Source organism: Heterodontus francisci, chromosome 12 (genome assembly GCF_036365525.1).
Source record: "Heterodontus francisci isolate sHetFra1 chromosome 12, sHetFra1.hap1, whole genome shotgun sequence".
Classification (NCBI taxonomy): domain Eukaryota; kingdom Metazoa; phylum Chordata; class Chondrichthyes; order Heterodontiformes; family Heterodontidae; genus Heterodontus; species Heterodontus francisci.
The window spans coordinates 90,396,409-90,466,941 of NC_090382.1; the positions used below are offsets into that span (position 1 = coordinate 90,396,409).

General features: G+C 42.9%; 2 protein-coding genes across 3 annotated transcripts in view; one reads left to right on the forward strand and one right to left on the reverse strand.

The window, feature by feature from the left end:
- ccng1 (cyclin G1) overlaps positions 1–11,759 on the reverse strand; it is a 16,354-nt gene extending 4,595 nt beyond the window's left edge. The window contains exons 1-7 of the mRNA XM_068043831.1: positions 11,673–11,759; positions 9,475–9,747; positions 6,425–6,678; positions 3,455–3,533; positions 3,268–3,366; positions 1,693–1,891; positions 1–385 (exon numbers count right to left, since the gene is read on the reverse strand). The exon at positions 1–385 is cut by the window's left edge and continues 4,595 nt beyond it. Coding sequence (XP_067899932.1) covers positions 378–385; positions 1,693–1,891; positions 3,268–3,366; positions 3,455–3,533; positions 6,425–6,678; positions 9,475–9,747 — 912 coding nt within the window. The 5' untranslated portion in view covers positions 11,673–11,759 and the 3' untranslated portion in view covers positions 1–377. The remainder of the gene's footprint in view (positions 386–1,692; positions 1,892–3,267; positions 3,367–3,454; positions 3,534–6,424; positions 6,679–9,474; positions 9,748–11,672) is intronic.
- Positions 11,760–24,008: 12,249 nt separating this feature from the next.
- Positions 24,009–60,410, forward strand: ccni2 (cyclin I family, member 2). 2 transcript variants are annotated; one of them, XM_068043836.1, is made up of 8 exons: positions 24,009–24,071; positions 24,278–24,368; positions 38,727–38,883; positions 45,059–45,193; positions 52,947–53,021; positions 56,561–56,701; positions 57,725–57,955; positions 59,053–60,410. In XM_068043836.1, the coding sequence occupies exons 3-8, from the start codon at positions 38,770–38,772 to the stop codon at positions 59,479–59,481; spliced, it is 1,125 nt and encodes a 374-aa protein (XP_067899937.1). In that variant the 5' UTR covers positions 24,009–24,071; positions 24,278–24,368; positions 38,727–38,769; the 3' UTR covers positions 59,482–60,410. The 2 variants fall into 2 exon arrangements, with proteins under 2 accessions (XP_067899937.1, XP_067899936.1); XM_068043835.1 differs by having other exon boundaries at positions 24,031–24,118.
- Positions 60,411–70,533: the final 10,123 nt, after the last annotated feature.

A 70,533-nucleotide genomic window follows, 5' to 3' on the forward strand; every position in this document is an offset into this window, starting at 1 on the left:
GAGACATGCACATTTAGACCTAGAATGATTAAAAACTTCGAGGTTTTACATTAAACCAATAAACTGAATAAAGAATGATTGTGTATAAAGTCAATATTTGCCTGAACCCTATATTCAACTATCAAAAATTGAATACTTAAGTACCTATATGCAAAAAGTTAGATATCATATTCACCACATCTCAGAATTTAAAAACATTTAGAAAAGCAATCATAAAAAATAGCTGCCAATGTTATTTTTCAGAACTACATACTACACACTGCTTCACTGCAAGCTGTAGCTCTTGAATAGGACACTTCTTGTGAAGACTGAACAAATTAATTAACTGCTGAGGCACTCAATCTGATAAAAGTTGTTTCTTTTTGGTGCACCATGTATTAAGGTTCTGCAGGAGGGAAAGAAATGGAAAACATGTATTAGGATTTGTCTTTCAAAAAATTATAGCTCACAAACCAGAATATGTCCATGTCCAGACATTAGGGTGTCTGAACAGTTTACAACATAAATCAGCCTATATTTCTGCGAAAAAGCAACAGCATTTTAAGCATAAAAAAAAAAGTATAGAATAAAGCACCACTAGGTTTCTGTTACAGGCTTAAGGTCTTGTTTTAGAAATTCTCTAGGGTACTGCAGTAATGATCAGAATATCTGATGTTTAGGGGTATACTTGTACTTTCAAATATTTAATTTTATGATGGCATAACCCAAAACAATAGTGCCACTTTGAGTTCAGAGCCAGTTATTTATAACTTTCACATGCCTCTCCAAACTTTGTAGAGACCCAAAAAAGTATGTGATAGAATGAGGCCAAATACGCATTGTTTCAGAGCAAGTGAAGATAACCAAGCAACAGTTATAGCCTTGACAGCATTAATTCGATCAGTACAACTTGTCTTTGAGTAATAATACAAAATAATGATGATGCCATTCTTTTCCATATCATTGTGTTGTCTTACTTGACTTCAACAAAGTAACTCCTAGCAACCCTCCTTCATGCTAAATTTCTGAGTCGGGCCTTTGCAAGTCACAACTGTCTGTGCCTGTCGCTTTTTGGATATAAGCATTTTTTATTAACAATCTTAAACAAGGCCTGCCAGACAACCCTGCCAAATGCCTGGATTAATATAATCAGTGTGAGGTATTTACTGATTAACGAGACAAGCTATTGAATTGTTTATTGGTTAACAATTTGTGGAGAAAATTAATTTTAATAACTCATCTCATTGCTTTAAAAAAACATGAAAACCATGTGAATGCACCTTGCTTTAAAAAAAAACATTTAACAGTAACTCCCCATCCCTCCCACAAAGCATTCTGTGGAAAATAATCCCAAAATGAGAGTTTAATTCCTGTCTATTTAGTTTCTATATGCAGCATTGTTAGTGAAAAAAATTCAAAGCTATTCTTATAGTGGAATAAATATAGATTGTCCACCATAATTAAAAGGAAGTGCAATTTGGTAATTTCTGTACACCTATTAATATATGATACAACAAAAACAGAGAAGCACAAGGAAACAAACTGGCTGCCAAGTCAGGAAAACACACATTTATGGTGGTGGGGGAACATGAGTTCAGAGGAATTATTGGGGGGAAAAGAGAGAATAAAAGTTTGCAATTTGGTTATAAAACAAAAAACGAGCAGTTGCAAGTCTAATTAATTATTGCAAAAAAGGATTACAGGTGTCCATACCTCGTTCAGTATAACTGGCAGCTTCAGGAATCGTCGGAAGAGGAGTTATACGATGGTAACTGTGCAGTTGCCTAGATGTGTGTCTCGATACAATCCACATGAGTTTTTTGCAACTAGGTCTGGAGCACCTAGATGATGAATACTCTGCTAAACATTCTACAACACGATCTCTCCAATGGAACAAATCATGGTCACTTATCTGTGGGAAACAGAAAATAGTTGTAAAACTAGAATTTCTCCCCCCAAAAAAAGTCAAGACACAACAGTCAAATCTCTCTATTAGAGTGTTTTAATCTATTGTAATTTTCAAAACTAACTCCACCACTAATTCATTGGAGGGCACCACTGGAACCAGCCAAAGAGAACGGCACCATTAATCGTGCAGGTAATCCAAGAAGTAACTATGAAAATGCAATGTGGAAATATGAGGCTGAAATTTTATTGCGGCTTTAGAGTATGAAAGAAGGGTTTGCAGGATTTACAAGATTTCAGCTTCTGGGCACAAAGGGTGGAAAATAGATGCTTTTAATAGTCAAGATGTGTACTATCCAAGGAGGCAAAAGATATATAGAGACACTGGGGTGAAATTCATTTTGGACTCTAGGTCAAGACAGGGCAATAGCGAATAGACTGCCTGTTTACACTCCAACAACAACTTGCATTTACATAGTGCCTTTAACATATTAAAACATCCCAAGGCTCTACCCAGGAACATTATCAAACAAAATCTGACACTGAGCCACATAAGATATTAGAGGAAATGACCAAAAGCTTGGTGAAAGAGGTAGGTTTCAGAGTGTCTTAAAGCAGGAAAGTGAGGTAGAGGGGTGGAGAGGTGTAGAGGGTATTCCAGAGCTTAGGGCCTAGGCAGCTGAAGGCATGGCCACAAATGGTGGAGCGATTAAAATCAGGGATGCTCAAGAAGTCAGAATTAGAGGAGCTCAGCTATCTTGGAGGATTTTGGCGCTGGAGGACATTACAGAGATAGAGAGGGCCTTGGAGAAATTTCAAAACAAGGATGAGATTTTTAGAATCAGTGCATTTCCAAACCGGAAGACTACATTAAATATTCTAAATCTGGCAAAGTATAAAACAGGCCGCCAATTCCAGTTCTGATGAAGGGTCACTGACCTGAAACATTAACACTACTTCTCTTCCCATAGATGCTGCCAGACCTGCTGAGTATTTCCAGCATTTCCTGTTTTTATTGCCAATTCATTATTGCCGGTTTTGCGCTACGACTCAAGATGAATTTCAGCCCCACCATTTGGACCCACGTTGATCTCCCACTGTTGTTCAACTGAAAAGAATGGTTTCCCAAACCACTCCCTAGAAAAGGTTCAGCCTGTTTTACTGTTACAGTAAGTAGATAAAAAGCTTTGATAAAAACAATTTTGCCCAGTCCCAAGTTCCTTGGCACAGTTCCTCTAAAAAAAGTATTCACAGTAGAATTATCTGCTATTTAAATCCTCAACTCACTATTTTAGAAGGAGCTATATCAGCTGTTATATTTTTAACTACAAGGTAAATCTGCAGCCTAGTGTCGGCAGCTTGATGTAACACAGCACCACTCACTTTGGAATGCTGCTGCAGACTCTCTATGGTCTCCATTAATTCATGCAACTTCTGCGTTTGGACCTCCAGTGCGAGGAGTGAAACTGCCAATACTGACCCCTGAAAAATATAATTGTTAATTTTTTTTAAAAATTAAACATTTAATTTTTTTTTAAAGAAAATTTTTTGCACTAGTGTCTAAACTTACTTTCGTCTTGGAGAAGACAAAGCGACAATTACAAGCTTTGAGCTGGGATTCGAGTCGCTCAAGATTCAGCATCTTTTTCCTAAAAGGAGAGTCTGTGTCAGACAAGATTCTATTGCTTGAGTAACCCAGCAGTGTTTAACGTAGTTGTACAATTTCTCTACACATTAGTGGACTCAATTTTCATCAATCCAATATAGCATGCAACATCCAGGATTAAAATGTCCCTGCTTTTCATCCATACATTACACACTATCCCCTGAACTGAGAACAAGGAAGTAAATGGTAGACAAGCCTCTGCAAACTCTAAGTCACCACAAGAAGGTTTGCAAGAGCCACCTCTGGGGCTAGGCAGAGCACATTACCCCAGGGGAAAGTCTGACAATTCTTCAGTTTTTAAAAAAATATTCATTCATGGGAAGTGGGCATCACTGGCTATGCCAGCATTTATTGCCCATTCCTAATTGCCCTTGAGAAGGTGGTGGTGAGCTGCCTTCTTAAACCGCTGCAGTCCATGTGAGGTAGGTACACCCACACTGCTGTAGGTAGGGAATTCCAGGATTTTGACCCAGCGACAGTGAAGGAAAAGCGATACAGTTCCAAGTCAGGATGGTGTGTGACTTGGAGGGGAACTTGCACGTGGTGGTGTTCCCATGCATTTGCTTGTCCTTCGAGGTGGTAGAGGTCGCGGGTTTGAAAGGTGCTGTCTAAGGAGCCTTGGTGCATTGCTGCAGTGCATCTTGTAGATGGTACATACTGCTGCCACTGTGCATCAGTGATGGAGGGAGTGAATGTTTGTGGATGGTATTCCAATCAAGCGGGCTGCTTTGTCCTGGATGGTGTCGAGCTTCTTGAGTGTTGTTGGAGCTGCACCCATCCAGGCAAGTGGAGAGTATTCCATCACACTCCTGACTTGTGCCTTGTAGATGGTGGACAGGCTTTGGGGAGTCAGGTGGTGAGTTACTCGCCGCAGGATTCCTAGCCTCTGACCTGCTCTTGTAGCCACGGTATTTATATGGCTACTCCAGTTCAGTTTCTGGTCAATGGTAGCCCCTAGGATGTTGATAGTGGGGGATTCAGCGATGGCAATGGCCATTGAATGTCAAGGGGAGATGGTTAGATTCTCTCTTGTTGGAGATGGTCATTGCCTGGCACTTGTGTGGCGCAAATGTTACTTGCCACTTATCAGCCCAAGCCTGGATATTGTCCAGGTCTTGCTGCATTTCTACACGGACTGCTTCAGTATTTGAGGAGTTGCGAATGGTGCTGAACATTGTGCAATCAGCAACGAACATCTCCACTTCTGACCTTATGATTGAAGGAAGGTAATTGATGAAGCAGTTGAAAATGGTTGGGCCTAGGAGGAACTCCTGCAGTGATGTCCTGGAGCTCAGATGATTGACCTCCAAAAACCACAGCCATCTTCCTTTGCACTAGGTATGATTCTAACCAGCAGAGAGTTTTCCCCCTGATTCCCATTGACTTCAATTTTGCTAGGGCTTCTTGATGCCATACTCGATCAAATGCTGCCTTGATGTCAAGGGCAGTCACTCTCACCTCACCTCTTAAGTTCAGCTCTTTTGTCTATGCTTGAACCAAGGCTGTAATGAGGTCAGGTGCTGAGTGGCCCTGGCAGAACCCAAACTGGGTATCACTGAGCAGGTTATTGCTAAGCAAGTGCCGCATGATAGCACTGTTAATGACACCTTCCATCACTTTACTGATGATTGAGAGTAGACTGATGGGGCGGTAATTGGCCAGGTTGGACTTGTCCTGCGTTTTGTGTACAGGACATACCTGGGCAATTTTCCACGTTGCCGGGTAGATGCCAGTGTTGTAACTGTACTGGAACAGCTTGACTAGGGGTGCAGCAAGTTCTGGAGCACAGGTCTTCAGTACTATTGCCGGAATATTGTCAGGACCCATAGCCGTTGTAGTATCCAGTGCCTTCAGTCGATTCTTGATATCACGCGGAGTGAATCGAATTGGCTGAGGTCTGGCATCTGTAATGCTGGGGACTTCAGGAGGAGGCAAAGATGGATTATCAACTCGGCACTTTTGGCTGAAGATTGTTGATGCTAGGTGGTCCGTCCGGTTTCATTCCTTTTTATTGACTTCGTAGGGGTTAGGTGCAACTGAGTGGCTTGCTAGACCATTTCAGAGGGCATGTAAGAGTTAACCACATTGCTGTGGGTCTGGAGTCACATGTTGGCCAGACCAGGTAAGGACAGCAGATTTCCTTCCCTAACGGACAGTAGTGAACCAGATGGGTTTCTACAACAATCGACAATGGTTTCATGGCCATCATTAGACTAGCTTTTAATTCCAGATTTATTAATTAAATTCAAATTCCACCTTCTGCTGTGGTGGGATTCAAACCCATGTCTCCAGATCAATACCCTAGGTCTCTGGGCTGCTAGTCCAGTGATAATACCACTACGCCACCGCCTCCCCATGGAAACATTAGAGCTACATTAGCACCTCTCCACGACAACATGATTAAGACCAGAAACTGTGTGTAGAAATCATGCTCAAGGTTATTGACTAATCCATGTTGTAGCAATGTTAGGATTTCAACATCCTAAATAACTTCTGAATTTTGTTCTATCCAAATGTTGATTTATATTCACCAAGATATTTTCACAGCAAATCCTTTTCTGTCACTTATGTAGTACGGTACTGTTAATTAAGGGCATAAGTAATTTGCAGACCCCATCTCACCCCCAAACTCGGCACAGAATTACCAATATTGGGAATCACTATTTTCTATGTAACAAACTCTGTTCATGCAAGTACTTACAACATATGGACCTCAACTTTAGTTAGCAATCCAGGCGACTGTAATAAGGCAGTATCTCATTTACAGCAGCAAAGTAATATTTCCAACTCACGTCAAGTAACAGAAACTGTCCCTGGGCTGACTGATCTAACACAAAATAAACAAAATGACAACCCAAACCAAGTCTCCCATACCTTTCAGATGAAGAACAGTTCAGAATGAGTTTGTGATATAGTCGCAGAAAGTTCAAGACAGTTGGAGCTTTCACCCTCCAGTGCAGCTTTTCCAGTATAATACTCTCCATCCTCATCATATCTGAAACGGTGAATCTACATTGGCTGATTCGAATCAGGTCACTGGCAAGTGGAATACTGTGCTCCTCTTCAGTCGCCTTCACAGCAAGGTAAAAGCAGCATAGGCCCACACAGCATAAATGTTTCGGCTGCACCTGGAACCAAAGAATATACTTTACTGCATTTGCTTGAGCACAAAAATCAAGGCTGACACCTTCAGTGCAGTACTGAGAGAGAGCTGCACTGTCGGAGGTGCCATCTTTGGCTTGAGACATTAAACCGAAGCCCCATCCACTTCTGCTTGGGTAGATGTTATAGATCCCACTGCACTATTTCGAAGAGCAGGAGAGTTATCCCTGCTGTCCTGGCCAATATTTATCCCTTAATCAACATCTGCTCTATATTACACTGCTTTGCAGTGCGCAAATTGGCTGCCCCGTTTCCTACATTACAACAGTGACTACACTTCAAAAGTCCGGTGGTCGTGAAAAGCACAACATAAATGCAAGTCTTTTTTTTCTGTTTTTTAAATAAGAAAGCCAAACATGGTGCAAATACTCAAGAATCTACAAGTATCACTGTCATCTATAAGTGTAATTCAAAACATAAATATGTCCCAAGTTACAGTGAACATCCACGGTTTTCCTAAAAACGTTACTTCCTTTGCATTTAAACTTTTAGACTCCAGGAAGAAAGACCTATGTGGAACACACAAAAAATGGGAGGCATCTTAATACAGCCCTGCTTAATACAACCCAGCATCTCCAACTATCTGTCCATCACCAATAGACCCATAATTGATCTTAGTGTCTTAACTTCCAAGACTTCAGGTATGTAGTTAAATCTACAATGTTAAAAATTTTGTGCATTAACATGCACTTCCTGTAAGTGTCATACTTTTCGTCAACACATTTTGCAGATAATAGCGTCATTATCAAAAATGTTATCCTCTGACTTGTCACAAATACCACAATCAACCAGCTAATGTGAAAAATATTCTTTTCAAATATTAAAGCATTACATAATTTGCAGTCGAGCCCAGATAAATCATATGCACTTGTGCCAGGCACCCCAGAAAATTGGATATACATCCACAAAAGGCACATTTTGTCCTGATGGACTTCATCCTAGGTTCCTAAAAGAATTGGCTAGTGAGATCGTTGATGCGTTGGTTTTAATTTTCTAAAATTCCCTAGATTCGGGGAAGGTTCCATTAGATTGGAAAATAGTGAATGTAACTCCTTCAAACAAAAAGGGAGGGAAACAAAGCAGGAAACTACAGGACCGCTAGCTTAACATCTGTCTTAGGGAAAATGTTAAAAGCTATTCTTAAAAATGTGATAGCAGGGCACTTTGAAAAATTCAAGGGAATCAGGCAGAGTCAACATGATTTTCTGAAAGGGAAATCACATTGAACCAATTTATTGGAGTTTTTTGAAGTAACATGTGCTGTGGACAAAGGATGTACCGTACTTAGATTTCCAGAAGGCATCTGATAAGGTGCCACATCAAAGGTTATTGCTAAAAAAAAAAGCTCATGGTGTAGGGGGTAACATATTGACAAGAATAGAAGATTGGCTATCTAACACTAGGCAGAAAAGGGTCATTTTCTGGTTGGCAAGATGTGCTGCAGGGATCAGTGCTGGGGCCTCAACTTTTTTCAATTTATATAAATGACTTGGATGAAAGGACTGAAGGTATGGTTGCTAAATTTGCTGATGACACAAAGATAGGTAGTAAATTGTTAAGAGGACATAAGGAGGTTACAAAGGTTAAGTGAGTGGGCAAAGATCTGGCAAATGGAGTATAATATGAGAAAATGTGAAATTGCCCATTTTGGCAGGAAGAATAAAAAAGCACATTATCTAAACGGTGAGAGATTGCAGAGCTGAGATGCAGAGGGATTTGGGTTTCCTCATGCACGAATCGCAAAAGTTAGTATGCAGGTTCAGCAAGTAATTAGGAAACCTAATAGAATGTTATTGTTTATTGTGAGGGGAATTGAATATAAAAGTAGAGAGGTTATGCTTCAGTAATACAGGGCATTGACGAGTCCGCATCTGGAGTACTGAGCACAGTATTGGTCTCCTTATTTAAAGGAAGGATGTAAATGCGTTGGAAGCAGTTCAGAGAAGGTTTATTAGACTAACACTTGGAATGCGCAGATTGTCTTATGAGCAAAGGCTAGGCTTGTATCCACTGGAATTTAGGAGAGTAAGAGGGGACCTGATTTAAACAGGCTGGATGTGGAAAGAATGTTTCCCCTTGTGGGAGAATCTAGAACTAAGGGTCACTATTTCAAAATAAGGGGTTGCCCATATAAGACAGAGCTGAAGAGAACGTTTTCTCTCAGAGTGTTGTGAATCTTTGGAACTCTTTTTATCAAAAGGCAGTGGAAGCAGAATCTTTAAATATTTTTAAGGCAGAGATAGACAGATTCTTGATAAGCAAGGAGGTGAAAGGTTATCGGGAGTAGGCAGGAACATAGAGTCAAGGTTACAATCAGATCAGCCATGATCTTATAGAATGGTGGAGCAGGCTCGAGGGGCCGAGTGGCCTACTCCTAGTTCGTATGCACATACCCAGACAGCATCAAGCTGAATTGATAACTCTGGCCTCTTGTGCAGAAAGTCTACGCAATCTGCAGTTCAGTCTTAACTGCAGGACTGTACCCATGATGTCAAAGGAAAGCTCATTCCCTGTTCCCAAGAGAAAAAGTTGCCAGCAGGCTCAAACTGAACTCTTTCATTCCTTGTTCCTGGATTACATTAATTCAGAGTCCCCAATGTAAATGCTAACAAGAAGCATTTCTATGGATCTACAGTGCCAATATGGTCTAATTATGCAAGCGATTTTTAAAGTACTAATATCTGCACAGGATTTAATATTCCTATTATAGCAGTCATAAAATGTTTTTCCTCATGAGAAGAAAAATAACTCAATCACCTCACCTTCATCAACCCTAGGAATCTATCAAGCAAACTGACAGCAAGGACAAATGCATCAGTGCTAAAGCCAAAGAACTGTGACAGACTAAGGAGATCCTTGACTTCAAGCTCTCTCAGTCGCACAGTCATTCGAATTCCATTTTCATGCGCTGATTCGATGACCTTCAAACCACTCAACCTTGGCTGATATTTTGGTTCTTGTTCTAATTGCACATTTAACTGGCTCACAAGTGCCAGGATTTCACTGCTTGCTCCTTGTGTTTCAATTCCAATCATCTGAAACAGAAGGGAAAAAAACACACAATATTTTGTCACTTAACAGTTCTGAATATCCACTGTGATAAACAAGTAGTTTCAATTCTATACTAAAATGAGATCAGACGTCCAGGAACCAATCCCACCTACACCCTTCCTGACAAGTGGATTTGTCTTGAATTCAATACAGGACACCTTAGTGTTAACCTGTTCCCTACAAGCAGAAGTGCCCCTTAGCAAGGGGAAAAAAGCTCACTTGATTGTCTGAATTCAAGTATATCATGCACAAATTGGCACGTATGGGCCAAAAGTGGCCCATGAAAGTCAGGTAGCTCAGTCAGATATTATATTTTTGATTAATGGTTGATTTGTCCCTGAATTTTGTGGCTTTGGAGGTTCGCAAAGGTCTATTTCTCTGTTATTATCTCATCTGTGATTAAATCCTAAAGCAAAACAACAAGCTCCATCTGTATTAGTGACTTCAAACATGCAAATCATGAGATCATGCATTTAAAATTCCCCCTTCCAACCTGAGGTGTCACAGTAGACATCTATTATGCCCACAAAGACAAAGTTTGAAACCCCTGCTGTGCATTACAGATTTATATCCCAAAATATGTCAAGTGCTGCAGATACTTTTGCCAGCCTACTTGCTTCTGTAAAAGGCCAGGAGTACGAGCAGGCAGGAATATGTATCCTCCAAGAGAAAGCATTTCCCAGCAGCAAAATAAAATTCTTCTACATATTGCAGAATGGCATATGGTAAAGGAGACTGTATTATCTCAATGTAGAACAAAGAATTTAGACATTGATGAACGTTAAGACAGCTGTTAAGGGAGCAGCATCACAAGAGACACAGAGTGGTAAGTAGTGGCACAAGAATAAAACTGCACATTTAGACAAATTCTAATGATACATTATACATTTTTCTTAGTCATCATTAATTCCTACTCTAAAACAGACAAACACTGGCATGGCAAGTATATTAAATCCACCAGGTCAAAATAGGTTTGGCACGAAAGTGATTTACACAGTGGATTTACAGCAGTTAACCATTATATCTGAAAATATAAGATGCTTAAATACATAACAGGTCGATCAGCACCTGATCACAGAAAAAGACAAGTTCGTATTTTGGGTGTATTCCCTATGAGGAGCTTTCATTGAGTTCTGACAAAGGGTATATTTACTCACTATATTAATCTAACCTTTTCTCCCAAAGAGGTTGGTGGACTTGCTGTATATTTCAGCATATGCAGCACTGGTAAATTACTTGACCAACATTCTAGCCAGGTTAGTAACAAAAGCTGCAGACTAAGTTAGCTGAATGTAACACAAGCTGCTGCATAGACTGGAATTTCTGCTGAGCACACCAGCGCCTCCCTCACTGCGAGCCTCACTCGGTTCAGGGTTACCACTCCCCCAATGAGGGGAAATATCAGCCCAAGGTCTCAGCACTCTGCACATTCGGAACATGCTCAGACTTGTCTCACTGCCATCTTCAGGCCGGGGGATCGGTTCACTTTCCAACTGTTTCATACAAACGTCCGACAATCTGGCAGGATCAGCGGACACCGTGTAGTTCAGCAGCGTCACTAGACGCTTCATTGAGATTAAAAGTAATCAACAATTAGAATGTAATCCGAAGAAACAGCAGCGCAGCCTGGACTCCAGCAGAGTTCAGGGCAGACAGCAAACACTTCCTCTACGCCATTCTCCAAAAACTACAAATGCAATGCTCATATATAATGTAATTATAAATAATTAATATACATAATTTAAACATTTGATAGCCATTATACTGAACAATTCTCTCTCTGTTTCTTCACCAATCTCTGATACTGTAGATTACCAAAGCGTCTTTCCTTTGGTAAGACATTTTAAAAATTAGATTGTGAACTCAAATTATTCTTTTAAAAAAAAACTCAATTAAAATTTTAAATTACCTTCCAGTCCTTACTCAGCTCCCCGATTCTCTGGCGTCCCAGCACAATCACCTTCTTTTAAAACTACCGTCATGTCCCGCCCTTGTTCCACGCCAATTGGTCTGGATTGCCCAGCTCACGCTTTGTACAATTCCCATTCGTCAGTTCCGAGGTCAATCAAATTGCCCTTAACTTTGCCCTGTGTATTCCAGATCGCTTCAGTTATATCTGGGAGAAAAAAAGAAAGCGGGAATGCCACCGTTTAAATTTAGGTAAATTGGGAAAATCTAATCTCAGTTTTACTATAGGATAGTCTGTAGAATGATTGACTGTTTGACTCCTTTGCGCCATGAATAAACCGCTTTACTCAGTTACATTACAGTTCACAGTTTTTACAGGGATGACTTTGCAGCAAAAAATAGTTCGCTCACAGTTTTGTTTCAACCGCCTCAATCTTGTCTAGAAAGAGGAAAAGATGGTTATTTATATAATTTGCTGTGTACATACACAAAACGAGTGCATTCCCCGAAGTCAAACAATTATAGAGCGCCCAGACGTTTAACCTCTTTCTTCAATTTTGACACATCGAAGGCTACAAGAGACCTGAAAATATATTCACTTTTTTAACGTTTGCAAAGTACACAACAGGTCAATTTTTCCATTGATTAAACCTGGCAGAAATGTAAATCAAATGGAAAGTAAGATAGTTACAGTAGAGGAGTAAAACTGAGTTCAATGGGTTACTTTAAATGGGTTAAATTTCATTAACCAAAACAGGTCAGATGTTACTAAAATAAAAGCAAAATACTGCGGATGTTGGAAATCTGAAACAAAAACAAGAAATGCTGGATTCACTCAGCAGGTCAGACCTGCTGAGTGAATCCAGCATTTCTTGTTTTTGTTTTAGGTCAGATGTTACTTATTGTTTGCCCATCGAATGATGACAATGGCCGCATGAAACAAAAAAAATCCTTTCAATGGTCATTAATGTCTGCCAGCTGCACAGGCGGATCAAAGCAGGCAACCACTGCAACAAATTTAATGCCACTGCTGGCTGGATTTAAATCGGAATTGTTTAAACCCTTTATAGCGAATGCAAAGCTGTAAACGACTGCACTCGTTGAAATTGAACAGAAGCCAATATTTAACTAGTAGATGAGTGTACAAAAAATTCTCAGTGCTTTGCTTATGCGTCCAATTTTCAAAGATCAGGAAGGAATTATTCTCAAGAAGCTTGACCTTGATAAGGCAACAGACATTTTCATGCATGTATGGGGTTGGGGGATTTTGCCTTATTTGCATAATGCATGACATTCCTCACTCTTATTTTTAGCCTGTTTATCTTACAATTTCAAGCCTTTAATGATTCAGAATGTTTTCCTCATCCATGCCTTTCTTACCTCTAGACTACACTATTCTAACGCTCTCTTGACTGGTTTCCTATATTCTACCCTCTGTAAACTTGAGGTCATCCAAAATTTACTTGCAAGTAATTAGGAAGGCAAATGGAATTTTGTCCTTCATTGCTAAAGGGATTGAGTTTAAAAGCAGAGAGGTTATGTTGCAGCTGTATAAGGTACTGGTAAGGCTGTACCTGGAGTACTGTGTGCAGTTTTGGTCTCCTTACTTGAGAAAGGATATACTGGCACTGGAGGGGGTGCAGAGGAAGTTCACTAGGTTGATTCCGGAGTTGAGGGGGTTGGCTTATGAGGAGAGACTGAGTAGATTGGGATTATATTCATTGGAATTCAAAAGAATGAGGGGGGATCTTATAGAAACATATAAAATTATGAAGGGAATAGATAAGATACAAGTAGAGAGGATGTTTCCACTGGCAGGTGAAGCTAGGACAAGAGGGCATAGCCTCAAGATTAGAGGGAGCAGATTTAGGACTGAATTGAGAAGGAACTTCTTCACCCAGAGGGTTGTTAATCTATGGAATTCCTTGCCTAGTGAAGTAGTTGATGCTACTTCAGTAAACGTTTTTAAAGCTAAGGTAGATATCTTTTTGAACAATAAAGGAATTAAGGGATACGGTGAGAGCGTGGGCCAGTGGATCTGAGTCCACGAAAAGATCAGCCATGATCTTATTGTATGGCGGAGCAGGCTCGAGGGGCCAGATGGCTTACTCCTGCTCCTGCTTCTAGTTCTTATGATCAAGTCCCACCAATCACCCCTGTTTTCACTGATGTACATTGTGCGGACTGTGACACCGACCACTCCCTGTTGTGCAGCAAGGTTAGACTCAGACCAAAGAAGATGCATCACTCCAAGCAGAAGGGCCGCCCGCTCATCAACACGAGCAGAATTTCTCATCCACAGCTGTTACAAAAATTTCTAAATTCACTTGTAAAAGCCCTTCAAAACACTCCCACAGGGGATGCTGAGACCAAGTGGGCCCACATCAGTGACGCCATCCATGAGTCAGCTTTGACCACCTACGGCAAAAGTGCGAAGAGGAATCAGCATAGCGGCACCTCATCATACCCCTTTCCTATCCTGAGTGGTGTGAAACAGGGCTGTGTTCTCGCACCCACACTGTTTGGGATTTTCTTCTCCCTGCTGCTCTCACATGCGTTCAAGTCTTCAGAAGAAGGAACTTTCCTCCACACACGATCAGGTGGCATGTTGTTCAACCTTGCCCGTCTAAGAGCGAAGACCAAAGTACGGAAAGTCCTCATCAGGGAACTCCCCTTTGCTGACGATGCTGCATTAACATCTCACACTGAAGAGTGTTTGCAGAGTCTCATCAACAGGTTTGCGGCTGCCTGCAACGAATTTGGCTTAACCATCAGCCTCAAGAAAACGAACATCATGGGACAGGACGTCAGAAATGCTCCATCCATCAATATCGGCGACCACGCTCTGGAAGTGGTTCAAGAGTTCACCTACCTAGGCTCAACTATCACCAGTAACCTGTCTCTAGATGTAGAAATCAACAAGCGCATGGGAAAGGCTTCCACTGCTATGTCCAGACTGGCCAAGAGAGTGTGGGAAAATGGCGCACTGACACGGAACACAAAAGTCCGAGTGTATCAAGCCTGTGTCCTCAGTACCTTGCTCTATGGCAGCGAGGCCTGGACAACGTATGTCAGCCAAGAGCGACGTCTCAATTCATTCCATCTTTGCTGCTTCCGGAGAATACTTGGCATCAGGTGGCAGGACTGTATCTCCAACACAGAAGTCCTCGAGGTGGCCAACATCCCCAGCTTATACACACTACTGAGTCAGCGGCGCTTGAGATGGCTTGGCCATGTGAGCCGCATGGAAGATGGCAGGATCCCCAAGGACACATTGTACAGCAAGCTCGCCACTGGTATCAGACCCACCGGCCGTCCATGTCTCCGCTTTAAAGACGTCTGCAAACACGACATGAACTCCTGTGACATTGATCACAAGTCGTGGGAGTCAGTTGCCAGCAATCGCCAGAACTGGCGGGAAGCCATAAAGGCGGGGCTAAAGTGTGGCAAGTCGAAGAGACTTAGCAGTTGGCAGGAAAAAAGACAGAAGCGCCAGGGGAGAGCCAACTGTGTAACAGCCCCGACAAACCCATTTTTCTGCAGCACCTGTGGAAGAGCCTGTCACTCTAGAATTGGCCTTTATAGCCACTCCAGGCGCTGCTCCACAAACCACTGACCACCTCCAGGTGCTTACCCATTGTCTCTCGAGATAAGGAGGCCAAAGAAAGAAACATTGCTCCCGGTTAAGCAAAGTCTTGATTTTGAAATTCTTAATCTTGGGCTGAATTTTACCGGCCCCTCGACTCCGTGGGTTATGGTGGGGGGGTGGGGAGGGGTGCCTTGACCCCCGACATCGAGAAAGGTCCGCCGTATATTATGAGCAGCGGGGGGACCTCTGTGTGGCGATCCCCCCGCCCCCCCCCCCCACCCTGCCTCATGGTGGCGGGCCCTTCATCTAAGTTAACAATAATGGCATGTAAATAAACTTACCTGCAGGCACAGTGGCAATCCGATGCCGATTTTATGGCTGCCATTCGTCCTTCGCGCGCCTTTGGAACTCCATAAGGAGCTCCTAGGCAAGAACCTGATGGAGATGGGGGAGGATTAAAATTTTCAGGGTGGGGGGGTAGGGGAGTGGGAAAAACAATTTTTATTGGTTGTGTGAATGGTGGGAAGGGGTTGAAGGGCAAATGATAGAAGGCTGGGATGTGGGGGGGGGGGGGGGGGGAAGGTTCAGGTAGGGAATAAAGTGATTTTTGTCAATGAGGGCGAATTAACAGACCATTGGGGGGAGGCGTTGGGGAAGGGCCTCCATAACATAATTGCTTACTTAATAAAAATCAGAACTACTGTAACTTTATAAATTTATATCTGTGTTAAGGGCTTACTGCCCTTTAAATATGGCGCCGGCGTCTGCACAGTGGCACCGGACGCCATTGCCGGGGACATGCCGGATGCCCCCTCTATGTTATTGGGGGCAGCAGCTCCGCCCCCTCTATTTAAATGAGCTCCTGCGCATAATATCGCGGGGGCTCTTCGGCAGTATGTCCGTGTCGGAATGCCACCGAGTTCAAAGCGCGCCGCCGCAGAGCGTGGTGCGCGAATTAAAGTTCAGCCCCTTATTTTCAAATCCTTCCATGTCTTCACCACTCCTTATCTCTGTAATCTCTTTCAGCCCCACAACCCTCCGAGATATCTGTGCTCATCTAATTCTAGCCTATTGAGCATCCCCCATTTTCATTTCTCCACTATTGGTGGATGTGCCTTCAGATGTCTAGGCCCTAGGCTCTGCAATGCCTTCTCTAAAGCTTTACTACTCTCTTTCCCCCTTTAAGATGCTCCTTAAAACCTACCTCTTTGACCAAGCTTTTGGCCATCTGCCCTAATATTTCTTATATGGCTCATTGTCAAATTTTGCTTATACATGCTCCTGTGAAGCACCTCGGGACATTTTATTACATTAAAGGCTCTATATAAATACAAAATACTGTTGTTGAAAAATCTTCACTCAAGTGTGTCATTGTGTAATCACCTTGTATATGGACCAGGGATATTTAAGATATAAAGTAGACACTCTTGTTTCTCTTCTCCAATATGTTAACAACTTCAAGCACTCACCCCCACCCCCACCCCAAGTACACCCATCCCCTTAAGAGCTTAAGAACATAAGAATAGCATAAGGATCATCGTAACATTCTTTTTAGGAGGTGAAGGAAGATGTCAATTAAGCATAAAAGTTTAAACACTTTAATCATTGACAAACATGTACATTTTTTAATTAAGAAAACCGAGGTACAGAATTATGGCCTACAGTGTAGCACACCACTAAGGTTGGAAACTGTAAAAAGATGAGAAAAATCAAGAAGTAGTGTTCAGGTAATTTTCTGGGTGGTAGAAGCCAACAGATTGTAAAACGATAGGACTGCTGAGGCAGTTAAGGAATTCTGCAGTATTGAGAGTCTAGGGAAAGAATCAATCAGAGTGATGAGATGCAAAAATTTATCATGATTTCAATAGATTGTGGATGCAAAGTGTCACAATTTCCTTGCAGCAGTCCAGTACTTATCCGGGATGCAACATACACAGGCAGAATTTTGAAATAAAAATAAACTTTACTTAGTTTTTCAAGCAGGGAACCAGGGCACTACCTTGTAAGTGCGAGAGAGAGTGAGACAGGTGCAGATGGATGGTAAACTGTCAGGGAAGTGGCAGCCTTTTGTGCACCATTGCAACCATGTTTTATTTTACTACTGGACCTATAACTGCTGCACTATAAAAGACTGATGTAATGAATCACTAAATGGTGCACTGTTGATCCAATTCAGATTACAGATTTTTGAGTCTGAGCATAAACACTATAAATCATTATGAACATTTTAAAAATGAATTCTATTTGCACTATTTTAATTTCAGCATGATATGCTATTGATAACACTTGCAAAAAACCCCGTAAGACAGATCCCAAGCCCATTGATTTGGTCTCAGCATCCCTGGTTGAAGAAGGAGCAAATATACAAATTGGGTGTTTTTATTTGAATTTAAAAAAGTCAACAGATGAAACTCTCCGCCGAATAAAGGCGGTGGAGGGCTGCCACCACCACTCGGTAAACGGGACTTGGAACAAGCAGAGATCAGCAGCCGCCAGCCTCTCAATCCGGTGCCGGGGAGGAGTTCCCATGCTATGCCTTGGTTAAGGAAAAGAGGGGGATAAAATCAGACAGCGGCCCAGCCCTCACCTGACCTAGTGGAAGGTGTGTGTGGGCGGTGGGGTGGGGGTGTGAACAATCAACCTCATCATTATCAAGAGAATATGTCTTTGTTGATGTTAGGAGATAATCATATCATACTCATCTGTGATGCCTCCCACAGTCAAACATGCTGCCTGCATTCAAGGCATCAATTTTAAACCTTTCTGTGTGGGGGAGCCTGCAAATATTGATACACTCCCAGGGATTTTCTGATAGAATTGCCCAAAGACATTGTCAGCTACACAAAATAAAACTGTTTTAATGGTAGAAAAAATTGTATTACTATACAGCAATAGAAATAGCATACAATAAGCCATTTACAGCAAAATGTGGAATTTTGATTATAGGCAGATATCTGATAATCCCAGGGACTCCTGCGATCCCTTCTAAGATACAGGAATCTCCATTTGAAAAACTCACATATGATGACTAGCTACTTGGGCAAGGTATGAGAGAGCAACTAGTGTTGATGGATCCCATTTAGTGCCTAACAGACAGGAGGGGAAACAACTGGAGGGGAAAAAATACAGAAATAAAAGGAGTTGAGTTTATTATAGTGAAACATATTGCAAACATATTGAAATAAATAAAATTGTGTTTATTATAATGAGCCAGAATGAAACCATTGAAATGAACAAAGAAGTACTTATTATACTGCAATGGATTGCCAACCCATTCAGATGAACAAAGCTGGTTTATACTAGTGAAATTAAGTACCAACTCCAAAAGATATTGAGGCATGCGAGATGATTCAGATAAGGTAAGAAGGATAACTTGGGGTTGATTCATTAAACTTTGAAGGGAGGCCACGGAAACTAAATTTATTCTTAGAAAAAATTATGGGGATGTAACTCAGGCTTTTAAAATAATGAACAGAATCAATAATGTGGATCCATTTCATGCAAAACTAGGATAGAATTTGAGGGCATGTGTACAAACAGAGATAATATTGAAATATATTCACATTGTTTATAACAGTGAGACATTGCAACACACATTGAACTTTAGAAACTTTTGCTTGTTTCTTTTGGGCCTCCTTATCTCGAGAGACAATGGATACGCGCCTGGAGGTGGTCAGTGGTTTGTGAAGCAGCGCCTGGAGTGGCTATAAAGGCCAATTCTGGAGTGACAGGCTCTTCCACAGGTGCTGCAGAGAAATTTGTTTGTTGGGGCTGTTGCACAGTTGGCTCTCCCCTTGCGCCTCTGCCTTTTTTCCTGCCAACTACTAAGTCTCTTCGACTCGCCACAATTTAGCCCTGTCTTTATGGCTGCCCGCCAGCTCTGGCGAATGCTGGCAACTGACTCCCACGACTTGTGATCAATGTCACACGATTTCATGTCGCGTTTGCAGACGTCTTTATAACGGAGACATGGACGGCCGGTGGGTCTGATACCAGTGGCGAGCTCGCTGTACAATGTGTCTTTGGGGATCCTGCCATCTTCCATGCGGCTCACATGGCCAAGCCATCTCAAGCGCCGCTGACTCAGTAGTGTGTATAAGCTGGGGGTGTTGGCCGCTTCAAGGACTTCTGTGTTGGAGATATAGTCCTGCCACCTGATGCCAAGTATTCTCCGAAGGCAGCGAAGATGGAATGAATTGAGACGTCGCTCTTGGCTGGCATACGTTGCTTGTTACAAATATGATAAATGTGCAAAACAATCAAAGTAACTACAGCCCGATTATTTATAGTGAGACAACTTATAAACCTTATCACAAAAAAAATGCTTGTGTTTATTTACCCAATCAAAATAGATAATGCTGGATTAATGTGGCATGTAACATTCGCACCACAGAAATACCAGGCAAAGACACCTCCAGCAAGAGAGTCTAACCACATCCCCTTGATATTCAACAGCATTACCACCATCCAATCCCCCACCATCAATATCCTGAGAGGATGAGAGGAGGGAGGTGGTCACTATTGACCAGCCACATAAATAGTTCAGAGGCTAGGAATTCTGTGACAAGTAACTCACCTCCTGACTCCCCAGGCCCTGCCCAAGTCAGGAATGTGATGGAATACTCTCCACTTGCCTGAATGAGTGCAGCTCCAACAACACTCAAGAAGCTTGCCAACACTTAGGACAAAGCAGCCCACTTGATCGGCACCCCGTAAACATTCACTCCCTCCACCATCGTGCACAGTGGCAGTACTGTGTACCATCGACAAAATGCACAGCAGGACCTTGCTTCTTCGATAACACCTTCCAAACCTGTGACCTCTACCACCTAGAAGGACAAGTAGGCGCATGGGAACACCAACACTTCAGAGTTCCCCTTCAAGACACACACCAGCCTGACTTGGATATTAATCGCCATTCCTTCATTTTTGCTTGGTCAAAATCCTGGAACTCCCTACCTAGCAGCATTCTCTAACTTCACCACACAACCTGTAGCACTTCAAGCAGCTCAAGAACAAAGAACAAAGAACAGTAAAGCACAGGAACAGGCCATTCGACCCTCCAAGCCTGCGCCGATCTTGATGCCTGCCTAAACTAAAACCTTCTGCACTTCCGGGGACCGCATCCCTCTATTCCCATCCTATTCATGTATTTGTCAAGATGCCTCTTAAACGTCATTATCGTACCTGCTTCCAACACCTGCCCCGGCAGCAAGTTCCAGGCACTCACCACCCTCTGTGTAAAGAACTTGCCTCGCACATCCCCTCTAAACTTTGCCCCTCACACCTTAAACCTATGTCCTCTAGTAACTGACTCTTCCACCCTGGGAAAAAGCTTCTGACTATCCACTCTGTCCATGCCGCTCATAACTTTGTAAACCTCTATCATATCACCCCTCCACCTCCGTCGTTCCAGTGAAAACAATCCGAATTTATCCAACTTCTCCTCATAGCTAATGCCCTCCAGACCAGGCAACATCTTGGTAAACCTCTTCTGTACCCTCTCCAAAGCCTCCAAGTCCTTCTGGTAGTGTGGCGACCAGAATTGCACACAATATTCTAAGCGTGGCCTAACTAAAGTTCTGTACAGCTGCAGCATGACTTGCCAATTTTTATACTCTATGCCCCGACCAATGAAGGCAAGCATGCCGTATGCCTTCTTGACTATCTTATCCACCTGCGTTGCCACTTTCAGTGATCTGTGGACCTGTACGCACAGTGGCGCAGTCTTTAGCACCGCAGCCTCACAGCTCCAGGGAGCCGGGTTCAATTCTGGGTACTGCCTGTGTGGAGTTTGCAAGTTCTTCCTGTGTCTGCGTGGGTTTTCTCCGGGTGCTCCAGTTTCCTCCCACAAATCAAAAGACTTGCAGGTTGGTAGATAAATTGACCATTATAAATTGCCACTAGTATAGGTAGGTGGTAGGGAAATATAGGGACAGGTGGGGATGTGGTAGGAATATGGGATTCGTGTGGAATTAGTATAAATGGGTGGTTGATGGTCGGCACAGACTCGGTGGGTCGAAGGGCCTGTTTCAGTGCTGTATCTCTAAAATAAACTAAAAATAAATAAATAAATAAATAAAATCTCTCTGCCTGTCAATACTCCTACGGGTTCTGCCATTTACTGTATACCTCCCACCTGCATTAGATCTTCCAAAATGCATTACCTCACATTTGTCCAGATTAAACTCCATCTGCCATTTCTCCGCCCAAGTCTCCAACCGATCTATATCCTGCTGTATCCTCTGACAATCCTCATCACTATCCGCAACTCCACCTACCTTTGTGTCGTCCGCAAACTTACTAATCAGACCAGCTACATTTTCCTCCAAGTCATTTATGTATACTACAAACAGCAAAGGTCCCAGCACTAATCCCTGCGGAACACCACTAGTCACATCCCTCCATTCAGAAAAGCACTCTTCCACTGCTACCCTCTGTCTTCTATGACAGAGCCAGTTCTGTAACCATCTTGTCAGCTCATCTCTGATCCTATGTGACTTCACCTTTTGTACCAGTCTGCTATGAGGGACCTTGTCAAAGACTTTTCTGAAGTCCATACAGATAACATCCACTGCCCTTCCTTCATCAATTATCTTTGTCACTTCCTCAAAAAACTCAATCAAATTAGTGAGTCACGACCTCCCCTTCACAAAACCATGCTGCCTCTCGCTAATAGGTTTGTTTGTTTCCAAATGGGAGTAAATCCTGTCCCGAAGAATCCTCTCTAATAGTTTCCCTACCACTGATGTAAGGCTCACTGGCCTATAATTTCATGGACTATCCTTGCTACCCTTCTTAAACAAAGGAACAACTTCGGCTATTCTCCAGTCCTCTGGGACCTCACCTGTAGCCAATGAGGATGCAAAGATTTCTGTCAAGGCCCCAGCAATTTCTTCCCTTGCCTCCCTTAGTATCCTGGGGTAGATCCCATCAGGCCCTGGGGACTTATCTCCCTTAATGCTTTGCAAGACACCCAACACCTCCTCCGTTTTGATAATGAGATGACTGAGACTATCTACACTCCCTTCCCTAGGCTCATCATCCACCAAGTCCTTCTCTTTGGTGAATACTGATGCAAAGTACTCATTTAGTACCTCGCCCATTTCCTCTGGCTCCACACATAGATTCCCTTCTCTGTCCTTGAGTGGGCCAACTCTTTCCCTAGTTACCCTCTTGCTCTTTATATATGTATAAAAAGCCTTGGGATTATCCTTAATCCTGTTTGCCAATGACTTTTCATGACCCCTTTTAGCCCTCCTGACTCCTTGCTTAAGTTACTTTCTACTGTCTTTATATTCCTCAAGGGATTCGTCTGTTTCTAGCCTTCCAGCCCTTTCAAATGCTTCCTTTTTCTTTTTGACTAGGCTCACAATATCCCATGTTAGCCAAGGTTCCCGAAACTTGCCAAACTTATCCTTCTTCCTCACATGAACATGCTGGTCCTGGATTCTAATCAATTGACATTTGAAAGACTCCCACATGTCAGATGTTGATTTACCCTCAAACAGCCGCCCCCAGTCTAAATTCTTCAGTTCCTGCCTAATAATGTTATAATTAGCTTTCCCCCAATTTAGCACCTCACCCGAGGATTACTCTTATCCTTATCCACAAGTACCTTAAAACTTATGGAATTATGGTCACTGTTCCCGAAATGCTCACCTACTGAAACTTCGACCACCTGGCCGGGCTCATTCCCCATTACCAGGTCCAGTACGGCCCCATCCCTAGTTGGACTATCTACATATTGTTTCAAGAAGCCCTCCTGGATTCTCCTTACAAATTCTGCCCCATCTAAGCCCCCAGCACTAAGTGAGTCCCAGTCAATATAGGGGAAGTTAAAATCACCCACCACTACAACCCTGTTACCTTTACATCTTTACAAAAACTGTCTACATATCTGCTCCTCTACCTCCCGCTGACTGTTGGGAGGCCTGTAGAAAACCCCCAACATCGTGACTGCACCCTTCCTATTTCTGAGCTCCACCCATATTTCCTCGCTGCACGACCCCTCCGAGGTGTCCTCCTGCAGTACAGCTGTGATATTCTCCTTAACAAGTAATGCAACCCTCCCCCACCCCTTTTACATCCCCCTCTATCCCACCTGAAGCTTCTAAATCCTGGAACATTTAGCTGCCAATCCTATCCTTCCCTCAACCAAGTCTCTGTAATAGCAACAACATCATAGTTCCGATGGAACAATTAGGGATGGGCAATAAGTGCTGTCCTTGCCAGCAATGCCCACAATAACTTGAATAAATAAAAAAATACAGTAATTCATATTACTCAATTGAAATGAATGTTTATTTCAGTAAAATAGATTGTAAACTACTAATACAAACAAACCAGATTAACTTTTACAATTACAGATAATTTGCAAACCAGTCTAATTGGGTAGAATTTTCTTTTACAGTGTAACGGGAAAAAAAAGTTTCACTGACCCAGACCTAACCCAAAATCAGCCACGCTCACTGAAACCAAGATCTGTAATTAAAGGGTGTTTTGGATTAGTAGATAGTAACTATACCACATTCCAGCCACGGCGCCTATAATTAATTATTCAGACTCTTGTATTTTATTATTTGTTGATGGCTGGGAATTATCCAGCAAAAAGAATTAAAATATAACTCGCTGCAGCTCCCCCAAAACAACTTCTTTCTCATCTCACAAAATGGATCGCAGTTTGGAGCTGGTGTTCTTGTCGTGATCGTCAGCACGTAACTGCTTACGTGAGAAAACGAGGAGGAGCTGAAGGTTTTAAACAAGAGTCCAACTCCTCTCTGTATCATAACGGAGGGCGGGTGCTGCAGAGTATGGAATCAGCTTTCTTCCGTCTTTGATCGATTCTGTTGAATTCTGTGGGTCACTTTTGTGTGTGTGTTTAATCGATGTTCTTTGGCTGTCACTTCTATATACACCCAGACGATGATCGCCTCTTTTGGGGAAGCATTATTCGCTTCTTATAACTCACAGTTGAAGTTTTTAGACACGACTTTTTCCTTTTGTTTTCTTGCAAGAGTCTGAAAACGGAAGAACGAAGATGCCGAACTGATGGATTTGAGCGGGGCGGAGAAACGGAACGTACATTCTGCTTTGTTTTGGGAAAAGGTAAATTACTGCAACTTTCTGTATTTTAAATATTCTTCTAGTGCTCAAAGATATCATAACAGAGATAGTGGTCACCGATGGCCCAAAGGACCTTGGCTCCTTTTCCGTGGCTTTATATGTGTAGAGAATATATTACAAATTAAATGTTTGACTCCGATGTACTTCATGTATACAAGAATATATTTGACATATACAAATTCTATCTTTTAAAACTTGCACGACATAAACTACTGAAAGTAAATGAATTTACAGTACAGTGCCAAATACTTTTGTTTCAAAGGTTTACAAGATTTTGTTATAAGTAAGAATTTTTGAAATATATAATGTTTTGGATGTAAAATTGTTTATTAGTAAAGATATTTTAATGTTGCTGGGCGGAGGGAGGGGATTGAGAAATTTTGGAACGCAGTTTGCAGTTTACCAAACCTTCGGTTCGAGTTGGTCTGTCTTTATGGTCTGAACTGTCCTATGCGCTGGTTTCTCTATTTTGAGGTGAATTTTACTGGGGTAACTGTTTACTGTTAACTGTTTAAGGGCAGTGGTCAGTATTTGCAGTTTACGTTGGAATACCAAATTATCAAAAGCAATGTGTCAGTCAGAAAACAAGTTGTAATCTGATTTTGGACCTGTTCAATAATATCATGGCGATAATTTTCCTCCCCTGTCTCGTTGGTGTCAGACTTGCATTATATACAGTGGTATCTCTCTCACACACACAACCCAAACCCTTCATTTTCTCAAACGGCTCTTGTGTTGGTCAAGTGTTTACTGTGTAAAAGGAAAGGCCGCGCTATTGCATGGGCCACAGCGTAACACTGTTATCTTTATTTCCTTTCATTATTCTCGATTGCAACTAAAACGCAAGGTCGCAGCGACTGTGACAGACCTGGTTGTGCCATTATTTAGACAGTGAGAAAACCTCCAATATTGTTCTGTGCGAGGCTTCAATAAATACGAAGCTGGAGCAGGCACTGGAACTTTGGGGAATCCCTCGAGGCGGAGGCGGAGGGGAACCCCAAGTGTTTAAAAGGTTTAGGGAAGTAGAGGACCGATAGTTCGGAGAGAATTTAGTCGGAGTGAACTTCATGAGGTTTGGAAAGTAAGTTACAGTAGTTTGCAATTCTTGGTCTCTTAAGTTTTTGTAGAATACCTGACTCAAGCTGATACTTAAATAAAAGCGAAATAATATGGATGCTGGAAATCTGAAATAAAAACAAAGTGCTGCAAATACACTGGCAGCAGGATTCCCCCCTCCCCCTCAGTGTTTACAGGGCCCTCTACTGTGTCTGACCCATTTCCCGCACCTCTACCCTCACCCCTTCCCCTCCCTCCCAGAACAGGGACAGGATTCCCCTTGTCCTCACTTTCCACCCCACCAGCCTCCATATCCAAAGGATCATCCTCCGCCATTTCCGGCACCTCCAGCGTGATGCCACTACCAAACGCATCTTCCCTTCCCTTCCCCTGTCAGCATTCTGAAGGGATCGTTCCCTCCACAACACCCTGGTCGACTCCTTCATCAACCCCAACACCTCATCCCGTTCCCACGGCACCTTTGCATGTAATCACAGGAGGTGTAATACCTGCCCTTTTCCCTTCTCTCTCCTCACTATCTGAGGCCCCAAACACTCCTTCCAGGTGAAGCAGCGATTTCCTTGTACTTCTTACACTTTAGTGTTCTGTATTCGCTGCTGGCAATGCAGTCTCCTCTACATTGGGGAGATCAAATGCAGATTGCCTGACCGCTTTGCAGAACAGTCTGCAAGCATGACCCCGAGCTTCCTGTTGCTTGCCATTTCAATTCACCACCTTGTTGTCATGCCCACATTTCTGTCTTTGGCCTGCCGCAGTGTTCCAGTGGACATCAACACAGCATCTCATCTTCCGATTAGGCACTTTACAGCCCTCTGGAAAACATTATGTTCAACAATTTCAGAACATGACCACCATTTTGATTTTTTTTTACCATGTACCAATCTCAAACTTGTTTTTCATGTTTTTGCTTTCAGACAGAGCTGTTCATTATCCTGCCGTTAACACTCTATCTAAACAAATTCTTTGTCTTTTACTATGACTATTACCACTCCCTTTGCTTTTAATTCCATGACATCTTTGTCATTTAATCTCTCCTGCCCTCTGCCCTATCACACAGCTTTCCCCCTTTCATTTGCTCAAAATTTATTACATTTTAACCTTTGCCAGTTCTGATGAAGGGTCACTGACCTGAAACGTTAACTCTGTTTCTCTCTCCACTGATGCTGCTAGACCTGCTGTGTATTTCCAGTTTTTATTTCAAACTGACACGTCCCACTTGGCTACAGTTATATTATGAATGCACTGGAAAGGGAGGGGTTTAATCTAAAGGGAGTGGAACCACCCAGACAGACTGAAATAAAAGCAGAAAGGAGTTCTGGTGGGCTGGATTTGCCTCCTTTTAAACCATCTGTTTTCAGGTGGTCTTCTTCTTTGGCCTCCTTATCTCGAGAGACAATGGATAAGTGCCTGGAGGTGGTCAGTGGTTTGCGAAGCAGCGCCTGGAGTGGCTATAAAGGCCAATTCTAGAGTGACAGGCTCTTCCACAGGTGCTGCAGAGAAATTTATTTGTCGGGGCTGTTGCACAGTTGGCTCTCCCCTTGCGCCTCTGTCTTTTTTCCTGCCAACTGCTAAGTCTCTTCGCCTCGCCACACTTTAGCCCCGTCTTTATGGCTGCCCGCCAGCCCTGGCGAACGCTGGCAACTGACTCCCACGATTTATGATCAATATCACAGGATTTCATGTCGCGTTTGCAGATGTCTTTAAAGCGGAGACATGGACGGCCGGTGGGTCTGATACCAGTGGCGGGCCCGCTGTACAATGTGTCTTTGGGGATCCTGCCATCTTCCATGCGGCTCACATGGCCAAGTGGTCCATCAGCAAAATGCTACAGATGCTGGAAGTTTGAAATAAAAACAGTAAATGCTGGAAATACTCAATAGCTCTGCCAGCATCTGTGGAGACAGAAACAATGTTAATGTTTACCTTTCATCAGAATTGAGAACAGTTAGTAATGTAATAGGTTTTAAATAGGTCAAATGAGGGAGGGTGGAAAAAGAACAAAAGGGAAGGTCTCTGATAGGACGGAAGATGGGAGCCATTAGACGACAAGAGTTGATGGGGCAAAACCAAAGGGAGTGGTAATGGGACACGTAAAGAAACAAAAGATGTGACCAGAGGAGGTGTGAATGGTAGAATAATGAACAGCTGCCATCTGAAAGCAAAACCAAGAGAAAAACAAAATTAAGATCAAAACATGCAAAGAAAAGGAAACAAAATAGGGGCAGAGATTATGTTTGAAATGTTGAACTCCATATTGAGTCCGGAAGGCTGTAAAGTGCCTAATTGGAAGGTGAGGTGTTGATCCTCAAGCTTGCATTGAGCTTCATTGAAACACTGCAGGAGGCTGAGAACAGAGAGGTCAGCGTGAGAGCAAGGTGGTGAATTAAAATGGCAGGCCATCAGAAGCTTGGGGTCATGCTTGCAGACTGAATGGAGGTGTTCTGCAAAGCGGTCAGGCGAACTGCATTTGGTCTCCCCAATGTAGAGGAGACCGCATTGTGAGCAGTGAATTTCTTTTGGGCCTCCTTATCTCGAGAGACAATGGATACGCGCCTGGAGGTGGTCAGTGGTTTGTGAAGCAGCGCCTGGAGTGGCTATAAAGGCCAATTCTGGAGTGACAGGCTCTTCCACAGGTGCTGCAGAGAAATTTGTTTGTTGGGGCTGTTGCACAGTTGGCTCTCCCCTTGCGCCTCTGTCTTTTTTCCTGCCAACTACTAAGTCTCTTCGACTCGCCACAATTTAGCCCTGTCTTTATGGCTGCCCGCCAGCTCTGGCGAATGCTGGCAACTGACTCCCACGACTTGTGATCAATGTCACACGATTTCATGTCGCGTTTGCAGACGTCTTTATAACGGAGACATGGACGGCCGGTGGGTCTGATACCAGTGGCGAGCTCGCTGTACAATGTGTCTTTGGGGATCCTGCCATCTTCCATGCGGCTCACATGGCCAAGCCATCTCAAGCGCCGCTGACTCAGTAGTGTGTATAAGCTGGGGATGTTGGCCGCTTCAAGGACTTCTGTGTTGGAGATATAGTCCTGCCACCTGATGCCAAGTATTCTCCGAAGGCAGCGAAGATGGAATGAATTGAGACGTCGCTCTTGGCTGGCATACGTTGTCCAGGCCTCGCTGCCGTAGAGCAAGGTACTGAGGACACAGGCCTGATACACTCGGACTTTTGTGTTCCGTGTCAGTGCGCCATTTTCCCACACTCTCTTGGCCAGTCTGAACATAGCAGTGGAAGCCTTACCCATGCGCTTGTTGATTTCTGCATCTAGAGACAGGTTACTGGTGATAGTTGAGCCTAGGTAGGTGAACTCTTGAACCACTTCCAGAGCGTGGTCGCCAATATTGATGGATGGAGCATTTCTGACATCCTGCCCCATGATGTTCGTTTTCTTGAGGCTGATGGTTAGGCCAAATTCATTGCAGGCAGACGCAAACCTGTCGATGAGACTCTGCAGGCATTCTTCAGTGTGAGATGTTAAAGCAGCATCGTCAGCAAAGAGGAGTTCTCTGATGAGGACTTTCTGTACTTTGGACTTCGCTCTTAGACGGGCAAGGTTGAACAACCTGCCCCCTGATCTTGTGTGGAGGAAAATTCCTTCTTCAGAGGATTTGAACGCATGTGAAAGCAGCAGGGAGAAGAAAATCCCAAAAAGTGTGGGTGCGAGAACACAGCCCTGTTTCACACCACTCAGGATAGGAAAGGGCTCTGATGAGGAGCCACCATGTTGAATTGTGCCTTTCATATTGTCATGGAATGAGGTGATGATACTTAGTAGCTTTGGTGGACATCCGATCTTTTCTAGTAGTCTGAAGAGACCACGTCTGCTGACGAGGTCAAAGGCTTTGGTGAGATCAATGAAAGCAATGTAGAGGGGCATCTGTTGTTCACGGCATTTCTCCTGTATCTGACGAAGGGAGAACAGCATGTCAATAGTCGATCTCTCTGCACGAAAGCCACACTGTGCCTCAGGGTAGACGCGCTCGGCCAGCTTCTGGAGCCTGTTCAGAGCGACTCGAGCAAAGACTTTCCCCACTATGCTGAGCAGGGAGATTCCACGGTAGTTGTTGCAGTCACCGCGGTCACCTTTGTTTTTATAGAGGGTGATGATGTTGGCATCGCGCATGTCCTGGGGTACTGCTCCCTCGTCCCAGCACAGGCATAGCAGTTCATGTAGTGCTGAGAGTATAGCAGGCTTGGCACTCTTGATTATTTCAGGGGTAATGCTGTCCTTCCCAGGGGCTTTTCCGCTGGCTAGGGAATCAATGGCATCACTGAGTTCCGATTTGGTTGGCTGTATGTCCAGCTCATCCATGACTGGTAGAGGCTGGGCTGCATTGAGGGCAGTCTCAGTGACAGCATTCTCCCTGGAGTACAGTTCTAGGTAGTGCTCAACCCAGCGGTCCATCTGTTTGCGTTGGTCAGTGATTATGTCCCCCGATTTAGATTTGAGGGGGGTGATCTTCTTGATGGTTGGCCCAAGAGCTCTCTTCATGCCATCATACATTCCTCTGATGTTTCCGGTGTCTGAGGCCAGCTGAATATGACTGCATAGGTGTTGCCAGTAGTCGTTTGCGCAACGCCTAGCTGTTCTTTGTGCAGTACTTCTGGCTGCTTTAAGTGCTGCGGATGTTAAATCGCTGGGGGCTTTCTTGTAGTTCAAAAGTGCAATGCGCTTAGCGGCTATGACAGGTTCCAGCTCTTCATTATGAGATTGAAACCAGTCTGCATTTCTCTTCGCACTTTTGCCGTAGGTGGTCAAAGCTGACTCATAGATGGCGTCTCTGATGTGGGCCCACTTGGTCTCAGCATCCCCTGTGGGAGTGTTTTGAAGGGCTGTTACAAGTGAATTTAGAAATTTTTGTAACAGCTGTGGGTGAGAAATTCTGCTCGTGTTGATGCGCGGGTGGCCCTTCTGCTTGGAATGATGCAACTTCTTTGGTCTGAGTCTAACCTTGCTGCACACCAGGGAGTGGTCGGTGTCGCAGTCCGCACTGTGGAAGCTGCGTGTGATTTGAACACTGTTTAAGGCGGCTCGCCTTGTGACAATGAGGTCTAGCTGGTGCCAACGACGTGATCTTGGGTGCCTCCATGAAACCTGGTGACAGGGTTTAGTGTGAAAGAACGAGTTGGTGATGCAGAGGTTATGATAGGTACACAACTCAAGCAGTCTCTGCCCGTTCTCATTCATCCTTCCAACGCCATAGCGCCCAAGGCAGGAGGGCCATGAGTCATGGTCGGCCCCAACCCTGGCATTAAAGTCCCCCAGCAGGAATAGGTGTTCGGTGTTGGGGATGCTGCTAATGATGTTATGGAGTTGTTCATAGAACTGGTCTTTAGCTTCAGGTGCGGAACAGAGTGTTGGAGCATAGATGCTGAGTAGGTGTACTGGACCAGAGGTGGTGAGCAGTCGGATGGACAGTATGCGTTCCGAGCCATTTGAGGGAGGCTCTATCATGCTGAGCAAGGAGTTTCTGATGGCGAAGCCCACTCCATGCTGTCTTGGTTCTTCAGGATCCCTGCCCTGCCAGAAGAAGGTGTAGTCTTGCTCTGCTAGAGAGCCACTCGCGGGGAGGCGAGTCTCCTGAAGTGCTGCAATGTCCACATTGAGTCTACTGAGCTCGTTGTTAATGATGGCGGTCTTCCGAGAATCGTTGATTTGTGTAAGGTCTTCCGACAGGCCAGGACACACATGAATACAGTATACTAAATTGAAAGAAGTACAAGTAAATCGCTGCTTCACCTGGAAGTGAGTGTTTGGGTCCTTGGATGGTGAGGAGAGTGGAGGCAAAAGGGCAGGTGTTGCATCCCCTGCGCTTGCATGGAATGGTGCTGAGGGAAGGGGAAGGGTGTTGAGGGTGATTGAGGAGTGGACCAGGATGTCACGGAGAGAGCGGTCCCTTTGGAATGCTGAAGGGAGGTGAGGGGAAGATGTCTTTGTTGGTGGCATCACGCTGGAGGTGATGGAAATGGCGGAGGATGATCCGCAGAATATGGAGGCAGGTAGGATGGAAGGTGAGGACAAGAGGAACTCTATTGTGGTTCTGTGAGGGAGGGGAATGGATGAGAGCAGAGGTGCGGGAAATGGGTCTTACACAGTCGAGGGCCCTGCCAAGCACAGTGGGGTGGTGGGGGGGAATCCTCGGTTGAGGAAAAGGACAACAAAGGAAGATTGCATCATCAGAACAGATGCAATGGAGAAACTAGTAAAATGGAATGGAATCCTTACAGGAAGCAGGGTGTGAGGAAGTGTATTTGAGGTAGCTGTGGGGGTCAGCGGGCCTGTAATGAATATTTGTTGTTAGCCTGATTTCAGGTGGTGTTGGGTGTTAAAGGAGCAGAATTAGGTGATATGGTCTACTGCCACAAAACCACCCTGAAAAAAGTTAAGCAAAAATTCTCCTCCTTAAAAATCATCAATCTGCAACACCTGCCAGCCCTATCACATGTAAATAAGGGCAGATGACCCTGGCCTAGGCCTCTGTGCAATTTCCCCCATTTACTGCTGAAAACCTGCCCTCTGAGAATCTTGTTCCACGTAAGTGACTGTATGAGCAACACAACCATATCCCTGAGGGAATGGGGAGGCTATTTTAGATTTTTTTGACTGATGCAGAACCGATTTTCAGTTGGTTCCTGGTTTTGAACTTCTCTGAAAATAGTCTTAATAGTTTTTGTGGGTACTTCCTGGACTGGGGAAATAGATATCCCAGTTGGAATCCCTCTATTCCTGTACTATGAAGATGGTTGATGAGGGAAGTGGTGTTGATGTTGTGTATGTGTACAACATAATAGACTTGTTAGAAAAAATGAAGCCCATGGATGGCTGTATGGATATGAAATTGGCCAAGGCACAGAAAGTAGAGAGTAGTAGTGAACAATTGTTTTTCAGACTAGAGGGAAGTGTGTTATGGTGTCCCCAAGGGTATCACTGCTCCTATATATAAATGACCTGTATTTGGGTATACTGAGCATAACTTCCAAGTTTGCAGATGACACATAATTCAGAAATGTAGTAAACAGTGAGAAGGATGGTAACAGACTTCAAGATGAAATAGATTGGTGAAATGGGCAGACACATGGCAGATGAAATTTAATGCAGAGAAATGTGAAGTGATTCATTTTGATAGGAAGATTGAGGAGAGGCAATGTAAAGTAAATGGTTCCAATGAAGGGTCACTGACCCGAAACGTTAACTCTGCTTCTCTTTCCACAGATGCTGCCAGAGCTGCTGAGTGGTTCCAGCATTTCTTGTTTTTATTTTATTATTATTAAAGTAAATGGTACTGTTTCCAAGGGGTTGCAGGAACAGAGAGACCTGGGTGGGTACGTACGCAAGCCTTTGAAGGTGGCAGAATAAGTTGAGAAGGCAGTTATAAAGCGATGGATCATGTATGTCTTTTTAAATAAAGGTGTAGAGTACTGAAGGAAGTTATAACAATAATATAAAAGCAAAATACTGCAGATGCTGGAAATCTGAAATAAAAACAAGAAATGCTGGAAATACTCAGCAGGTCTGGCAGCATCTGTGCAGAGAGAAGCAGAGTTAACGTTTCAGGTCAGAGACCCTTCTTCAGAACTGACAAATATTAGAAATGTAAAAGGTTTTAAGCAAGTAAAGCAGGGGTGGGGCAAGAGGTAACAAAGGTGAAGGTGTTGATAGGATAGGGTCACAGAGAATAACTGATCAGAAGGTTATGGGCGGCACAGTGGCGCAGTGGTTAGCGCCGCAGCCTCACAGCTCCAGTGACCCGGGTTCAGTTCTGGGTACTGCCTGTGTGGAGTTTGCAAGTTCTCCCTGTGTCTGCGTGGGTTTTCGCCGGGTACTCCGGTTTCCTCCCACCACCAAAAGACTTGCAGGTTGATAGGTAAATTGGCCATTATAAATTGCCCCTAGTATAGGTAGGTGGTAGGAGAATATAGGGACAGGTGGGGATGTGATAGGAATATGGGATTAGTGTAGGATTAGTATAAATGGGTGGTTGATGGTTGGCACAGACTCGGTGGGCCGAAGGGCCTGTTTCAGTGCTGTATCTCTAAATAAAAATAAAAAAGGTGAACGGTATGTTAATGGTGTGCTGAAAGACAAAGCGTTAGTACAGAGAGGGTGTGCATGAGTGTAAAACACAGAGCACTCCAAGCACAAACATAAAAAAACACATTTAAAAAAACAAAACAGTGGAAACAAACTAAACAAACTGAAAAACCTAAAATAAAATAACTAAATAAAAAAGGAAGTTGTAACACACTGGTTCGGCTCGCAGCTGGAGAACTGGCCAATTCTGGTCAAGACCTTAGAGGGATTTCAGAGGAGGTTTACTAGAATGGTGCCAGGGATGAAAGACTTCAGTTACGTGAAGTGGGGTTGTTCTCCTTAGAGCAGAGATGGTTAAGGGGAGATTTAATAAAGATGTTTAAAATCATAATTGGGCTTGAAACAATAAGGAGAAACAGTTTCCAGTGCTGGAGGATCTGTAACCAGAGGACACCGATTTAAGGTAATTGGTAAAAGAACCAAAGGTGATATGAGGGAAAAGGATGTTTACGCAGCAAGTTCTTATAATCTGGAATGCAATGTCTGAAAGGGTGGAGGAACAAATTCAATAATAACTTTCAAAAGAAATTGGATAAATACCTGAAGGGGGTCAAAAAAATTTGCAGGGCTATGGGGAAAGAGCAGGGAAGTGGTACGAACTGGATAGCTCTTCCAAAGAGCTGATAGAAGCTTCTGAACTCTATGGGCTGAATTCTATTAGTGTGCTGCCGCGACTTTGAAGTCGGTGGCCTGCCCGCACTGAGCAGCCGCGACCCCGGCAACGGTGTCCGGCACCACTGCGCAAGTGCCGGCACGGCATTTTTAAAGGGCTTCAAGCCCTTCAGGTAAATTCAAATGTTTAAAGCGCTGTCACAACACTTTTCATTCAAATAAAACATTAAAACATCCCAACCCCCACAATGATGATTTTATTGTCTGATGTGATTGAAATGTATTTACACCCAGCACAAACTTCCCCCCACCCCCAACCTCACCACATTAACCCTTCAACCCCTTTCCACCATCCCCATGGCCAATGATTATTGTTTTTCCTGCTTCCCCCCGCCCCCACTTCACTTCCTGCCCTGATAATTTGACTCCTCCCCCTTCCCCACCAGTGTCTCAACTCGGGAGTTCCAAAAGGTGCCGAGTTGCGGCTGGTGGCCGTAAAATTGGTGTGGGACGACCGGCAGCGGCACGCAAGTTCATCTGCATTTTAATTGACCTCATTTCAATATTTTAATGAAGGCCCCGCCGCTTGGCGGAGGTGGGGGCTGCATTGACACCTTACTGCCACCGCTAATATCCAGCAGGGCCTTCTCAGCGTTGTGGGTTGTGACAGGCCACTCCTGCAAGCATTTTATGGGCCTCCCCACCATGATCCACGACGCTGAGGGGCTGGTAAAATCCAGCCCTATGATTCTATGAGGAGGAACATCTGGGAGAAGCTGGCTAGGGGGCATTTAAAGTGAGGCAAGACAGAGGATATTTCTTTTCTAAATGCCAATACTCACTGCAAATGATTTACAGACTTAATAGGTCTTATTCAGATTTATCTGCCTGCCTGTGCCTCCAAAGTTGGCACTTCACTTCCCCCTCTGCTGAAGATCAGATGCCCACTTCCGCTAGTGGAAGAGTATTGTCTGTAGCAATGAAAATTGGCCACTGTCATAAATTTTAATGCCATTGGGCCATTCTAGGCAGCCTCAGTTGATTTTTTTTTTGTCACTGATGGTCTAGTCAGGCGGGTCTCATAGTTCATTACCTCCCCCATAGCAGCTCCAAAACTGAGAGTGAGCCGTTCAGTCAGATTGGCTGGGTCCCCTCAGGTACAAGAAACAACAGATAAAAAATATGTGGCATTGAAAACCACAACTCCCTCACTTTATTAATAGGAAGGATTTGCTTTCATTATGTGTTTAGCTAGCATGCGATGTCAAGGCACTTAATTGCACACATAATGCCGACTACCTAGGCAGCTAAAATTATACTCATCTTGTGATGATCTAACCTACCAAGCTTGGTGACACCAGTCCAAAGGTGGTCTGGGGTATCCCCTGCAGTCATACTTTATGGCCCCCAGAAAGCATCTACAGAGTCGGGGCGGAGCAGAGGTGGAGAACAAATCTAGTAAGGTCCATAGGACTACAAGAATTTTAATAAAGCTGACAATAGACATTTAGAAGTTTAATTTTCCGTGCCTGCATAAATCTGGTGCAGAATTTTAGTACAGTCCAGAACCATTGTCGCTTTCAGCATTCTGCATAATATTACCATACAGTAAGGATTAGTATTTCCTGAAGCTGAAGAGGATAATGATAAAGGAAAAAGGAGAAGAGCTTCCATTTCCCGCAGCAGGAGTAAGAAGCTCAAGAAGGAGAGGAGGTGGAGCAATATAGTCAGAGAAATAATTCACCCTCTGTCATGCATGTCACGAATTTGCAAACATCCAGAGATATTAACACTGAAGTCTTAGTGGTCAATTGATTTTTATCTTCCATAACAAAATTCATCAAAACTTTATAATAATTTCTTACATTCTAACTGCAACTATTTGTTGCCACCATGTCTGCTTTATGTGCTGGCCGGTTTACTTACCCTAACTCCTAATCTACTTCTTCTGTGAACTGCTGTTTGAGTGATGTGAGGTTGAGAGGTGCATAGCTGGAAAGATTTGTCTGGCCCCTCGAGAACTAAGGTGACTCTCATCTCAGTGAAGCCGCTGTCTGTGAAAGGCCCACCTCTAATTTCCATTCTCCTGAATTGTAAAGGGGAACTGGGCCTAGGTCTGATGCTCCTTCAGGAGCTGGCAATGGAGATACACATTGTAACTATTATGAGAGTCAGCAACTTCAGACTTAAGAATCCTCCTGGTCAGTGTCATTAGAGACTGTATAAGTTCCAATCAAGCCTTGGAAACCCAGGCATCTTGTTGCTGCAGAAATCTCACAGACTGCCTTTCTCTCCAGCGTGTCCTGCGCATTGAGAAACTTCCTACAAAGTGTTGCAGATCTGTGTAGTGGACTCCTCCCACTTCAACATAATGTGAACCAGATTCACAGAAATTTTTTCCACTGCCTGTACATGAGACCAATGCTGTATCATGCTTTTGAAGAGTGAACCCCTGTGATCTGGATCCCTCATCAGCCAAGAATGGTTGTTTCTCCACCCTTCATGGAAATGGTGCTTTCCCTCCACTCCACTATTGAATCTTCATGCTTACCAATCCTCAGTGAAAACCCCCAGATTCACTAACTGCTTCCTTCCCAGTGGCTATATCTGGTTGGCACTAGGACAGGTAAGATGCCATGATAGTGAGGATGGACAAGGTTTGTGAATCTTAATGAGCCTGGCTGTTCATCCAAGCAGCTGGCCTCTTCTTCAAAGTCATCCCCCTAGGATTTCATAATCGCAGAAGCTTGTTTAGCTGTGTAAGTACTTACAGGGCTCCTTAAACAAACTAGCAGTTAAGTACACAGCCTTTCTAGCCAGAACAATCTATCTTAAGCTGAAAGTAAGTATGCATCCCTCTTGTCCAGCCTTTACCAATCTGATGTTGGCACCTCAGCGTTCATATGACAACATTAATATGCCTCATTCTTGGCAGCTGGGGTTTCTGCATGACAACATGCACACAGTATTTAGATGTTCTGATTCTCATTTTAACAGAATGTGTCTTTATGTGAGATGGCCAAAAGTCCATTAGATCACATATTCCTACTTTAGTCTTTATGTGGAAACAAATTAAAGGATTCTCTTCCTTCACAGTTTTCTTTTCATTTCAACCATGATTAATCATTATTTGATGTGGCTTTACCCATGTATAAAGTGAAATGATGAAATAGCTCTGTGGAAATTTCCTTGCCGCAACTCATGATGGCTTATGTGATGCAATATTCTTCAGGAGTTGCAGGGTTAGTGAGCTAATAAATACATCAGCTGATTGTGTTAAGGCTAGTGAAAGAAACAGCAAAAAAATTAGTGTTACCTGATATTTCATGAAAATTGGACTTGTGTCTTTAGGAATCAAGCTGCCCCTTGAGAGGATGTTGAATCAGTTGAATCCTATGTCATATAGTTTCGTGCAGAACGACCTTTTAAGATCTAGTACAAGCCAGTTAAGTTGGGCATCAATAAACAGGATACATCTTTTATGTTGAATGGCTTACTTGGGATCAATTTCTATTAATTCACTTCTATAGATTAACTGTCCGATTTAGCATGTTGATTCAATTCCTCCATCCATTAGGCATGATGAATGTTTTGACATTCAGCTCTATAGATGCCAGTGGAAGAGCTCAGTCTCAACTAGTTAGAGAGAATCCTCATCCTGGAAATTCCTTAAAAGATAAGATAAAATAGTTATTTGAAACCTAAAAAAATTATAATGATTGTTAGTCTCCCATATTAAAAAGGGTATTGGATTCCTTTTGAATTTGACATCTTTGTATCTGCTGTACTTAAACCATCTTATTTATATTACTATGGATGCAGAGTGCAAGTTGGCTATGGGGGTGAGAATGGAAAAAGAGTGTTAGTCACGGCTTAAGCATGCAGGATTCAGGAATGAAGCCAATGATGCACTTGCTAAGTGCCAATTGAACTCGCCACCTTCAAATTACTTTTGAGATTGAAAGCAGTAATTGGGGGCAGTCCTTGCCAACTTAAAGCCCAGGAATGCTGACTGAGTCCAGTTAATTCAATATGTCAAAAAGGACATTTACTATCAATGGCTGAGAAATTGCATTTGTCACGCTGAACAGCAGGGATATTACAGCTGGGATAGTAATGAACCATTGCACCTCAGATCCCTCATCTCCGGTATGGAAATGGTGTCTTTGCAAGGTCAATTATCAACAAGCAAATTCTCCAAAGCAACTTATCGGTCAAAAATACATTATAGAGTTTTAAAGTAATAAAAAAAATGTGAGAATAGTTCTAGACAACAATGGAAGAAAAATGACTGTCCTGAAGGTATGACAACATATAGGCAATAGTGCCCATATCCTAGTAAAGAAATTAAGAACTTGCCTTTAATTGCACTGTACTTCAGGACTGTATCTAAAATATGTTTTAGAAACTCTCCTGTTGTCTCTGGAGCTCATAATCTGCAGGAGTTTTCGACCTGTGCAACTTGATAACTCACTCTTACAGTTGGCCTCTGTTATACAAATTTAGCTTGTTTTAAAACACTTTGTAAAAGTCAATCTGTCTGTTCCTAGGTAGCTGTGCCTGCCTGGCAAACTGGCCTGCCTTGGGGGTGCCATGAAATGTCCTTGGTCCTTGGATGGCCAGAGGCTTGCCTTCCTCCTCGATGATGCACTCTCTAAGGAGGCCAAGTTATGGAAAGTGCCTGTTTTCAAGACTTGCAGCAATCAGGTAAAGTGCATTATAGCAGCAACAACAACAACTTGTATTTATATAGTGCCTTAAACATAGTAAAATGTCCTAAAGCGCTTCACAAGAGCATTATTAAACAAAAATTGACACCGAACCACATTAGGGCAGATGCTCTTGGTCAAAGTGGTCGTTTTTAAGGAGCATCTTAAAAGAGGAAAGGGAGATAGAGAGGCGGAGAGATTTAGTTAGGGAATTCCAGTGCTTAGGTAGCTGAAGGCATGGCTGACAATGGTGGAGCAGTTAAAATTAGGGATGCTCAAGGGACCAGAATTGGAGGAGTGCAGATATCTCGGAGGGTTGTAGAGCTGCTTAACCAATGTAGGTCATTGAGTGTAGGGGTGATGGGTGAATGGGCCTTGTTGCCAGTTAGGACACGAGCAGAAGAGTTTTAGATGACCTCAAGTTTATGGAGGGTAGAACGCTGGAGGCTGGCCAGGGGTGTATTGGAATAGTCAAGCATAGAGGTAACAAAGGCTGAGATGAGAGTACCAGCAGCATTGCCCCTGTGCTCAATGACCTACATTGGTCAAGCAGCGCCTCCATTCTAAAATACTCAACCTTGTTTTCAAATCCTTCCGTGGCCTTGTTCCACCTCATTATCTCTGTAATCTCCAGCAGCAGATGAACTGAGGCAAGGACGGAGTCGGGTGATGTTATGGAGGTGGAAGTAGGCGGTTATAGTGATAGCACAGATAAGTGGCTGGAAGCTCATCTCGGGGTCAAATATGACACCAAGGTTGTGAATAGTTTGGTTCAACCTCAGACAGTTGCCAGGGAGAGAGTTGGAGTCGGTGGCTGGGAACAGAGTTTGCGGCTTCAGTCTTCTGATTTAGTTGGAGGAAATTTCTGCCCATCCAGTACTGTATATTGGGCAAGCAGTCTGACAATTTAGAGACAATGAAGGGGGCGAGAGCTGGTGATGAGGTGGAGCTAAGTGTCCTCAGCATACATGTGGAAACTGCACTGTGTTTTTGGATGATGTCGCCGAGGAGCAGCATGTAGATGAGAAATAGGAGGGATGGAACCAGAGGTAACTGTGCAGGAGTGGGAGGAGAAGCTGTGGCAGATGATTCTCTGGCTCTGACTGGATAGATTAGAATGGCATTTATCATCTTACCTATATGCCAAATACAATGGATCTGATTTTAACCCATTCTAAATTCCTGTTGCACAGTTAAATTAGGCCCAATAAACTCAAACCCTTTCATCAACTATATTTCCTGTAAGCCACGCTGTGTTACAATGTGTAAAATAGTTTTAATTTAGCTGTTCTGAGCATAGCCATACATTATAAGTTTAAGTTCAAATATCACATGACTATTTTTCTCCATTAAGTATGGCTTTTTCATTCATTCACCTCACCCTGATATGACAATGTTTTCATCAGGATGTTGGATATTTAGGAGATGTTATATAGAAATCACAATTTCCTACATTGAAATGTGGCCAAATACTGTGGGCTGCAAAGTCAATGCATTTGTGGCCAGACCCAAGATGACGGGCCTGACCTGATTGGTGGCAAAAAACATTCCTGCTTGTGGAACATTTCATAGCCTCCAATGGAAAGAATCTTGGATGATTTACATGACAGGATTGTCTCAGTTTCAGGAAATATTCTGATTTGAATGGAGGATATTATTGGGTCTTTCAGATGAGAAGTTAACCCAAGACCTCATCTACTGTCTCAAGTCAATATGCTGGAACTCCCTCCCTAACAACACTATGGCTACATCTACAGCACATGGACTGCAGTGGGTCAAGAAGGCAGCTCGTCACCTTCTCGAGGGCAATTAGCCACTGGCAATAAATGCTGGTCTTGCCAGTGACATTCACATCCCATGAATGAATTTTTAAAAAACGCAGACATAAAAGATCCTGTGGCACTATTTCGAACAAGGGCAAGGGAAATCTATTCAGTGTCCTGGCCAATTTTTATCCTTTAATCAACATCACACAAACAGATTATCTCATCAGTATCCCATTGCTTTTTATGGGAGCTTGCAGTGACAAATTGACTGCCATGTTTCCCACATTACAACAGTGACTACACTTTAAACAAAAGTTCTAATTGGCTGTAAACCATTTTGGGACATCCTGAGGTGTTGAAAGATGCTATATAATGCAAGTTCTTTTCTTTCTGAGAAATGGACATTGAAGGTTGAATTCTAAATCAACACAATAAATCTGGCGATGATAGAAAGGATCCCTCATTAAATCTTCAACCAAAGCAAAAAAGACTTCTTGTAATTTTAAAGAGCTACATTTTTTGTGCTAAGTACAACACTCCAAAATCAAGGTCACTCCTACCTCTTTCCCACCTGGCAGACCGATTCAGTAATGGCCTTCATTTGTCTAGAATTTTGAAAGGCAGCTGAATAGATGTCTTCCATTTCCTGTGCAAATTATGTGTGTGTTATCTACATACTTAGGCCGGAATTTTATGCCCCCCCAAAAGAACGGGGTGCTGGCGGAGGGCAGGGGCACGTAAAATGTATTGGAAGGCTCAGGGGCCCTTCCCAACCTGCTCCCACCTCCCCAGCCAATTTACACGGGGCGGCGGCGACAAGAAATGGCCCATCTGCCCCTGGCCAATCAAGTCCCTAAAGTGGCCAATTAACGGCCACTTAAGGGCCTCCACCCGTCGTCAGGGGGATTTTACGTTTGGCAGGAGGGTGGCTGAGCCCTCAGAAAAGCCACCTGATAAGAGTAGGTGGCCTTCTGACAGCCTGGAAGGGGGGGGGGGGGGTGCCTCCTGATCAGGCACCCTGTGTCCGATGGAGGGCTGCCCCCGAAGCCCCAACCATGCCAACACCCACACACACCCCCGCCCCCCCTAACCGACCACCCCCTTGCCTCGTCAGGGCCCGACTAATTGCCCCCGGCAAGGCGCCAAAAAGATCCGCTTTCCGGTGTTCCCCGTCATCTTCATTCTTCAGCTGGGTTGCAAGTCCCAGCAGTGGGCAGCACTCTTGGTGGCGCTGCTGGGATTATGAGCTGCCAGCTTGCTGATTGGCTGGCAGCTCCGTTAGGCGGGACTTCCTGCCTCAATAAGACCCTAGGGACTGTAAAATCCAGTCTGGATCCCCAGTCCGGCGGAAGCGGGATCATCACCGTCTTTTCGGTCGGTGGACGGGCTCCCCACCCCCACCACCGCCCACTGTAAAATTCCAGCCGTAGTCTCCTTATAATGCATTTTACCAGACTATACATTTATCTAGTGTGTACCGTAATTCAGAACATTAGAGGATGTGGAAAGAGAACTGCAGGGTTGTGGTATTGTTACTTGTAGCAAATGACCACCACCATCCTGCTCACTTTTAACAGGGTGAATTTCCCTGTTAAATTAAGTACAATTTCCACAACATTATTTAATTTTCCCTATGTTTAAAATGAAGCTGTTTCCTTTTTTTTTAAAGAGTATAGTCCACAGTCCCATTGGTGTTAGACATTGTCCAAAAAGGTTTGTAAATTCTTCAGGAGTCTTCCAATATTGCACTGTAACTTTGGTGCAATACCCATATATTGCTGCTAATGTTTCTGGACAGCCTGTTTCATGAATAAGTGTTTGGCAAAGGTTGTTTTTATCAAAGCGATTCCTGACAACGCACTGGCCCGTTGACGTCAGCAGAGCGTGCCAGGATGCGCACATGCTACATCTTGCCAGGACTTAGTGACGCATGCACGAGATGACATCATCACGCAGCGCTAATGTCTTCGCATATCCGCACCAGGTCCATCTTCGCGCATGTGCAATAAAGCGTCACCGGGTATCCAGCCCCTCACTTGGCTGGAGGAAGCAGCTGAATGGGAGACTTTGAGGCTTGAAATCTCCCCTCTTGCTCCAGGCCTCAATGCTTCCCCCCCCTCAGCCGCTTGCTCCAGACCTCGCTGCTCCCCTTCACTCCCCTGGCCAATTGTTCTTTGCTTCGCGCTACCCCGCTCTCCATTCATCCTCCAGCCGCTTGCTCTAGGCTGCGCTGCTTCCCTTCTCTCGGCCACTCGCTCCTACGTTGCCCCGTCACCACTTGCTTCTTCGGGCGGCGCGTGGAGACTGATGAAACGTGGAAGCGAGTGGGCGAGAGGAGGAAAGCGGCGTGGCCTAGAGCTCGCGGCTGGGGGGGGGGTGGGGAGCGAGCGGCCGGAGAGTGGGGTGATGCGAACGAGGAACAATTGGCCAGGGAAGTCGGGGGAGCAGCGAGGTCTGGCGCAAGTGGCTGACGGGGGGGTGGTGCGGGGAAGAAAGTGAGTTGCCGAGGGGGGAGAGCGGCCAGTGGGGCGGGAGCTAGTTGCTGCGCTTGGGTGAAATCAGTCCTGGTCAGTCATATAAACAAATCACATAACGAATTGGCAGCACAATTTATACTCTGCCCTATTTTCGATCGGGGTGACAATTCACTATTATCCAATAGACGTTCAATCATAAAATTCCTTTTATATTTAATAGGATTCTTCCTCTTTGGCCTCCTTGTCTCGGGAGACAATGGGTAAGCGCCTGGAGGTGGTCAGTGGTTTGTGGAGCAGCGCCTGGAGTGGCTATAAAGGCCAATACTAGAGTGACAGATTCTTCCACAGGTGCTGCAGAAAAAATTGGTTGTCAGGGCTGTTACACAGTTGGCTCTACCCTTGTGCTTCTGTCTTTTTTCCTGCCAACTGCTAAGTCTCTTCGACTCACCACACTTTCGCCCCGCCTTTATGGCTGCCCACCAGCTCTGGCGATCGCTGGCAACTGATTCCCACGACTTGTGATCAATGTTACAGGACTTCATGTTGCGTTTGCAGACGTCTTTAAAGCGGAGACATGGACGTCCAGTAGGTCTGATACCAGTGCCGAGCTCGCTGTACAATGTGTCCTTGGGGATGCTGCCATCTTCCATGCGGCTCACATGGCCAAGCCATCTCAAGCACCGCTGACTCAGTAGTGTGTATAAGCTGGGGATGTTGGCACCTCGAGGTGAAGAAAATCCCAAACAGTGTAGGTGCGAGAACACAGCCTCGTTTCACGCCACTTAGGATAGGAAAGGGTTCTGATGAGGCGCCGCTTTGCTGAATTGTGCCTTTCATATTGTCATGGAATGAGGTGATGATACTTAGTAGCTTTGGTGGACATCTGATCTTTTCTGGTAGTCTGAAGAGACCACGTCTGCTGATGAGGTCAAAGGCTTTGGTGAGATTACTGGAATATTAAATGGACCTGAGATTGCAGTTAGTATCCTATAACTACATAGTAGCATAATACTGGGCTTCCATCCAAATAAAGTCAGGTTAGTTTTCTGGAACGATCTAGCCATGAGCATTTCCTGTGATAAATTGAGCAGTGCCATCTTTAATCCTGGCAGCTGCCTGAATGTTGCAGACACTGGCGTTCCAGTTGAAGAACCTGCATTTGCACATGTGCAAGTACTGCACCACCTCGTGGTTGCGTTGTCAGCAGACGCAGCCTTTTTTTATATTTGGAGATGGACTAGAGACAAGCCCCACTGTTATCATCATGAGACCTTAAATAAAATGCTAATTGCTTGGTCATTTCCAAGCGTGCTTCCACTGATGGCAGCCATACGATTAGACAGTCACTAAAATTCATTTTTTTTAATAATAGAAAATTTTAATCTTTCAAAAGAAACTGGTGAAAGGGCAGTTAGTTCCCAAAGGAAGAGGCTTGTTCCAGTTCATTGCAGCTTTTTATTATTCCAATTTCTGAAAGATGGTTGTTTTAAAAGTGCGTTGTGAGGAGTTAAAGGCCCAGAACAACTTGTTTCCCAGTAGCTAGCTCACTCTGGATGGTAGAATGTGTATCTGGCAGAAGTCTGCAGCAAGGCTAGCTGTGGTCCCTATGCTGGCAGGCCTCTCCCTGTAGCAGATTGATTGCAATCCTGGCTCCAGACAGACAAATATTGAGCCCAGTCCTCTTGCACATTTCTTAGTGTTTCTACTTGGCAGCTTTTAGATGTGGACATGATCCTTGGATGGAAAGCTGGTTTTGGCTATAGCCTGTCGAGTACAGCAAGCCTCATAATCAATAACTATCACACACTTGAGACAATTACAAAATAAAATACAGGAAGAGAGAAGCGGACAAAATTACCCACAAATCAAAACCCATTATGTTTGCTGCCTTGGGTTTCCAAATTGATAATTATGCATTTTCTTTTGACAGGGCGCAACTATCACACCATTACAGCGCGAACATGTGGTTCTGTGGCTCAGGGACCTGTGCTCAAAGTTTGGCTACTACCCTGAGACCTTTTTTCTTGCCATTAGTATTCTTGACCGACTCTTAGCATCAGTCAAGGTAAGGTTTATTTGCCTAATATTTAAATATTTAGTTTTACAAATTGTTTTCTTTCTTGATTGTTTCTGAGCCTCTTAGGTCAAGCCTTAATGGTTAGTACAAAGCCAACTATACAGCTGATGATAGCTATAGGCTAAAACTTAAAAGAAACCTTTGATGTAGGGATAAGAATGGAAGTACTTGCATGTAAAATTGTTATAAGACAATTAGTTATTTCTCTCTGTCCATTTGGTGTTTGAAAACTATCCCTAGAAGCAATGGTCTTCAATGTAGAATGCACCTTCCTTCCCACCACAATTTTTTTTCGAACAATTTACAACCTATTTGCCAGAGGCTATGTAGTTGCCAACAGAAAAAGAGAAAAGATTGGAGGGTCAACCAACCCCCTGCTCCGCTTTCATTATACTTATGCATTTGATAACTTCTGAACACAGAATAGCATTAAAAGACAGCTGGTAGGAAATGAGCTACCCATTCAGGAATTGTGTGTGAGGACAGGAAAAGCAGGATATTCCAAGGTGACAACACATCAAAATTTGTACCAGAATTATTTTTCCCAGTGACAGTGAGTGATGTGGAACTTTATAAAAGTTTCAATGATCATATGCTTCAGTAATAGAAATGGTGCATAAATTATGATAGACAAACTGTAGCTCATAAATCTGAAAAGTATGGTTTAGAAAAAATATACACACATTTAAGACATGTGAAAATGAAAATTAGGAGAGACATATTAGAAGGTTATACTTTAATTACAGCGCAGAAACAGGCCCTTCGGCTCAACAGGGCCATGCTGGTGTTTATGTTCCACATGAGTCCCCTCCCTCCCTTCTTCTAACCTCATCAATATGTCCTTCTATTACTTTCTCCCTCGTGTTTATTTAGCTTCTCCTTAAAAGCTTCCACGTTATTCACCTCAGCTACTCCCTGTAGTAGCGAGTTCCACATTCCAACCATTCACTGTGTAAAGAAATAAAAACAAGAAATGCTGGAACCACTCAACGGGTCTGGCAGCATCTGTGGAAAGAGAAGCAGAGTTAACGTTTCGGGTCAGTGACCCTTCTTCGGAACTGACAAATATTAAAAATGTCACAGGTTATAAGCAAGTGATGTGGGGGTGGGGCAAGAGATAACAAAGGAGAAGGTGCAGATTGGACAAGGCCACATAGCTGACCAAAAGCTCATGGAGCAAAGGCAAACAATATGTTAATGGTGTGTTGAAAGACAAAGCATTAGTACAGAATAGGTGTTAACGGACTGAATATTGAACAGCAGCAAGTGCAAACATGAAAAAAAACCGTGTAAAGAAGTTTCACCTGAATTCCCTACTGACTTTATTAGTGAGTACTTTATATTTATGACCCCTAGTTCTGGTCTTCCCCCACAAGTGGCACCATCTTCTCTACAGCTACACAATCAAACCATTTCATAATCTTAAAGCCCTCCATCAGATCATGCCTCAGTCTTCTCTCTTACAGAGAAAGGAGCCCCAGCTTGTTCAGATCTTTTCTGGTGAGTTTAACCTCTCAGTTCTGGTATAAGTCTGCATTGAGTGTGAAAAAGGGAGTTTGGTAAGTGAGTGAACTTTAAGGGTTAATCTCTCAAGACTAGTTTTTGTTTTGTTTACATCCAGCAATTAATTGAAATTCCTGTTTCAGTTAAGACGTAAGTTAAGTTTCTTGCAGTTCTAAACAGGGTTTTACTAACACTCAAGAGTATCTGTAGCTAGTTACTTAGGTTGCTAGCTTAAACTGGTTTCTGAGCTGTAGCAGAGCTCTCGCTGAGTTGACACAGCATTGTTTTCAGTGTATACATTCAGGGGACTTTCAGTGCTGCTTCTCTATACTGAGTGCTGCTGGAGGGCACAGTGTTAAGAAGGGAGTTCGGTAAGGAAAGGAACTATAAATTTAAAAAGAAAATAAATTTGAGTACACAGAGTGTAAAGTGGGAGTTTGGTTGGAGGGGCTCTTTTCTTTCTTTCTTTCTTCTACCTTTTTTCAGCCTCCAGTAACTGGTTCTCTCTTCGGTACAGGGGAAGAAGTTGATTGGTGAGTAATTGGTAAGTTTTTTACTTCTCATTGTAATAGAAAGCTTTTAAAGTTACGTTATGGCAGGTCAGCTTGGCCAAGTGAAATGTGCGATCTGTGGTATGTGGGAAGTCATGGACGCATCACGTATCCTAGACGAACACATTGGCAGGAAGTGCACCGGCTGCAGAAGCTTGAGCTCAAGGTTTCGGAACTCGAGTGGCGGCTGATGTTACTGTTGTGCATTGGTGAGGCAGAGAACTATGTGGATAGCATGTTTAGGGAGGTGGTCACACACAGGTTAGGAGCATGCAGGCAGAGAGGGAATGGGTGACCGCCAGGCAGTAAGAGAACCGGGCAGGCAGTGCAGGAGTTCCCTGAGTCTATCTTGCTTGCTAATCAGTTTTCCATTTTGGATACTGGTGAGGGCGATGGTGCCTCGAGGGAGTGCAGCCAGAGCAAAGTCTGTGGCACCATGGGTGGCTCAGTTGCACAGGAAGGGAGGATGAGGAGTGGAAGAGCAATAGTGATGGGGGATTCAATAATCAGGGGATGAGACAGGCATTTCTGCGGCAATAAATGTGACTCCAGGATGGTGCCTCCCTGGTGCCTGGGTCAAGGATATCATGGAGCAGCTGCAGGATATCCTTCTGGGGGACGATGAACAGCCAGAGGTTGTGGTCCACATTGGTACCAATGACATAGGTAGGAAGAGGGATGAGGTCCTGAAAGCAGATTTTAGGGAGTTAGGAAGAAAATTGAAAAGCAGGACCTTCAAAGCAGTAATCTCAGGATTACTCCCAGTGCCATGTGCTGGTGAGCATAGGAATAGGAGGATTGATCGATTGAACACATGGCTGGAGAATTGGTGTAGGAGAGAGGGCATAAGATTTCTGAGGCATTGGGACCGGTTGTGGGGCAGGTGGGACCTGTACAAGATGGATGAGCTACACCTTAACAGGACCGGAACTAATATCCTCGCAGGGAGTTTTGCTACTGCTTTTGTGGAGGGTTTAAACTAGCTTATCAGGGTAATGGGAACCTGAGGGGTAGCTCAAATTGGAAGGAAGTAATGCTGGTAACAGGAGGTAGAAAAGTAGCAAGGGACATTAGAAGGCAGGCGAAACAAAGGTGAGCATCAACTAGGCTTAGAATGCAGAATAATGTCAAGAAGACAAGGTTAAGGGCACTCTACCTGAATGCACACAGCATTCACAACAGGGCAGATGATTTAAAAGGCCCAAATAGAGGTAAATGGGTATGATCTAATTGCCATAATGGAAACATGGCTACAAGGTGATCAAGACTGGGAACTGAATATTCAAGGATATTCAACATTTAGGAAGGACAGGCAAAAAGGAAAAGGAGGTGGTGGTGTGTTGTTAATAAGGGATGGGATCAGTACATTAGTAAGGGATGATCTCAGATCAGAAGAACAAAATGTGGAATCTGTTTGGGTAGAGCTAAGAAACAGCAAGGGGCAGCAAACATTGGTAGGAGTTGTTTTTAGACCACCAAACAGTAGTGGTAGTGTGGGGCATGGTATTAATCAGGAGATTAGAGAAGCATGTGGCACGGCTAATACAGTAATCATGGGTGACTTCAATCTGCATATAGACTGGGTAAACCTAATGAGAACTAATGCTGTGGAGGATGAGTTTCTGGAGTGTGTTAGGGATGGTTTTCTAGAGCAGTGTGTTGAGGAACCGAATAGAGAACAGGCTATTTTCAATCTAATGTTATGTAATGAGAAAGGGCTAATTAATAACCTTGTTGTAAAAGAACCTTTAGAGATGAGTGACCATAATATGATAGAATTTTACAATATGTTTGAAAGTGAGTTAGTTCACTCTGAAGCCAGGGTGTTAAATTTGAACAAAGGAAATTATGGAAGTATGAGGGGCAAATTGACTGAGGTGGATTGGGAAAACGCATTAAAAGGTATGACAGTACATAGAGTCATACAGCACTGAAACAGGCCCTTCGGCCCACCGAGTCTGTGCCGACCATCAACCACCCGTTTATACTAACCCTACATTAATCCAATATTCCCTCTCACATCCCCACAATTCTCCTACCACCTACCTACACTAGGGACAATTTACAATGGCCAATTTACTTGTCAACCCGCAAGTCTTTGGCATGTGGGAGGAAACTGGAGCACCTGGAGGAAACCCACACGGTCACAGGGAGAACTTGCAAACTCCACACAGGCAGTATCCAGAACCGAACCCGGGTCGCTGGAGCTGTGATGCTAACCACTGCGCCACTGTGCCACCCATAATGGGCAATAGAAATATTACATAGTTTACAGAAACTATATGTTCCTTCAAGGCACAAAAATCCCAAAACTAAAGGCAGTCAACCGTGGCTAACAAAAGAAGTTAAGGATTGTATAAGATTAAAAGAGAAGGGCTATAAAGTTGCCAGAAATTATCGTAAACCTGAGGATTGGGAGGATTTTAGAATACAGCAAAGGTGGATGAAGAAATTGATAAAGAAAGGGAGAATAGAATATGAATGTAAGCGAGCAAAAAATATAAAAATGGATTGTAAAAGCTTCTACAGATACATAAAAAGGAAACGTTTAGCTAAGACAAATGTGGGTCGATTACAGGCAGAGTCAGTAGAATTTATAATGGGAAATAGAGAAATGGCAGATAAGCTAAATGATTACGTTGTGTCTGTCTTTAATGAGGCAGATACAAGAAATCTCCTAGAATTAGAGATCCAAATGATTAGGGGCAATGAGGAATTGAAGGAATTAGTATTAGTAAGAAGGTTGTTTTGGAGAAATTAATGGGGCTGAAGGTTGATAAGTCCCCAGGACCTGATATTCTACATCCAAGATTGTTGAAAGAGGTAGATTAGATTAGATTAGAGATACAGCACTGAAACTGGCCCTTCAGCCCACTGAGTCTGTGCCGAACATCAACCACCCATTTATACTAATCCTACACTAATCCCATATTCCTACCAAACATCCCCACCTGTCCCTATATTTCCCTACCACCTACCTATACTAGTGACAATTTATAATGGCCAATTTACCTATCAACCTGCAAGTCTTTTGGCTTGTGGGAGGAAACCGGAGCACCCGGAGAAAACCCACACAGACACAGGGAGAACTTGCAAACTCCACACAGGCAGTACCCGGAATCGAACCCGGGTCCCTGGAGCTGTGAGGCTGCGGTGCTAACCACTGCGCCACATAGGTAGCTATGGAGATAATGGATGCATTGGTCATCTTCCAAAATTCTATAGATTCTGGGCGGTTCCTGCAGATTGGAAGGTTGCAAATGTCACCCCACTATTAAAGAAGGGAGGGAGAGAGAAAACAAGGAATTACAGACCTGTTTGCCTTACATCAATCATTGCGAAAATGCTAGAACCTATTCTAAAGGATGTGATAAATGGATACTTGGATAATATTGATCTGATTGGGCTTAGTCAACATGGATTTATGAATGGGAAATCCTGTTTGATGAACTTGTTGGACTTTTTTTGAGGATGTTACTAATATAATTGACAAAGGGGAGTTGCAGATGTGGTATACTTGGATTTTCAGAAGTCTTTCGATAAAGCCCCCCACAGGAGGTTGGTTAGCAAAATTAAAGCATATGGGATAGGAGGTAATATACTGGCATGGATTAAGGTTTGGTTAACAGGCAGAAAACAGAGAGTAGGAATAAACAGGTCATTCTTACTTTGGCAGGGATAGACAGGGTAGATGCAGCTAAGATGTTTCCCCTGTTTGGGGAGTTTAGAACCAGGGGACACAATTTCAAAATAAGGGGACAGCAACTAAGGACATAAATGAGGAGAAATTTCTTTACTCAGAGGGTTGTGGATCTTTGGGATTCTCTACCCCAGTGGGCTGTGGAGGCTCAGTCATTGAGTAGGTTTAAAGCAGAGATTGACAGATTACTAAATACAAATGACATAAGGGGATATGAGGATAGTGTGGGAAAAAGGCATTGAAGTGGATGATCAGCCATGATCATATTGAATGGTGGGGCAGGCTCGATGGGTTGAATGGCCTACTCCTACTCCTATGTTCCTATAATTCTAGCATATCTTTTTTGCATCTTTTCCAGTGCCTCGATGCTCTTTTTTTATACTGTGGAGACCAGATCTATTCACAGGACTCCCCAAATGTAGTCTAACCAAGGTTCAATACAAGTTGAACATAACTGCTCTGCTTCTGAATTCTATCCCTTTAGAAATGAATCCCTGTCCTTTGTTTTTTTATGGCCTTATTAGTGTTGTTACTTTTAGTGATTTGTGTATCTGTACCCCCAGATCCCTCAGTTCCTCAACCCCATTTTAGACACTTATTTTCCAAGGAATATGTGATCTCCTTATTCTTCCTCTCAAAATGTACCACCTCACACTTGTCTATATTGAAGTTCATTTGCCAATTTCATGCCCATTCTGCAAGTTAACATGCAGCTGATCTGCTATCACCCATTCTATACTAACCAAAATCAAAATTACCTCCAGTCAGTTCCAGTTCGGTGAGGTTGTCATGAGGTGGTGTCAGCCATGAACTCAAGTGTTTGGAAGGGAATAGAGAGAGAGTCACTGCCTAACTTTCTTGTGCATCTGCTAGTGACCTGGTTTAGAACAACATTGATGGGGACATTCTGGAAAGTCTTAATCTATCTGCTTTTAAAATAATTTTAGTGAGTATTTTATCTTGTCTGTAAGGTAAAGGTTGTCACTGCTGAGATATGGAACATGTTTGCATTTTGAGCAAACAGTGGTAGCATCAGTCACTTCCAGGTAACATATTTTAGATAGGGAGTAAAGCTTCCTCAACTCTGTCCCAACAAAGTGCATCAACCACAGCTTCAGAAGAGAAAATCTACTGCACCAGAGTTGCATTTTGAATCTTTGGAATTCTCTACCTCTGAGGACTATGGATGGTCAGTCATTGAGTATATTCAAGATGGAGATCGATAGAATTTTGGGCACTAAGGAAATTGAGGGATATGGGGATAGGATGGCAGAGCAGAGCTGAGGTAGAATATCAGCCATGATCTTATTGAATTGTGGAGCAGCCTCATGGAGCCATGTGACCTACTCCTGCTGCTATTACTTATTTCAACTTGTGAGGCAGTCAACCTTATGCCCTCCCTGAGTGATTTACCAATTTTATGCTCTGGGCCCAGGCTCCACTAGGAATTTTATTGATGCTTCCTCAATTTCATTTCGCATCGCATCGATAATTAATTAGATGTTGAGTGCTTTGGGGCTTCCTGGTGATTTGAAGGATGCAATATAAATGCAAATTCTTCCATGTATTTTAAAACACAGCAGAGAGTGTAGGCTTTTGCTGTATTAGTTTTGGCTGTATTTAAACTTAGGTTCTAGAGGGGAAAGCAAATCTCCGAATCTGCTGAGTCTCCCAAAAGAATACATTTCAGGCTGCACAGCCTAATGGATAAGGTGTCTGAATTCAGTGATTTAAATTGACAATAGAGCAATTTTGAAATTTATTATCAATCTCTACTCGGGAACATTGTTTTAATTGCTGACGAATACTCTCTTTTATGTTAACAATCTATTTATATTTAACCTCTTTCATCAGTTACCCTTCTGGTCATTACCAATTTCCTTATATTTGTGTCACATTCATTAGTAAATGATTAAATTAAGTTGGAATGTACTGGTATTTATTTAAATTACCTCATCCTTTTCTTTTAAATGTATCATTTGTTTAGGCACATCCAAAGTACCTACGTTGCATTGCCATTTCCAGCTTGTTCATCGCAGCCAAAATCAATGAGGAAGATGAGGTTTGTTTTTCTTGTCTTCTTATAGCTTGTACAGATTTAGTGCTCAAAAAATGGAATGATATCAAATGATTTGTTTTAAGTAACTTTGAACGAAGTAGACAGCATCTATCTATTATGCAATAGACTGTTTTACTTGGATATAATTGTCATATAAATACCTTATCTGACTATTTCCCTTCAATTCTGTCCCTTGCTGTCTTGAACAAAGGAGACAAAAAATGACAGTTGGTTATATTGGCAAAGGAATACTTTAACAATTATATATAAATTCCTTTTCTGCTATTTGCATGTAGGGTTATTTCAAATCGGTTAATGCCTGCACTAACATAGCGGACAGAGAAATACTGCATGAACGCATAAATATTCACCCATTTATATTGTCAACAGTGATGTCAAGGCTTGTACCAGAATATCATTCCATAGATTTTGGCTTCTCTTCAGTAATTTGTGTAAGTGGTTAATATTCACCTGTGAGTCTAAGTAATGAGTGTTGATGCACTATTCAACTGTGTAGCCATCACAGTCCAACCTGATCCTTCCCTCACCCAGGGGATACCTCATAGCAAGACTCATTGAATAGAAGTTAGGAATGAGAACCCTGGCTAAATTTTCCCCGAGTTAACCAAGTTAGGACCAATGAGTAGGTCCCCACCCTTGAGCTGAGATCAACAAACTCGACAAGGACAGAAGACCTTTAGGCTTCCTGGATCAGTGTCAACAAACATGGTATTTACTAACTTTCAAAAGGGAATTGGGTATATACTTAAAAAGGAAACATTTTCTGGAATTGGAGCTGGCACAGGCATGATGGGCTAAATGGCCTCTGGCATAACATTCCTGCTTACGCTCTGCAACAGTCTTGTGTTACTTTGTATGACATTCTTTAATATTGTATAATAGAGTATTTAACTTGTGTCTAACGTATTCTGTTACCGGTTTATAGCACTTTAGAATAATGCATTGTTTTACCTAGGTGTAATACTCTTGTGGATACTTTATTTATTTACGTGTAAGATTCCTCATATTGCATATTCAACAACTCTATCAAACATGTCTTTATAACATTACAAGGTCGTGACACTGATATCATGTCAATTCTGTTCAGATAGTCATGTGCGTCCCAAACAGCTTTGCTGCATTTTATCCAGATGACAATTATTGTTGACTGTTACTGGCAAACCAAAAACTACTAGGTGTGGTAGAGGTCCTGCTATTGTTAGTTACTGTATTTGTATTGTTTCTACTTTTTTTGGATTAACCCACCACATTTAAAGTTGCATAAATTTAACGTGAATTATATTCAGCCTATACTCCAGTATTTAAGATGTGTTATTGCTGGTCAGTTGGGTATTTCTAAATTCAGCTACAGAAATAAAATGAAAAACATTGGCATCCTACTATCTGGACACAAAGTCTGAAATGAAAGCAGAAGTGGAAAGAAGCCACCTATACAGATGTATAGAGTCATAGAGTTATACAGCACAGAAACAGGCCCTTCGGCCCATCGTGTCTGTGCCAGCCATCAAGCACCTACCTATTCTAATCCCATTTTCCTGCACTTGGCCCATAGCCTTGTATGCTATGGCGTTTCAAGTGTTCATCTAAATACTTCTTAAATGTTGTGATGGTTCCTGCCTCTACCACCACTTCAGGCAGTACGTTCCAGATTCCAACCACCCTCTGAGTGAAATTTTCTTTCCTCAAATCCCTTCTAAACCTCCTGCCTCTTCCCTTAAATCTATGCCCCCTGGTTATTGACCCCTCTGCTAAAGGAAAAAGTTTCTTCCTATCTAATCTATCAATGCCCCTCATAATTTTGTATACCTCAATCATGTCCCCCTCAGCCTTCTCTACTCTAAGGAAAACAACACTACCCTTTTCAGTCTCTCTTCATAGCTGAAATGCTCCAGCCCAGGCAACATCCTGGTGAATCTCCTCTGCACCCTCTCCAGTGCAATCACATCCTTCCTATAGTGTGGTGCCCAGAACTGTATACAGTACTCCAGCTGTGGCCTAACTAGTGTTTTATAAAGCTCCATCATAACCTCCCCGCTCTTATATTCTATGCCTCAGCTTATAAAGGCAAGTATCCCATATGCCTTCCTAACCACCTTATCTACCTGTGCTGTAGGAGGGGAACATGCAGGTGGTGGTGTTCCCATGCACTTGCTGCCATTGTCCTTCTCGGTGGTGAAGGCCACAGGTTTGGGAGACGCTGCTGAAGTAACTTTGGCAAATTGTTGCAGTGCATCCTATAGATAATACACAGTGCAGCCATGATACATCAGTGATGAAGGGACTGGGTGTCTAATGTGGTGGGACTGCCAATCAAGCTAACTGCTGGATGGTGTTGAGCTTCTTGAGTGTTTTTGGAACTGCACTTATCCAGGCAAGTGGAGAGGATTCCATTGCACTCCTGACTTGTGCCTTGTAGATGGTGGAAAGACTTTAGGGAGGCAAGAGGTGAGTTACTCGCTGCAGAATAACCAACCTCTAACTTGCTGTAGTAACCAATGGCATTTATGTGGTTAATCCAGTCAATGGTGAACAAGATGTTGATGGTGGGGATTCAATACTAGTTATGCCACTGAATGTCAAGGGAGGCTGGTTGGGCTTCTGTTGGAAACGTTGATTGTCTGGCGTTAGTATATTACTGTGTTACTTGCTACTTATCAACCTGAAGCTGGATGTTGTCCAGATCTGCATGTGAGCATAGGTTGCTTCATTTATCTGAGGAGTTATGAATGGAACTGAACATTGATAATTGCACAGTGAACAGCTCCACTCCTGACCTTATGATGGAGGGAAGGCCATTGATAAAACAGCTGAAGATCATTTCGCCTAGGACTCTGTCTGATGAACTCCTGCAATATGCTTAGATGATTGGCCTGCAATGGCCACAGCCATCTTCCTTTATGCCAGATGCCAGGTATGACCAGCCACTGGAAAGTTTACCCCGATTGCCAATGATTTTAGTTTGTCTGGGGCTCCTTAGTGCCACATTCAGTGTCGCATAATGTACAGAACAGTCACCCTCACCTTGCCTCTGGAATTCAAATGTGAACACAACGTTGTAATGAGAACTGAATCTGAGTGGTGGAATCCAAAATGAGCATCGGTGAACAGGTTATTGGTGAATAAGTGCCGCTGAATAGCAACTAGGTTGTGTCTGGATAGAATTTCAAATTAAAAACCACTAGTGCGATGTCCTGGTGTTTGCAAGACTGTCACCAGACGAGAGAGCAAGTTAAGTTGAAATAAGTATCACAAAACATTAATTTTCCTATAAGCATTTTCATACCAATATGCTAAATTGGCCAAGTGATAGCCTGGGATGCAGCTACTCCCACACAGAGTACCCCCTGAACCTTTCTTCCATTAAAAGCAATATTTTCCCTTCCTTTAAACAAGAACATTGTATTAAAAGCAAGAATCACACAATCACTGCATTTTTGAGATGATTTAATGAACTTAAGAAAAACCTACAAAAACGACATTCTGTGCAGAAACAGCACAATGATTTATTAATTATTTCATAGGTCACACTTCAGGTAAAGGACCTCGCAGCAAAGAGTGCCAGTGGCTGTTCTTCTAGTGAGGTTCTGAGGATGGAAAAAAGCATACTGGATAAGCTGCAGTGGGACCTTTACACTGCCACACCTGCGGACTTCGTAAACATAGTAAGCATTCAGCAGTCAGAGTTTCAGATTGTGAAGTAACATATTTAAACTGATAGATATTCAGGTTGGTTCACTAGCATCACCTTTTGATCAAACTTTGTTGTTTTGCTTTGTTGACACATATATCTGCGAAGCAGAAGCATTATCTACCTGGATACTGGTTTCTAACAGGCCATTAGCAATAGGAATGATTACAATTCACTGTCAGCAAGAGAGAGTCATCAATAGTTTTCAAAGCTGCAGTTCATGCTGCCATTTTAAACACTGAAGAGGCACCGTGGAGGGAGGCAGGGCATAACTGCTTCTGCACATGCACTGGGCGATGTCAAATAGTGATAACAGACCCCAAAAAAAGTCAAGTTGTGAACAAAATCAAAAATTTGAGTGTCTTTCACTTTACTTGTGACCCCAGCCAATTTTACCCATTTCAAATGTAACATGTTTTGGAATCCTAGCTCAGGTCATTTTTAATGATTCGACCGCTATCTTATTAGGATGGAACCTCCATTATCCACATTCCTCTTATCTGCGATAACTATTGTCTGCCAGAATTTTTGCAGGACAAAACCTTGCATGAGACATCACCTCATTGCACAGTTTCTTTCATTACTTGTATTTCACCTTCTACTCTTCACAGGTAAAACTACATAAAATTTTTCCTATGCTTCTCTTCCTGTACTTGTCTTCATTCCTGTGTCTAGGTTATTGCTGTACCACACATGTAGGACTGAACTTTGAGGATTTTAAATTATCCATCACCTCCCATTATTCACTGGGGCACCCCCTTTGTTACGGTGGATATTGGAGGTTCCAGCTTGTCTTTAGTCGGGTATTTGAATTCCCAGATCTCAACTGTTTTCTTTGACACCATTCCAGCTGTTATGTTTATGTCCTGCAGACACATAGCGGAGTAATCTGGGAGCAAGCTGGTTAGATTGATATTGCAGATGCCAGGGAAAGATGATGATTCGGGCTGTTGGTTTGCATCCAGTGGCTAACCTAAACATTATTTCCATTGTCCAGTTCCACGCTATGGTGATGTCCAGCCGGCCCCATCTCCTTGACCAATGGCCTCAGATGAAGCCTTCTCTCCACGCCGCACTCTTGACCAGGCAGTTGCAGCACTGCATGGCTTGCCACCAGCTATTGCAGTTCAGAGGCTCCACACTCGCCTTAGCAATCATCAGCTTGGAGGCAGAGAGACTGATTCCTGATTGGTTAGTTGTTACAACTGATCTGCTAAAAAAAGCACAGGTAGGAGCAAGTCTCAACATTCACGGTCTGCACATTTACATTAACATCTGTTTAGGAGGAATCGAGACAAGTGCCTTTCTACACTATCATATTAAGCCCTGAACAATTTAAATTTGATCTTGTTACTAACAATTTTAACCAAGCATTTAATTAAGACTTCATGGATGCATTTGACTTGATCATCAGCATTTGTCTCCTCAACATAAGCAGTATATACACACACAGAGAAATGAAACAAACTGAAGGGCTGATTACTTACTGCTCACAACGATTAACTCCGCCATCATATGTTGCAATCTCACAACATATTGGCAGGTGAACACCCTGTTGATGTCTCACCACACATTAGCCGGTAAACGAATTCCCTCCTTGGGACTGATGGCCCAATATAAAACTGATTGATACACACTCCTCTTGCTGCTGCAGTGCTGACGATAATTCTGTACACACTGACAGCCAAAATGTGGGCTTATAGCTTTATATTAATATTGACACGCAAACCCCCTTCCCCAGCTCTGGGAATAGAATCTGTCTATAGACATCCTGGTCAGTAAAGGGATTGACAACCATGTTTTCCAATTTCAGCTTCCAATTCCTTTGTGTTTTTTGAGATGTCACTCTGCGCTCGTCAAATATGCAGCTACACAGCTACACTCACTCCCAATGTGCATTCAACCCACATGAATTCTAAGGGCAAAATTTTAAGAACATTGTATAAGTTCAAGTTGAGGCCTTTAGGTCAAAGAAAACTCAGCTTCCCATTACCAAGCATGTGCACTTGTTCTAAGTTGGAGAATTGGCTGGTTGTTGACAGTATTATTGCAGGGTCAATTTTATATTATTTTTTCGAACAATAATTAAAATTTGCTCAGCCTTTGCAGCCCTTTTTAATAATAAATGTTGAGACACCTTTTGAACAGGATAGACAATGAGAGCTGGTGCCATGTAAAATATTTTTTCCTATAACAAAAGGTCCAGGACACACACAATGAGTTGGCTTCAGCTAACATAAAGCATAAGTTTGTGTCACAAGAAGTCGTTTACCTGTCTAAGCATAAAGGCCGATTTAAATTTCTTTTATCTTCTATTTTTTTCAGGTTCACAGCTTCTCGGACTTTATCTTTTGTAAAAATATTGTGGCACAACATTTGTTGCCTCCAACAGTGGCCTCTGCCTCCAATATAGTCTACATCTTTGATCCTGTGAATTCAGGACTTGTGAGGCAGGAAAGGGGAAGAATGCTTTACAGTCGTTCCAGGGAATGCGATTTGCAGTCTCAATCACCCACCAGGGGAGAGCTGTGGTGCAGCCAACCAGCTCCTATCAACAGCAGTGCAGCTCCAGTGAAAGCAAGTGAGGTAGGGGCCAATGCCATCTACAATGGAATTAGGTGTCCCTACAGCGACTGTCTTACTGCAGATGCAGTGGGGATCAGTGGCAAGGGCACTGGCTCAGGCACAGCTGCACCACAGCTAGCGGAAAACCTTTCTCCTTGTCCTCCACTACAACCAGTGGAAGATGTGTAAGAATCCAAAGTAGGAGGAGTTAAATAAACCATAGATACATTTTAAAAAGAAAAGTCGCATTGAAACCAGCTGTTCAAACTAAACAGAATTAAGATCCCATTTACATTTGAATCAATAATTTCAGGTTTAGATACAAGGGTAAGTTGAGTATCCCAGTAAAGAAGCTATCCTCAATAGGGAGCATTACATCTCAGAAGACAGGCGGTAGCTGATTTGGAAATTAGGAAAAATTCGTCCTCATTGCCATTAATTTATAATAACAAAGTACCAAGTTACTCCTGTATGTTAAATATTACAATTGTACCCTGACTTCTTTCACCAAAACTTGGGAAAGTTCATATCTCTTACCCTGAGTAACTTCACATGCAGTGACTTATGGTTAAAGTACACATAAAACCTCAGAGCTGGGATATAGATAACCAGTATAGCATGCTTCTTTCTATGATGTGGCCACCGTGCTCAAACCTACAGAGCTTTTGGTGGCAAACTTTTGTTTATCACAGTTCTCAACTGATAACAACTTTCATTACATTTTAAAATATTTTCCCCCAGTTTTTCACTCCCCATCCCCTGCCCCGTTCGCAAGGAGTTTACAGGGTCGAGGTGGCATATGGACATTACTGCTGTCAAACAACATTGGATCTTACAATTGTTGAGCATCCTCTCACCATCACAGGCAATATGTTTTCCACATTTCACAGTTACTCCAAGTATGTGTCTTCAACATATTGGCCAAGAGTTTCTGCTGTGGGCACAATTGGCGATCTGGGCAAAAATTACTCTGGTTTTAAGAAGTGATTTTTCCTTCAGGTTTCTGCTCAAACCCATTTGCATATCTCAATGTAACCTCTGCCTTGAACTAGTGCAATTAGACAACGTTTTAGAACGTACTGTTTTAAAAAACATTTGCATTAAAAGATATTCCTTGATATACCCTGGTGCCGTTTTATTAATACAGCTGAAAATGGGTTTATCACAAAAAAAAATTTAGTAAGAGTGTCTGGTTCACCCCCTTTGAGTAACCCAATTTTTAAAAACACTGGAAGTAACTTTAAAAAACTATAAAGAACCATTTACTAGTTTCATTGGTGTACAGTAGTCAGTTTCTCAGTAAATTGAAAAAAAATTGTGTTCTTGTACATAAAAAACTTAATTTTAAGAGCCCTAAAGGCCTGCAAATGAGCAGTTGGTGGAAACTCGCCGTGGTGATTAATTCAATGTGGGGTTTGGCATGTTTTGGGTGGAGCTGGCTTCCAGCCCAGTGGTTTTAAAATTAGTTCAGAAGATTGTGGAAACTCTATTTGCACCGAATGTAAATTACAGTTCTCTGATGTTTTGTGCTAGTTTGGTTAATTTTGGGCAAATTGCACTGAAAGAAACAGCACAACCTATAGAAACATAGAAAATAGGAGCAGGAGTAGGCCATTTTGCCCTTCGAGCCTGTTCCGCCATTCATTATGATCATGGCTGATCATCCAACTCAGTAACCTGTTCCTGCCTTACCCCCCATATCCTTTGATCCCTTTCGCCCCAAGAGCTATATCTAACTCCTTCTTGAAAACATACAATGTTTCGGCCTCAACTGCTTTCTGTGGTAGAAAATTCCACAGGTTCACCACTCTCTTGGTGAAGAAATTTCTCCTCATCTCAGTCCTGAAAGGTTTACCCCATATCCTTAGACTATGACCCCTGGTTCTGGACTCCCCCACCATCGAGAACATCATTCCTGCATCTACCCTGTCAAGTCCTGTTAGAATTTTATAGGTTTCTATGAAATCCCCCTCACTCTTCTGAACTCCAGCAAATATAATCCTAACCGACTCAATCTCTCCTCATACATCAGTCCCGCCATCCCAGGAATCAGTCTGGTAAATCTTCGCTGCGTTCTTTCTATAGCAAGAACATCCTTCCTCAGATAAGGAGACCAAAACGGCACACAGTATTCCAGGTGTGGCCTCACCAAGCCCCTGTATAATTGCAGCAAGACATCCCTACTCCTGTAATCCTCGCTATGAAGGCCAACATACCATTTGCCTTTTTTACTGCCTGTTGCACCTGCATGCTTACCTTCAGAGACTTGTGTATGAGAACACACAGGTCTCATTGAATATTCCCCTCTCTCAGTTTATAGCTGTTCAGATAATTATCTGCCTTCCTGTTTTTGCTACTCTGGCCACAGTTTTAAAAGAATACAGTACACTAGCTCCATCTGGTGGACACTGCATCCAGAAAACACCACTTTTTCTGCATTATGATTCTTTTTCCCTTTGGCAACATGATCTGAAGATCACAGAACAACAGGCACCATTTGACCATTCTTGGCTCATCCATCCAGAAGTACCTTAATATCTCCCCATGTTGCAGCATCTTAAAAGATTGCAGGATTTTCCATTCTACTACTCTGTCAGGGGCTTCACTCCATGTATTGATCACACTGTGTGTAGAAAGTCTTGATATCTGGCCTAAATTTGCCTTTTTGTATCCTAATGCTACTTTCTGTCCTAATCATTCAATTAACTCTGGAAAAATATGATTGTAGACAAATCCTTCCAACGCTGAAAAGCCCAGGTTTCTTTCACAGCTCATACCTCTTTGACAGTAAGGATCAAGCTCCTGGCTCTTCAGTGTCTCCAGTGCTTGAATGTCTCCTTTCTGTCTCAGTTGCCAGAACTGGATGCAGTACTCAAGGTATGGTCCATACCCAGTTTGACCATGACTTCCTCTTACCTGTATCCCATTGTTCTAGTTATACAGTTCAACATACTGTTGAGCGACCAATACTCCTAGGTTTCATTTAACTTCACCCGTAGCTATTTCAACACCATTCTGGAGTACATGTGTCACTTTTAAATTCAAATGTAATTCACTGTGTAGTGTCATAGGTCCATTATGTTTCTGTGCTTCTTAAGGTGTTCGCAGAAGCACATGCTATTTACTTGTGAAACTGCAAGTTTTAAATTTGCCAGATTAACCAATTTTTAAAAAAAATTTTATGCAGTGACATGAGAAGCGCAAAACCTAATTCATGTGACTTAAAACTGTGAACTTTATTTCTTTAAAGAAGTTTTCTTTAAAAAAAAAAGTACAGTGTTCCATTTCAGTGGGAAATAAATAAAACAGATAATGAGAGTAGGGGAGAAAGTCCCACAGCTGCAATTTAATCAAATGGCATCATGCGCTGTGTAGATAAAGCATCAATGACCCAGAATGTCCTGAAAACTTGCATTAGAATACAATCTCAATTCACTGGATGTAAAAAAATATATAAAGCAGGATCCTTTCAAAAATGAAAATGATTTTTAAAAAATATACAATTCTTACCATTGCATAGAGGTCCTGTGTTTAGAAGATTCTGGAATTTAGCAAGCACAGTGTTCACAGTAGGTTATTAAAGGAGTCATATGCTGTTATTAAAATGACAAAAATACTATTTTTGTTTGGTAATGGTCTGGAAAAATCTGCATTAAATTACTTACAATAATGCTTTTATAAAATTTACTAACCCTAGTCCTTTCTACTATTACAGGGAGGCCATTTTGCAATAATTTCCTCTAATAGTTGACCAATCACACCAAGTATAGCATAGTGGTAATGTTTATATAAAACATGCGCCTCCAGTAACTTTTACCGTTAGGAATTCCTGTACTTAAATCTATAATGGAAACTGCCTAGGTAAACTGGTCACTGAAATTACATCCCTGAAAATCTTTGGGCTCCCCAGCCTGTACTGCAGGAGCAATTCCTCCTTCTCAAATTGCTGTATATTTTTCTATTTAGCTATAATTAAAAATCTAAGATTAAAGTAGATATGGAAAATATATGGCTTCAAAATAGCAACTGAATTATATATTTATGCCCTATTCCAGTTACTCACCTGAAGACTACATTTGTTCTCAACTTGCTGTACGGATCAAATAGCTTTTTTTAAAACTAAAATGTAACAATTATAAGCATACTGAAAATGCTCATAAATGCTTCCAGTGCTTCAGGAAGTCTTTAGTGAAAAAGCACTAATCTAACATGTTGCAGCATTTAGTCCGTTAAAATCTTTCCTGATGTAATTGCTGCATATTTACAGAAAAAACATTCTCTACAGACGGTAAGAAAATTAATTAGTTCAGCTTATAACCTAACATCAGAGAGGCTGAAGCTTATCAAACAGCTGATTTAAAAAAAGATCTGATGTGTATATGTGTGAACTGTTTGGTTGTTTGGTGGTGTAGTGGTAATGTCACTGGACTAGTAGCTCAGAGGCTCAGGCTAGTGCCCTGGGGACATGGGTTCAAATCCCACCATGGCAGTTGGTAAAATTTGAATTCAATTAATAAATCTAGAATTAAAAAGCTAGTATGATAGTAACCATGAAACGATTGTCGATTGTTGTAAAAACCCATCTGGTTCACTAATGTCCTTTCGGGAAGGAAATCTGCCATCCTTACCTGGTCTGGCCTACATGTGACTCCAGATCCACAGGAACTCTTAAATGCCTTCTGAGATGGTGTAGCAAGCCACTTAGGTCAAGGGCAATTAGGGATGGGTAATAAATGCTGGCCTAGCCAGCGACACCCACATCCCATGAAGAAATAATTTTAAAAAACTTAATTAGTGACTGAAGTGTGTGTGTATGTGTGGTAGGGAATATGTGCAATATTCAGGATGTGCAGAAAAATAATCACTTACATGGTTTAAAGGCAGCTAATAAAAATTCCTACCACAGACAAAGGAATTATTTCAAGTTAATTCTAACGGTCTATATTTTTTGGAAAGGGCTTCTCTTAGGTTGATCCTTATAAAATAAGGTCCAATGGTAAAACCTGTCTGAGGTGAAAAAGAGCAAACAAATCCTCAAATTTAGCTTGAATTAAATGGAACATATTTCACTGGAAAATATATTTTTCTCCGTGGTGGGACCAAAAATTATTCTTAAAAAAAAATCAGCTTACTATGCTTTAAATACTGTGATTATTGGTGCTATTTAAGCAAAACAATATTTTGTATTCTTGAACAAAAGATTCTTCACTAGCTGTACCATTAGGGGTACAAGACTCAACACTCTCCTTGTTAGTTGATATAATATTCTATTTGCTATTCATATATTTTTTTAAGTTATGCAAACATTGAGTAGTTGATACTGAGCAAGATACTGGAAGCTCTTACAGAAGCCCAGCTGCCTCATGCTGAACCCAGGATTATCCCTGGTGGAACTCTTCTGTTTAATTTGGACAAGATGTGAGGAGACTTATGTGAAGCAAATAAATAAAATTGTGATATTTTGAGAAACATCAGTGTTTCTAGTCTTGTTTTGTCTTTATGCTTTGTGTGTAGGCTCATACATCATTAACACTTTATTAGCATTCATACAATGTGTAAATAATTCTGGCGTCAAATCCCATTTATACAAAGAGGCTCTACAGTTCTTAAAGTCCATCCGTATCTCAAGTGTTTTCATGGAGCTGTTCCTATTGCTGCTGGGAATTTACTTTGTGTGTCTGCCACAGAATGTCCCATAATGTCCCGAGTCTGAAAAGTGTCAGAGTAATAGTTTCAGAATTAGTCGTTTCCAGTTTATTTAGAAACTACAGCATCCACTCACTATTTAACTCTTTGAGTCATAGAGTTATACAGCACAGAAACAGGCCCTTCGGCCCATCGTGTCTGCGCCGGCCATCAAGTACCTAACTATTCTAGTCCCATTTTCCAGCACTTGGCCCGTAGCCTTGTATGCTATGGCGTTTCAAGTGCTCATCTAAATACTTCTTAAATGTTGTGAGGGTTCCTGCCTCTACCACCACCTCAGGCAGTGTATTCCAGATTCCAACCACCCTCTGGGTGAATTTCTTTTCCTCAAATCCCCTCTAAACCTCCTGCCCCTTACCTTAAATCTATGCCCCCTGGTTATTGACCCCTCCGCTAAGGGAAAAAGTCTCTTCCTATCTAACCTATCAATGCCCCTCATAATTTTGTATATCTCAATCATGTCCTCCCTCATTATTTTGTATACCTCAATCATGTCGCCCCCTCATCCTTCTCTGTTCTAAGGAAAACAACCCTAGCCTATCCAGTCTCTCTTCATAGCCGAAATGCTCCAGCCTAGGCATCATCCTGGTGAATCTCCTCTGCACCCTCTCCAGTGCAATCACATCCTTCCTCTAGTGTGGTGCCCAGAACTGTGCACAGTACTCCAGCTGTGGCCTAACTAGCGTTCTATACAGCTCCATCATAACCTCCCTGCTCTTATATTCTATGCTTCGGCTAATAAAAGCAAGTATCCCATATGCCTTCCTAACCACATTATTTACCTGTGCTGCTGCCTTCAGTGATCTATGGATAAGTACATCAAGGTCTCTCTGACCTGTACTTCCTAGGGTCCTACCATCCATTGTATATTCTCTTGCCTTGTAAGTTCTCCCAAAATGCATCACCTCACACTTCTCAGGATTAAATTCCATTTGCCACAGCTCCGCCCATCTTACCAGCCAATCTATATTGTCCTGTAATCTAAGGCTTTCCTCCTCACTATTTACAACACCACCAATTTTCGTGACATCTGCAAACTTACTTATCATACCTCCTATATTCCTGTCTAAATCATCAATGTACACTACAAACAGCAAGGGTCCCAGCACCGATCCCTGTGGTACACCACTGGTCACAGGCTTCCACTCGCAAAAACAACCCTTGACCATTACCCTCTGTTTCCTGCCACCAAGCCAATTTTGGATCCAATTTGCCAAATTGCCCTGGATCTCATGGGCTCTAACCTTCTGAACCAATCTTCCATGCGGGACCTTATCAAATGTCTTACTGAAGTCCATGTAGACGACATCAACTGCTTTACCCTCATCTACACATCTAGTCACCTCCTCGAAAAATTCAATCAAGTTAGTTCGACACAATCTCCCCCTGACAAAGTCGTGCTGACTATCCCTGGTTATTCCCTGCCTCTCCAAGTGGAGATTAATCCTGTCCCTCAGAATTTTTTCCAATAGTTTCCCAACCACTGATGTTAGACTCACCGGCCTGTAATTACCTGGTCTATCCCTGCTACTCTTCTTGAATAATGGTACCACATTTGCTGTCCTCCAGTCTTCTGGCACCTCTCCTGTGGCCAGAGAGGATCTGAAAATTTGTGTCAGAGCCCCTGCTATCACCTCCCTTGCCTCACACAACAGCCTGGGATACATCTCATCTGGGCCTGGGGAAGTATCCACTTTTAAGCCCACTAAAACATCTAATACTTCCTCCCTTTCGATGCTAATATGTTCAAGTATATCACAATCCCCCTCCCTGATCTCTACACCTACATCGTAGATCTCCACATTGAAAACAGATGAAAAGTAATCATTTAAAACCTCACCCTATGTCCTCCAGCTCCACACACAGATTGCCACTTTGGTCCCTAATGGGCCCTACTCTTTCCCTGGTTATCCTCTTGCCCTTAATATACTTATAAAATGCCTTAAAATTTTCCTTTTTATTGACCGCCAATGTTTTTTCATGTCCCCTCTTCGCTCTCCTAATTACTTTTTTAAATAGCCCCCTACACTTTCTATACTCTTCTAATGCCTCTGCTGTTTTCAGTGCTCCGAATCTACCATAAGCCTCCTTTTTTCCTGACCCAATACTCTATACACCTTGACAACCAGGGTTCCCTGAACTTGTTGGTCCTACCCTTCACCTTAACAGATACATGTTGGCTCTGAACCCTCACTATTTCCTCTTTGAATGACGCCCACTGGCCTGAAGTCGACTCTCCTACAAGTAGTTGCTCCCAGTCCACTTTGGCCAGATCCTGTTTTATCAAATTGAAATCGGCCTTTCCCCAATTTAATACCTTTATTTCTGGGCCGTCTTTGTCCTTTTCCATAACTACCTTAAATCTTACAGAGTTATGGTCACTATCCCCGAAATGCTCCCCCACTGACACTTCTATCACTTGTCCAGCATCATTCTCTAGGATTCGGTCCAGTACTGCCCCTTCTCTTGTAGGACTTTCTACGTACTGGCTCAAAAACTCTCCTGTATGCATTTTAAGAATTCCTCCCTCTTTAAGCCTTTTGCACTAAGACTAGTGATATTAGGTAAGTTGAAATCCCCTACTATTATTACCTTATTATTTTTACACCTTAGTTTAGTTTAGTTTACTTTAGAGATACAGCACTGAAACAGGCCCTTCGGCCCACCAAGTCTGTGCCGACCATCAACACCCATTTATACTAATCCTACACTAATCCCATATTCCTACCACATCCCCACCTGTCCCTATATTTCCCTACCACCTACTTATACTAGGGGCAATTTATAATGGCCAATTAACCTATCAACCTGCAAGTCTTTGGCATGTGGGAAACTGGAGCACCCGGAGGAAACCCACGCAGACACAGGGTGAACTTGCAAACTCCACACAAGCAGTACCCAGAATTGAACCCGGGTCGCTGGAGCTGTGAGGCTGCGGTGCTAACCACTGCACCACTGTGCCGCCCCTGTGATTTGCCTACATATCTGTTCCTCTATCTCTCCCTAAATGTTTGGAGGCCTGTAGTACACTCCCAGCCAAGTGATTAACCCCCTTTTGTTCTTAAGTTCTACCCATATGGCCTCATTTGAGGAACCATCTCAGATATCATCCCTCCTTACTGCAGTAATTGACTCCTTGGTCAACAGTGCAATACCACCTCCTCTTTTATCCCCTGCCCTATCATGCCTGAAGATTCTATACCCTGGAATATTGCATTGCCAATCCTGCCCCTCCCTCAGCCATGTCTCTGTGATAGCAATAGTATCATAATCCCATGTGTTAATCAATGCCCTCAATTCATCTGCCTTATTAGTAAGACTCCTTGGATTAAAGTATATGCAATCCAGCCTTGCATTTTTCACTTGTGCCTTAACAGGTCAATATTTGCTCTCCCTTCCAGACTGATGCAGTTTCTCTTCTATATTTGACTGTGCTTCACCCACTACTGTACCTCCACTCTGTATCCCATTCCCCTTCCAAATTAGTTTAAACTCCCCCCAACAGCACTAGCAAACCACCCAGCAAGGATGTTGGTCCCGTTCCGGTTCAGGTGCAACCCGTCCAACTTGTACAGGTCCCACCTTTGCCAGAAACAGACCCAGTGATCCAGGAACCTAAAGCCCTCCCTCCTGCACCATTTCCTCAGCCATGCATTCATCTGCTCTATCCTCCTATTCCTATATTCGCTAGCACGTAGCACAGGGAGTAATCCAGAGATTTCAACCTTTGAGGTCCTGCTTTGTAATCTGATTCCTAGCTTCCTCAATTCTAGTTGCAGGACCTCATCCCTCTTTCTACCTATGTCGTTGGTACCAATGTGTATCACGACCTCTGACTGCTCCCCCTCCCCCTTCAGAATGTTTTCACTGCACCACACTTCAAAAGTACCACATTGGTTGTAAAGTCCTTTGGGATGGCCATGAGATCATAAAAGGCCTATATTCTCTGGAATTTATGAGAGGTGATCTCATTGAAGTGTATGAAATTATTAGAGAACGTGACAGGGTAGATGCTGAGAGGCTGTTTCGTCTGGCTGATGAGTCTAGAACCAGAAGGGTCATACGAACATCAGAAATAGGAGCAGGAGTAGGCCACTCAGCCTCTTGAGCCTGCTCTGCCATTCAATAAGATCATGTTATGGCCTCACCTCCACTCTCCTGCCTGCTCCTCCCTACACAAAACTTGACTCCTTTGTCAATCAAAAATATGTCTTAACTCAGCCTTGAATATATTCAATGACGCAGCCTCCACTGCTGTCTGTGGTGGAGAATTCCAAAGATGAAAAACCCTCAGAGAAGAAATTTCTCCATCTCCATCTTAAATGGAAGACCCCTTAGTCTGAAACTGTGCACCCCTAGTTCTAGACTCCCCCACAAGCAGAAACATCCTCTCAGCATCCACCCTGTCAAGTCCCCTCAGGATCTTGTGTTTCAATAAGATCACCTCTCATTCTTCTACACTCCAATGAGTAGTGGCCCAAGATGCTCAACCTTTCCTCATAAGACAACCCCTTCATCTCAGGAATCAGTCGAGTGAACCTTCTCTGAACTGCTTCTAATGCAATTATATCCTTTCTTAAGTAAAGAGACCAAAACTGTACACAGTACTCCAGATGTAGTCTAAAAACTGGTGGTCTCCCATTTAAGATTGAGATGAGGCAAAAAAATTTCTCCCATAGGGTCATTAGTCTGTGGAATTCTCTTCCCCAGAGAGCAGTAGAGGCAGGGTCATTGAATATATTCAAGGCTGTTAGATTTTTGATTGACAGGGGAGTAAAGGGTTATGGGGTGCAGGCAGAAAAGTGGAGTTAAGGCCACAATCAGATCTCATTGAATGGCAGAGCAGGCTCGAGGGGCCGAATGGCCTACTCCTGCTCCTAATTCTTGTGTTCTTCAATGGCTGCTTAACAGTTGAGGAACAAAATTAACAATAAGTGCTTCTTACCACCAACACCCCCTACCCCCACTCCAGACAAACTGAGAATTGTGTGTGTGAATGCACATCCAAACTCTCCACATCACAGTGCATTAGTACAATAACCTACTGTATCCCTGTGCTGCCACCTCCTTAACTTTCAAAGCTGCAGTTAGGACCTCAAAAATGTCACAAAATAGTTTTCTTATTGCACATGGATCACACAGTTAAAATAATCAGTTGGATGGTTTGATGTTTCAACAACTGGTGAGCTCTTAAAATATTTTGGGGAAGATATCCTCTGTGTGATTAGTTTTTTTTTAGAGATACAGCACTGAAACAGGCCCTTCGGCCCACCAAGTCTGTGCTGACCATCAACCACCCATTTATACTAATCCTACACTAATCCCATATTCCTACCACATCCCCACCTGTTTCTATATTTCCCTAACACCTACCTCTACTACGGGCAATTTATAATGGCCAGTTTACCTACCAACCTGCAAGTCTTTTGGCTGTGGGAGGAAACCGGAGCACCCGGAGGAAACCCACGCAGACACAGGGAGAACTTGCAAACTCCACACAGGCAGTACCCAGAATTGAACCCGGGTCGCTGGAGC

What these genes read in the sequence shown, in the direction of transcription:
- ccni2 (XM_068043836.1), top strand. Translation starts at nt 38,770, where the DNA reads ATGAAATGTCCTTGGTCCTTGGATGGCCAGAGGCTTGCCTTCCTCCTC. An exon ending in TCAAGACTTGCAGCAATCAG is followed by an intron (nt 38,884 to 45,058) that starts GTAAAGTGCATT and finishes TTCTTTTGACAG; the next exon opens with GGCGCAACTATCACACCATT. An exon ending in GACTCTTAGCATCAGTCAAG is followed by an intron (nt 45,194 to 52,946) that starts GTAAGGTTTATT and finishes TCATTTGTTTAG; the next exon opens with GCACATCCAAAGTACCTACG.